The following is a 72,089-nucleotide window of genomic DNA, read 5'->3' as shown; positions in this document are numbered from 1 at the left end:
CCTGAAGAGGTTTGTCAAGAAATCACATGCTCTTGTAAATATGAGGTCATCGCTAAGGATGTGGCTGAGCCTCACAAACTGACCTTTGACTATATTTTTTTTATAAAGGCCGGGTTCTGGCTGTTGTAGTTTAGGAAAATATTCTTAAACATAAATTTGTGGTGGATAGTAAAGGCAAAGGAGCAAGTGTCATCTTCCAGGGTCTGCGTAATATCTAGGAAGTTGCCCTTGCCTCCAACTTTTGAAACTGTGAAGGTCAGGAATTTAATAATGTAGATCAGAGCATGTGTATGTACCTTTAAGAAGCATTTCCAGATGTAAGCATGTGCATATAAATAGTGAGCATGTGCAGGCAGCAGTGCCATTCTGAGAGAACAGCCAGAGTGTTAACATGTATAAGTGTGGTAATCAGTCTGTTTATAAGTTTATTTAAGTTTAAGTTACAAAGCCTCATTTCTGATATGTTTTGTGTAATAAAGCTGCTTGAACAGAACCCACGAATGTTCGTCTGTTTTATCCTGACCAGACGAGTGTCATGGTGTCAGAACCGAGATAAGAGAGCAACTTCTTCAAAGCATGAGGTGCAGAGTTAAGGTGAAGGCAGGTTAAGCATGTTAAGTGAAAAAGAGCTCAGACAAATTAAAAAGGGCCAGAAATGAACTTAAGGTAACAAAAAAAACTGCACAAATTATTTATTTGCCACAGAAAATGAAACGGAGCATTTGTAAGGCACAAAATGCATTATTAAACACATGAGTAGCACAAAATGCATTATTAATCAAATGAAAGGTAGAAAATGCATTATTAATTAAATGAAATGTTTGAAACCATGATATTTGATAAAACTAACAGACATATTCATATGAAGCTCAGTATTACGCTTGGTTTGTATAAAAGGTTCATAGGTTGGTACTAGGCTTTCAGCCCTAGGGCCTATACAAGCCTAGACATAACAATTCCCTGGCTATTTCTTCCCACAGTATTTACTTCCCTGGACCCCTGTCTAGCAGGGCAACTGACGTGATCCCCGGGGTGAATTTCCTATCTCCCATGCAATCATAAAGGTTCCTTTTGAAGAGGGCCAAAGAGGTTCTCTGCTTGACATGTATGGTCAGGCTATTCCAGAGTCTGGGGAGTCTCTGGGTCAGGAACCTATCCCTCCAGCATGTTTTGTTCATTGTGATGACAAGGTTTAGATCCCTGGAGCATGTGTCTTTGAGGGATTGGGATTTCTTTAAGTGTAGCATGTCCAACAGCTCTGGGTTTGACATGGCCTTGTATGTTAAGCAGAGATCACCTCTGAGTAGATAATATGTGACAGACTATAGGTGGAGTTTTTTTAGAAGGTCAGCATAGGGCATCTGCTTTAGGCCTGTGATTCTTTAGTGATGTATTTCTGCGGCCTTTCCAGTTGTTGCAGATGTCTTGAGCGGTACATACCAAATGGGGTGTTGTATTCTATAATGCGTCTAATGAGAGATGTGTACAGTGGGAGAATGACCTCCTTTTTTTCTGGATGAAAAGCCCTTAGTGATGAGGTGTGAAACATTGAAGGATTTCCTGAATGTTGTGATGAAATGGTCATCGAAGGTGAGACCACTGTCCACCTGTGTCCCTAAGTCTCTTATCACACTTTCGGTGTTTAGTGTACTGCCACCTATGTGGTACTTTACGGGTACATGTTTTTTCCCAAAAGGGATAACTATGCATTTCTTGGCTTTGAGCTTGAGCCCATGGCTCTGGCACCAAGCATCTGTTTCTGTAAGGCCGTTTTGTAGAATATCCACATAATTTGGGGATTCAGTAATGGCTCCCAGTTTGCAGTCATCTGCAAACTTTGTTAGCCAGAGTCCCTTAGTGTTGGCCTGTACTTCAAAGAAGTAGATGCCAAACAAGTGCGGTCCCAGGACTGAACCTTGAGGTACTCCACTTGTCACTTGTCTGGAGCTGGATTTGGAGTCAGCTACTTTTACAGTGTGGGTTCTGTCAGCAAGCCAGTTGGCAACCCATCGAGTGACGTAGGGATTAATGCCCAGCTTAGTAACTTTATCTATGATTCCAGAGTGGGGGATGGTGTTGAAGGCCTTGGCAAGGTTCAGATAGGCTGTATGGACTACCTTCCCCTTGTCCATGGCTCTGGAGACTGAGTCAAAGAAGTCAATCAGGTTCAGGAGACAAGATCGGCCCTTCACGAACTCAAACTGTGTGGCGTCCAGTGTTTGAAGGTTGTCAATGTCTTTGTTTATAAGTTCCATGATAATATGTTCCATGGCCTTGCAGGTCAGGCTCATCAGACTGATGGGGCGGTAGTTCCCGGGATCCAAGGTGGATCCCCCTTTGTGGAGTGGGATAACTGTAGCTGTGCACCACTCAGTGGGCATGAAGCCTGAGGTGAGGCTATGATTAAACATGACACTTAGGTGAGGTGCCAGTTCATTTTGTAGTTCATGTAGTACACAGTCTGGGATGTTGTCTGGTCCCATGGATGCTGTATTCTTAGCTTTGGAGAGTACGTTTTTTACTTGTGTGGCCATTATTACTGGAATTTGGCAATCTTTTGGTATTGAGATGGGCCCTTTAGGGGGTGAGAGTGGGGTGAAGTTTGCACTGAATCGATCTGCCAGGATATTGGCAATATCCTTGGGATAAGTATATTTAATGCCATTCTGTTGTAGCTCAGAGGAGATCTGAGCATTGCCATTTAGATTATTGACATAGCTATAGAATGCCTTGTGGTTGTCTTTGGAATTTTTGGCAATTTTATTTTCGTAACTAGCTTTGAAGGATTTTATGAGGGATCTCAGTTTCTTACTGAGGCTGGTAAGGGAGTTTTTTGCATCCTGGGATTTTCCTCTTTTTTGCAACAGTTTCTTCTTTTTGTTGTAAAGTTTGTTTATGGCAAGGGACCACCAGATTGGCTTTCTTTTTTTGGAGGAGAGCATCTTGGTTCTATTGGGGATGGCATGATTCATACAGGGGTGGATGTGCTCATACAGTGCCTTAGTGTAGGATTCAGCAGTCAAACTTTCAGTTCCCGTCTGCATGGGTGTCATGAAGTTTGTCACTTCTGACTTGAATAGCATGAAGTTGGCTTTGGAGAAGTTTTTTATGGAGGTTTCCTTACTGGGGGATGGGGATGGGATATGGATGTCAAGGGTGATTAGCTTATGGTCAGACCTGACCAATGAGGGGGTGACCATAGGTGTGGAGCATCGATTTCCCATTTTGGTATTGACCAGGTCTAGGATACTGGAGTTCCTGGTGGGACTAAGGATTAGTTGATCCAGGGCATTGGAATTTATGAATTCCAAGAACAGTTGGGCAAAGGTGTTGGCATATGAGTAGTTTTCCCACTTAATGGCAGGGTAGTTGAAATCACCCAGTATTAGGGTGTTTGGTTGTATCTTATTATTTTACAGTATGTTTAGAGTTGGATTGCAGTCTTACCTATTGTTAGTTGCACCTGGAGAATTTCAGATGCATTTTGTTAGGCAACTAACCTGGTGTTGTGAATATCCTTGGTGGATATGGACACTCCTCCACCTTTAGTTTTTCAGTCCTGGTTTAGTGGCAGAAAAGTGTGGCATGCGTTGTAGCCTGGTACTGCACAGGTGCTCTCTGGAGCCTTGAACCAGGTCTCAGTTACTGCACAGATATCGGTGTTCTCCATTTTTAGGAGTGCCGCAAGAGAGTGCATTTTGAGGTTTAGACTTCTAGCATTGAGTAGCATTACCTTCAGATTTTGCATGCTTGTACCTGTTACAGTGGTGGTTTTGTTCTTTGAACTTTGCCTAAAAAAGGCACTATAGGGGTGGCAACAGCCTTAGCCGGTAACCTGAATCCCAGGGGTGACAGGTGCAGACCATCTCTGGCAAAGCATCGTGGTCTGTTGATCATGTCCTCCCAGGCAGACAGATACTGGATCCCCTTTGAGTGACACCAGAAGCTTAGCCAATTGGTGAAGTCAATAATTTTGCCCTTATACTGTGGTATCATTCTGGGCGAAAGCAGGATCCTACTTATGACTAGGGTCATACCTGCTGGGCCACATGATCCAAGAGCTCTTCCATGTCTCTTTTCATGTAGTCCAGGGAGGTACATCTCAAGTCATGAGCATGTTTAAAGTAAAACAGGCACTAGAAAAGTATAATGAACATGGGAAGAGATTAAAAGGGCATAACAAGTGCAATAAAAGGGCAAAATAAGCTTAAAGAGCAAGGCAACTGTATGTCTTTTAGTAAAAGTCCATGTTTGGGCATAAACTACTATTTTGCATTAACTGAAACCATTCAAAGAATAACTAGAGTTGTTCAAAGTATCTCAGAGAATGCAGAGTATTTGCAGAGTGTGTGCGTTATTACGGTGCAATTATTTCAAAGAGTTTTCTGTGTGGAAAGTGCAGTTATATTGTAAAGTGCAGTCAAAGTACAGGCATTTTGAAAAGTTTCTTGTGCTGTGTACATTTATTCACAGAGTGCTGCCATTTCAAAGTATTTCTTACACTGTGCGTAGTTATTTCCCAAAGTACAGCCATTTTGAAAGACTCTTGCACTGTGTGCAGTGTATTTGCAAAGTACAGTTATTTTGAAGTATTTCTTAAACTGATAAGGAGTGGTTTCATAAAGTACAGTGATTTTAAAGTGTTCTTGTGCTACAGAGACGTATTTGGCAAAGTGCAGTTATTTCAAAGAGTTTGTTGTGCTATTGGGCATAATTAAAAGTACTGGCATAAAGTTCTGGCATATATATTTATGTGTGTGAGTGTGTGTGTGTGTGTGTGTGTGTGTGTGTGTGTGTGTGTGTGTGTGTGTGTGTGTGTGTGTGTGTGCTCATACATAATTTCAAGCACCTTCACTACTGTGTGTTGATATGGCAGAGTAATTTTGCAGACCCAGTCCACTTGTGTTTGATCATAATATAACAAAGAATTGGAGAGTATTCAAGCAGGAATATGATATTTTCACACAAGCAACTTTTTCTGACAAAGGTGTACATACAAGGGAATTCATTTTGCTTAACTTAGCTGGGCCAGAGGCTATTGAAAGAGAGCATTCATTTGTGTATGCACCAGACGTGTATGCAGGAGAGGGGGAGAACTGCCATATTGTTGTACCGGCTGAATCAGGGGAAGATCCTGAGTGCTTGAAACAGAAATTTAGAGGAATGTGCAACCCCCAGACAAATGTTACATTAGAGATGCACTTATTTTGTACAAGAGTCCAAAAGCCAGGTGAAACTTTTGCAGCTTATATCATTAACTTGAGAAATAAGGCCAAAATGTGTAGATTTGTTGACTTAAAAGATGAGTTAATAAAGGACAGGCTTATGTGTGATGTTAATAGTGCTGCAGTGAGAAAGATCTTGCTTTGTGACAATGATTTAACGTTAAGTAAAACATTAAATGATTTAACGTAAAAACGTTAAGTGATTTAACTCTCTGTTTCTAGAGAGACCCATAACACAACCCCCGCTACTACACAACTCCTTACCAGACCTCCCAACTCACTACTGATAGCCCATCTTAACATCAGGAGCATAAATAATAAGGTTTCCCAAATACATGCTCTCATGGATGTGCATTCATTTGATATCCTGTGTCTCACTGAAACTTGGCTCAAACCATCTATACAAGACAATGAATTTATTCCACCAAGGTATAGCATCTTAAGACAAGAACAAAAAGCTAAAAAGGGAGTAGGAGTAGCTATACTATATAAATCCAGATTACAGGTGACCTCTATTGACTCTAAACGCCCTCTAACTAGTAATGAAGAAATACTTATCTCCAAAATTCAACTCAATAACTGTAAATCCATATGCATTATTGCTGTCTACCTTCCCCCAGGGAATAACTCTAATATCCTAGAAAATACCCTAAATTGGCTTTCAACCAATTATCCCCAAGAAACAATAGTACTCGGTGACTTTAATATCAACTGGAAAAGCTGTACTTCTGAACAGCCCTCTACCCATCTTAACCTACATGGGTTTACTCAAACTATTAGCTCCCCCACAAGGACCAATAAACACAATAACAATGAAAGCACACTAGATTGGATTCTGATAAATAGACATCACCAAAGTTACAAAGTAGGGACTCTCCCTGAGGATATAAGTGACCATGCACTCACCTTCATAATCAGATTTAAGAGTGACATCCCAAGTCCAATTACCTATAGAACAATAAGGAGTAATAAAAATTTTAACCCTGATATCTTCCAAAATGAACTTAAAGCATGCAACTTGTCACCCCTCATGAACCTAATTCTAGAGGAAGCAGTAATCTACTTTAATACTAAATTCTTAAGTATTCTTGACCTCCATGCTCCAAAAAGGACCATTAGAACTAGGAACAAACCTGCCCCCTGGCTCTCAAAAGAGACAAAACAAAAAATGCTCCTCAGAAATAAAGTCTGGACCAAATGGTGTACTACTAAAAACCCAGAGGATCACATAAAGTTCAGACGGCTAAGAAATGATACAAAAAAGCCATTCTGTCAGACAAAAGAAACTATTACATTCAACTCCAACATACCCAGCAAAACAAACCACAAAACTTTTGGGCAGGGATAAACACACTCTTACACCCAGGCCGTTCTGTCACTCCCTCCCCTGGAGGTACTGACCATGACAATCCAAAGCAAATCGCAAGTACCGTTAATACATTCTTCACTGAGACTATTCAGTCTCTTGCCAATCAACTAACTCCTGACAGCTCATCTCTGACGCCCTCTAATACTACCTTACCTCCCCCATTTCATCTCAAACCTGTCCCTACATCCTTTATCCGTACCCTTTTACTAAAACTCAAACCTACCACCACTGCAGCAGATCTCCTTCCTGCAGAATATCTGCAAAAAGTTGCAAATGTCATAGCCTACCCCATCTCCATTCTGATTAACAGAACAATCTCTGAGGGTACTATTCCTTCTATTTGGAAGATTGCGCATATTATCTCCCTTCATAAAGGTGGAAACTCTAGGGAATTATCCAACTACAGACCTATTGCTATACTATCTCCACTGGCAAAAATCATGGAGAAATGCATTCATAAGCAACTGTTAAAACACCTAATAGATAACAACTTATTAGCTAACTGCCAACATGGCTTCAGGCCATTTCACAGTACTACTACTGCCCTTTTATCCTTCTCTGACTGTATAAACAAAAATCGCAATAACAACACTCTATCCTCAGCGCTCTTTATAGATCTCTCTAAAGCCTTCGATATGGTTAACCACCAACTTCTCATAAACATACTCAAAAACCTATCTCTTGATGCACTGGCTATACAATGGTTTCAATCCTACTTAAACAATAGGCAACAAGCAGTTCTGTGGGAGAACAACTTATCTCCCCATCTCCCCATTGCACTTTGTGTCTCCCAAGGTTCTATACTTGGACCTCTTCTATTTTCTATTTTCATCAACGACCTGCATACTGTAATTCCTCAAGCTTCCATAATACAATATGCAGATGACTCCACATTAATATGCTCAGCCCCAACTCCATCAGACCTTCAGTCTCTCACCCAAAAAGTGTTTAACATAGTTGAGGAATGGTTACTACACCAGTGCCTCATCCTGAACCCCCAAAAAAACAAACTCCTACTTTTTACTCCCACCAATAGGGCCACACCACTACACTTTACTGTCACATCGAACAATGGAACCATCATATCCCCCGACTCTACCACAAAACTCCTAGGGGTACTAATTGACAATAACCTTAACTTTGATAGTCACATTAACAATACCATAAAAACAGTCAACAAAAAACTAGGCTCCCTCTATAGAATCAAATCCTTTCTTACCCCACTAACAAGATCTACTATTGCCCAGACCCACTTAATCTCTACCCTCCTCTATGCTTCCCCTATATATACTAACCTCTCAAAAAACAACATGAACAAACTGGCTGTCTCCTATAACAATATTGCTAGATTTGCAACAGGCTATATATTCAGAACCCATCACTATATTAATTATGAACAACTAGGTTGGCTAGAGTTACCAAATCTACTTCTATTTAAATAATTAACATTTGCCTACAAAATCCTGTATCAGCCTAATAACACACCTATTCTTACCAACCTTATCACCCCCTACATCAACCTTAAGACCCTACGCTCATCTAATAAAATACTAGTACAAATAGGCAAAACCTACAATAAGGCTGGGGACTCTCTGTTCTCTAATACCGTGGGTAAAACCTGGAACTCTCTCCCCAGTGACCTGACCTCCCTTTCTTCACTAACACAATTTAAAATCTAGCTTAAAACCTACCTTAAATCCCATTGGTTATGCACCTGTATGAACCCAGACTAACCTCTCATGTCATTTTTTTTCACAAAGATACCTGTCTTATTACTGTATATACTAACTGCCTAATGAAAACCATAAATATAACAGGCCTTAAAATTGATTAGATTCTCTATCTATATCCAAAAATGTCTTTCATACTACCTACTATGTTAACAAAAGATACTTATCATAAGATTCTGCAATCAAATGTGTTTTGAAGTGAACATATTTCCTTATATTCTACTCTACTCACATCTATATGATCTTTCATGTATCAAATAGCTTAATTTTGTATTGTACTTGCACCTGTGAAATTTTGTTTTGTTTTTATATATAATATTTTACTTTACTTTCGAGGAGCTTTTCTCCCCGGGCCTCTGCTGAAAATGGACATGTATCCAGCTAGACTAGCCCGGTCAACAAATGTAAAATAAAAATAAATAAAATAAAATAAGTAAAGCCATAGAGATTTGTCAAATTCATGAGCTTCCAGAAAGGCACACAAGTATGCTTGGAAGTGATAAAAGCACAGTTTCAGCAGCCTTTAGAGCAAATGCAGACAGCATGCAGCACATGGCAAGCAGAAACAGGACTAAGCACATGGCAGCTGCTACCCCTGTGAGTCTACCAGGGAGAGCCTATAGCTTTCTAGCAAATTCCAAGACAAGCTCAATAAAAAGGGCATGCTCAGTACACTATAAGGGTAAGTCAGCAAAACCCAAGTCAAGTCTTATTGCTGTCATAATTGTAAAGCCAATCATGAGTCTAAAAGAGAGAAGTCCCTAGCATTTGGCCAGCAATGCCACAAGTGTAAAAAATGGAACAATTTTCAAAGGTTTTGTAAATCAAGCAAGCCTTATTCAAACCGAAGGCTCAGTAGTGCTTTCATGCTATTCAGCTGGGAACAGCTACGGCTTGCAATTTTATGTAGTTAGAAGACCTGTGCAGTCATTATTAGTTATCAGAGACAGTTTGAGAATGAAACTGCTTTCTTTTACCAAAGAAGTTCATCATGTAAGCATGTCCCACTTCCAGCTTCAGTGATACTATTTTCTCAGAATATGCTGATGTTTTCGATGACAAGCTAGGCAAACTTCCAGTTGTGTACTCCATGAAAACAGACCCAGAAGTCAGTTCAGTGGTCAGACCAACAAGGAGAGTTCCAATAGCTATGCAGGACAAAGTCAAGGTCGAGTTAGACAAAATGGTGCAGCAAGGTGTGATTTGTCCAGTCATATAACCAACTGAATAGGTGTCTCCCATGGTAGCTGCTCATAAGAAAAATTGAGATGAAATCAGAACCCAAGAGACTTGAAGAAGGCATTAAAAATACCTCATCATCCTGTGCATACAGATACACAAATTGCCACCCTCATGCCAAAGGCCACTGTTTTTTCTGTCTTAGATACAAAAAGTTAATTTTGGCGTGTAATGCTTGATCACAAATCTTCACTACTATCTACATTCAGTACCCCATTTGGTAGATACAGATTCCTCAGGATGCCTTTTGGAATACATTTTGCCAATGAAGTTTACAAGTGTGCAATGGAGCAAATTTTTTCAGGCTACTTGTATGCTGTAATAGTTGTTGATTTACTGGTTGGAGGCAATGGTGAAGAAGAGCATGACAGAAATCTCAGGAAAGTTCCGGACAGAGTGTGTTAAGTGAATTTAAAGCTCAATTCTCTAAAATGCAAATTCAGACTACCAAAAGTCAGTTGTGTAGGTCATTTATTTGCCAGTATTTGTTTATTTATTTATTTATTTTATTTTATTTCCAGTTTGTTTGTCCGGATAGTCCAATTGGGCCACAAGAAGCCCATGTTAATGGAGTCCTGGGGAGAAAAGCTCAGTAGCAGTAGAGGCTTATGACCAGACCCCTCAAAGCAAGCCGTCATTCTTGAGATGCCAGCTCCAATGTCCAAGCTCTACAGCATCAGTCAAGTGGTCAGACCAGCAAGGAGAGATTTATGTCATGCTCTGCTTCACCATTGCCTCCCACCAGTAAATCAACAACTGTATGCATAAGATGTTGCCTGGTCATGGTTAGAACAACACCAGAGAACATCTGATAACCTCAAACAGCAAATTGCCAACCCGCCTACATTAAGATACTATCATGTCCACAAACCAATAGTTCTTTCCTGTGATGCTTCAAAGTTCGGTCTTGGTGCAGTTATTCTTCAAGAGGACAGACCTTTGGCCTATGCATCTAGAACTCTTACCCAAACTGAGATGCAGTATGCTCAAATTGAGAAGGAACTTTTGGCAATTGTGTTCACATGCTCGAAGTTCCATGATTATATCTGTGGGCGAGCTATCCAAATCAAAACTAATGATCAACATCTAGTCACTATTTTAAAGAAGCCTATGCATTCAGCTACAGCAAGACTACAAAGAATGATGCTCAAATTGCAAATGTACAATTTCAAAATGGTCTATACAAAAGGTAAACTTTTTTATCTGGCTGATACCTTATCCAGATCACCCAAAAATACCATGGAACAGCTTGATGCACAAAATTTTGACTTTGATGTCGTGGAAGTGCATAATTTTTCTACCACAAGACTTGATGAGCTGAGAGATCATATAGAGACTGATCCAATTTTGCAAAAGCTCAAGCACTTCATCAATGTTGGATGGCTGTCTAAGCAATCCTGTGTACCGCCAGAAGTACAACCTTATTTTCCATACAGAGATGAGATGCTGATGGAAGATGGTATCATATTCAAAGGTCCAAAAATTATTGTTTCTACTTCCTTACAATGTGAATACATTCAGATTTTGCATCGTGGCCACCCAGGTTCTGATTCTACCAAAAAAAAGGTGATAGGACAAGTATTTTGGTCTTCTCTATCGGAAGACATTTATAAAGTGTTTTTTTCTTGTTCAGTGTGCAACAGTACTAAGCCGCTTTTGCAAAAAAAGCCACTTCAGCTAATTCAAGTTCTTGAACTACCTTAGTCAACATTAGCCACTTATATATTCGAGTGGAACAATCAGCATTACTTAGTGTTGGTAGACTCTTAGTCGAACTGGTTTGAAATTGATTTGCTACCTAACCTAATGTTCAGTGCTGTTATTACTAAGATGAAACATCATTTTTCAGCCCATGGCAGTCCACACAAAGTCATTTCTGACAACAGTTCTCAGTTTACCAGTCAATTGTTTCAGAGATTTGCAAAAGAGTGGGACTTTATTCATGTTAGTAGTAGTCCTGAATACCCACAGTCAAATGGCCTTGCTGAAAGTGCAGTACAGAGTGCAACACAATTACAAGAGAGGTCAAAGTGTGCAATACGATATCTTCTTGAATTTACTCAGTCTCAGAAATATACCCTGTGACAACCTACTTGGCTCGCCTGCTCAGAGACTTCTATCTAGGCAAACCAGAACAACCTTGCCTATCAGTTCTAGTTTGTTGGTGCCTAATGCTAAAAACAACAGAGAAATCAAAGCCCAACTTTTTGAGAAGCGTTCTTCTCAAAACGCTAAGATAAAATGAGCAGATTTCTTCATCCATTAAAAGAAGGAGAGACAGTGAGGATGCAAAGGCTTTGATCAAATTGGTCAAGTGATGTGCTGAGCTGAGATCCTACTTAGTGGAATCTGAGGGTATAGAATACAAGAAAAATCAGACATCTTCTTACTCTATCAGAAACATTATCACAGCATCTTACCTGTGATACAGACTCTAGATCTCAGAGCAACCTTGACAATGTTCATACCAAAGAACGTCTCAGTATCCATTTCCATTCCTGATGATGTCCCAGTTGTCCCCAAATTTGAACATTTCTTGAAGACAGTCTCCATTGCTAGATCCAGTTCTGACTTTTATGTTACACAATCAGGTCAAAGTTCCAGACCTAGTGTAAAATACACAGCAACCAGGACATGATTGTTTTATATGTGTTTAATTTTGTATGACTGAATGTCAAGTAATTAGTTGTGTATAACTGGATGTCAAAAGATCACTTCTGTAAATTACATGTCATTGAATACTGTCAAAGATGGAGGATGTAGATCATTCGTGTGTATGTACCTTTAAGAAGCATTTTCAGATGTAAGCATGTACATATAAATAGTGACCATGTGCAGGCAGCAGGGCCATTTTGAGAGAACGGCCAGTGTGTTAATATGCATAAGTGTGGCAGTCAGTCTGTTTATAAGTTTATTTAAGTTACAAAACCTCATTTCTGATGTGTTTGTGTGCAATAAAGCTGCTTGGACTGAACCCACAAATGTTTGTCTGTTTAATCCTGACCAGAGGAGTGATAATACTTTCGCTGACTTCTTGCAGGAATAAGTTGAGGTCATCTGGGGAGCCTTCCCATAAAAGAAATATGTTGTCAATGTCATTTTTTATAGAGCACAACTTGGTGCAAACCTTTTATTTTGGTTAAGGTGTTTGCCTTCCATGAATTGAGTACTAGATCAGTGTAAGCGGGGGCCATTTTATCCCCCATGGCTACACCTTTGAGTTGTTGGTAGATGGTACCCTTGAATAAAAAGATGTTGCTTTCTAAGACTAGTCTGAGCAGAAGGGAGAAGGTATCTGCATGAGTTGGGTCTGCTCCTCTGGGGTCACTAGATAATTCTCTACAAGGTCTATTCCCTCTTTGTGGGGAATACTGGCATATACAGAAACTATATCAAGTGTGACTAGGGTTAGCTTTTTGTGCCTTTTGTCATGGTGAAAATGGAAAATCTTGTTAAAGGATTCCCATGAGTCTTTTAGCCAAAGCTGTGAGCTATGGAAAATGGGGTTAAGGTAGAAGTCCAGTAGCTCAAAAATTAATTATGTTTTAGTTCTTTTTGAGGATACAATGTGTCTCAGTGGGGGATCAGACACATTTATATGAATTTATGGGATTCCAAAGAGTTTCCCGACTTGGGGGGGGGGGTTCCACTGTCATGAAATCATATTCTGGCTTTGAGATTCAGGTGTTGACCAGAAATTTTTTTCAGGGCTTTGTCTATTGACTTGAATCTAGTAAGGGCCTCTAGTTTGTTGATGGTGCTGTTGCTGTTATCTTTCGACAGGCCACCACCATCTTGTTGGAGTATGTGTCGCAGTTCTTTACCACGATGCCTGCGCCCTTGTCAGCTTTCATTATTCTGACATTTGGGGAATGCTGGATTGCCTGGAGTGCCTCTTTTTCTTTTTTATTTAGATTATACCATTTGGTTTATGGTTTCCGACTGAGGCGGCTCTTATTTCACCATCATGGACTTTGGAGAAGATATTCAGATTGTATTTAACGTGGGGATGTAAATCATTTTTCTTCTTAAGGGGAGGGGTCCTTTGTCATTGTCCTCATCTATGTCTATGCTAGTAAATGTGACACTGAGGGTAGTATTTCTCTCCTGGCTGGCTGGGCTTACCTGCCATTCATGCCCTGCCTCATTGCCGGTACATGAAAGGTAATCAAGCTCGCCTAAAACATCAACATCAACATCTGCTAAATCAGCATTATCATTGTCATATGATATTGTATTTAAATTGTCTGGCAAGATAAAGGCATTTATTTCAGTGGAGTTAACTAAAACATCATTTCAATTTCTATGTTATTCAGACAGAATGAAACATCAGTATTCGCTGTAGCAGTTTGGTTGTCATCAAGTTTGCATTTAAAATTTCTATTATAGAAAGATTGTTTTAGGTTTAGTTTTCTACAGAAAAGCTTTAAGTCAATATATCTTTGGAACTGTTAGCCCTTTGGGAGGGGATAAAATTAAAAGCTTTTTATAGTACAGCAATTGTATCTGAATCAAGTGGTTGACCTGTAAGGTTGAAAATGCATTATCCTGATTGGCTTAGAGTAGAGGGTTTCTGGTTCACGCTGTTAATTAATACCAACGTGTCCTTCGTGCCCGACTTCTCCCTGTCTCTCTATTGGATCCTCTCCCCCTGCCCCTCCCTCTGCCCCTGCCTTCCCCAGTCTGGTGCTCATGGTCTTAGAAGTCTGTGGCAAGGCATAAAAAGGGTTTGGTGTTGTCACTGTAGTCCGGGTTGGGGCCAAAGGATTTCTCTTCCTCGTGGTTTTGGGGAGATGAGTTGTGAGACAAGGGAGGGTTCTATCCTTGGTTTGCTCTGTCCACTTCCCTATCTGTGACCCTGTTTGTGGTCCAAGAGGACTGGCACCACAGTATGATTCCTCCTTTTGGGGACTGCTCTGTAGGTTCTGGGATCATTTGGATCTGATAGTGGGACAAGCCTGGGAAGTGGTGTTTGTGGTAGCTTTGAGCCCCTGGAACTATTGGGATGTGGTGATTTAACCAGATATGCTCAACTCTGTCAGTATTATTGTGAATCCCAGGCAAATTTCTTCTTCTACCTCTGCGTGATTATCACCATGTGCCTGGAGATCACGGCACTGATCCCATGCCATTCACTGCTTGCTTGGTTAAAGCATGGTTACTGAACAGTAGTTTCACTTAGTGACTTGATCTGGCCACTTACATTGTTGAGTTTTGTGTGGTTGTTGTTGATAAGGACTTCCAGCACTTTGATCCCTGTGTCATTGTAAATCTTACAGAGGGATTGGTACAGATCACCACTGGAAGCAGTTCCATTGGGGAACTTGTAGCATCGCAAACCTTGTGGGAAATCTCTGTGGATATGCAAGTCACTAGGTAAAAGTTATCATATTCAATATTTTTGTAGTTCATTAGAAGTTTTTCAAGCTTGTAAATAAGGAAACGGAAATTACCTAGTGTAGATTCCCCCCTTCACTGTTTGTTTTGGTGGTGGTGAACCCAGTGGAGGGTCCTGGGGGTTGGAAGTCTGTAAATGGATTGTGTTCATTTCACTTCAAAAATTGGTCTAGGAAAGCAGATCCTCCCGCGTGTCCTCCCAGGTGGGGGTTAATGTATGCTTTCCCACTATCCTTCACTTCCTTGTTGACAGGCTGCATTGGAGTTTCTTAATCCTCTTAGGATGTTCTCTGCCACGGCTGTTGTCTGGGTGAGTGTGCACAGCATGACTTTAAGGTAAGTGGGAATGCTGTGTGTCATTAAATTAAAAAGATGTTGGCTGTTATTGAATCCACCGTTGATTGCAGTTTCTTCAGTGATCTAATACTAGTGAACGACTATCTCTAGATACATAGCACTTAATGACCATAGAAGAAACCTAGGTGATCTACAGAAAAAAAACACACACAAGGCAGAACTTGAGCAGGATTTGGGCACTTTCGTTCCCATGTTTATTTGCAATGATCCAACTTCATTAGAAATCTGAAACTCTGGCATTGGAACTAAGAATAAATAGCTAGGTGAGTAAGTGCTGAATGATGGACAGGTAGAGAGGGTGGTGACTGTGTGGGGGTAGGTCCTTTACCCGATTTAATACATACGCTATATATGTATATATATATATATATATATATATATATATATATATATATATATATATACACACACACACACACACACACACACACACACACACACACACACACACACACACACACACACACACACACACACACACACACACACACACACACACACACACACATATATATATAAAATATATATATATATATATATATATATGGTGTACTTTACATAACCTCAAACCCATTTGATTGACTTTCATTTCACTGAGAACAAATCACCTAATTTCAAAATACTGAAAACCCATTTGACTGAAAGCTTTAAATGCTAAATTTCAAAACACTAAACATTAAACCATAAACAAATATACTCACAACACTAATAACTACCACTTTAAAGAACTTAAAAACTACTTACTTACCCTCTTAACAGAAACTAGACAATATAAAACCAAACTAAGTATGGGGGATACACCCCCACACGCCCCAATATGGGGGGGGGCAGTGTGCTCCCAACTATATATACTAACTCTAGGATCGCACTACACTGAGGGAAAAGGACATATACCTTTTACTCGCCTTACAGTACTCTACATGCTGTCACTACTGCTGGGAACACACAAAACATCCATCATATTACTTTAGATACTTCCCATTAAAATGTAAAGAGACATACCCACATTTAAAAATACTACAACATTACTTTCTATATGATTATCAGTATTCTGACAGTCCGCACTGTAAGTTACAGAAATTCTTTTTATCACAAACAAGTCACAGGTGAATGGAAACCCACATCATGTCTATGGCTTACAATTCAGTAAAATGAGATTCAGTCAAATGAGTTTTCAGTATTTTGAAAATTAGGTGATTTGGTCTTGATGAAATGAAAGTCAGTCAAATGGGTTTTAGGTGATTTGAAGTAGATCCATATATACACATATCTATATAGTTTTACTATCAAAATTCCGAACATCATAACAAAAATACCGAGTGAAAATGCTGATGGTCTACACATTAGTTAGCTGAAAATGTTAAACCTTATATCTGACAATATCAAATTCGATATTTTTGTTTTCTTCGATTTGGTATACCTGCTGCCACTTACATGCCTGCTTTCCAGTAGTAGGAACGTACGCAGTTCAGTACTGCATATCGATGTAATTCAAGCCCCCGGCACCCATAATGAGGGGCTGTGCCCCCCACACTCGCTGCAAATTATATATTCCAGCTCCTAGAGCACACTACAGTAGGGAAAAGGGTAAATTTCCCAATGTGCACTGTACTGTGATCTCTATTTGTAACATCGACTACATATGAGCGAATGCATAGTGGCATTCACTGATAGGGCACTCATAGAATTGTAGCTCGGCAATACAGGAATCAGCCAACACACATTCAGCATTCCTATGCTCACCACAACTCAGTTCTACATTTTGATAGTAATATATATATATATATATATATATATATATATATATATATAATTATGGTGTTACATATACTGGAAAAAAATTAGGCTATTTTCACTGAATTTAGCATGTTAACTATATTACTGTAAGTAACCTACCCTTGTCAGGGCAGCAATGAATGATATCATTTTAAAACATAATAAAAAAAAAGAAATTGTATCGCTTATTTAATTAAAAGGCAGCAAGCATTCTGTCATGAATCAAACTGAGAGTACAATTTCAGAAACAGTTCATAAATATTGTTAATACTTAAAGCAGTTGTTTTATATATAAAATTATGACTAACCATTTAACTTTATTCTCTAGAACAATGGATTACATTTATATTATATGTATGGAGGCATAAAAATAAAGCATTTAGATAGAAAAGTACAATGTTTTCATAGAAGCATCCTAATTCTATTAATGTAGTATGATATTACTATAATAGTACTGTAGTTTGTTAATTCAGTCATTCTTGAAAAAACTCATCATAGCAACAGTCTGCTAATAACCTCCTCGGTATGGTACAGTAATTACTCCTTAAGATCTGCTGATGTCCAATATCTAGGACAGTCTGTAAAGGTACCAATATTTAACAATGTGCCATTCTACCATCAAATATATTATATCAGCGTTAATTGAGTTCGACAATATAGAAGACCAGTTTTTTTTTATTTTTCATTTACAACCATATTTACTACAAAAAAGTGCTAGCCTCGTTATGGACTTTCAACAATGTGCAATGTAGTGGAATAACAGTCCACAAATAGGTGTTATGACTGAAGTGGACACACTGATTTGCTATTAAAATAAACGAAGATGTTGAGAGTATTCCAAGAAAGATGTAGAAAAATAAAATATGTCAAAACATTCATGGGAATGACAAAAAAGCACAGAAAAAAGGTATTCTATAACTTTATATTTTGCACTTCCTCTCATTATACTTTTTTGTAACATATATTACTAAAATGTGTGGTTTATGTTTATAGTTTATATAATCCTTAGGTTATACTTATACAAAATTTAATTTGCATTGAAGAAACATAAAATCAAAAGAGGCAGAATATATAAATATATAAATAGATTCCATGTAATAAATAAACAATGTAGATCAAATATACTTGAACTGTAAGAAACATGGCACACCTTATCTTCAAATATGTTATCAACTTTAATGTCTAAAGGTCCCATTCTGCTATCTAACAGCAGCTTTCTTTTATTTCCTCCAAGGCACAGAATCTTAAGAAATCTAAGCAAAGACATTTCTTATAGTAGTCAGCCTTTGTTTGGCATGCATAAGGGAGGATTGTCACTGGAATGAATGGAACCAGACCAGCCTTTAATAGCTATATGACCTAAAAAAAGAAAAAGGAAGGAAAGCATCTTTCCCATTGCTACGGTTAAATTGCATAATACTATACAAATGATTCAACCAATCCATAAACTCATATTTGTTCAGTAAATCAAATGACATTAGCTTAGTATTCCCCCCAAACAACGAGCTCCATTTATATAAATAATTAAGTTATCACATCTATAGGACGATGTCATATTTACAAGCGTATACCATCAAACATTATATAACATGAGCTTTGCCTGTCCTGCTTTCTCATTGCAAAGCAAACATATAAAAAAAAAAAAAACTGAATGGCATTTCTATTTGAATGTGTTGCTTGTATAACAAGCACATATGCCATTACTCTTACACAAAAGATAAGCCCCAGATTAAGTTGATGTGCTATAATATCTCATAAAGATATGTTAGCCTCCCATAAAGCAAATGTGTGAAAACAAGTACTTTACTGCTCTTCAAACAAGCTAATACAAAGGGAAAAAAATCTTGTTTCAAAGAACATCAGCCAATAACAAATTCTAACTGCTTTGGAATCACTCATTCACACAACTCATTCTAATCCATCCAAAGCCGAAACCATCTCTATGAGACTGAAAGTAGGCATTTATTTACCAAATGATAAATTCAATGTTCCCCATAAAGCAGTTTCTGTCTGCTGAAATTATGCCAGAGAATTTATTTAAAAAAAGAGATTCTTCATAACTAACAATTCAAGCACTTATAAGTTCAAAAAACATACCGCACAATATATATTCACAAAAACACATATTTTTGCTGGGCAGTTCTCACTGTTCACCACAAGGCAGTCTTTGGTTTGAATAACCCTCTTAAAATTCAGTAAAAGTCTGCTGTTTCTCTGAGGAAAAGTAGTTAGTTCAACACAAAGTTAATGTTTCAGTGCTCTAATTACAATTATATTACATCACATTGCTCCACTTTTCAGAAAGATATTAGACCAGAGAAGCTATATCCAGTATAAAACAGCTTATTTAAAAATAGAAGCTATGTTCACATTATAATCATAAAGTATGTTCACAGATTAAAAATTTGTCCCAATCTCCTGTGATAAGAAAATGGGACATCAGCAAAGGGAATTTGAAGTTGCTCTGTAATTTGAAGTTGCTCTGTTATACCTGAACATATTTTAGCTGTATTATATTTTTAAAATAAGAGTTCCTGTTAAACAGCTTACTATCTTACTTGCATAGATGGTGCCATATTAAATTTCTCACTCAAGCACAAGCATGTACTGTACAATGCAATGTTTTGACAATGAACTTTGACCTCAAAAGAAGATGATGTTCATGTGATAAGCCAATTTAATTAGATTTGGAATTTATTTTTAATATAAGACTCAAGCATAGAATCAGTAAAGGTTTTTAATGTTAATATAAGACTAATAGTTAAAAAACAATAGTTTTAAAGTGAAATAAATCAGAACCATATCTAAAAAGGAAACTCATTGGTCTTTTAGCAAGTAGTAAACAGTAAGACACTACCATATTATCGGTGAGATGATATGATCAAATTTCTGAAAACCCAAACATTTTGAATAGAGATTATAGTACAGTGATGATCATGAAGATCAGGAAGTTTATAGTTTTTCTCAATGTAGTACAATCTCAGAGCTGGTAAATATAACTAGCAGGGGGTGTGGGGGTGCACATAATGTTCAAGTTTTCAGAAATTCGAGCATATTGTCTTGTCAATATGAATTTTGAGTTTCTGAAAACATGATCAACTAACTATATATATATATATATATATATATATATATATATATATGTGTGTGTGTGTGTGTGTGTGTGTGGGGGGTACTCAATATGTTGAGTGCAGTGACAATCTATTTGGAGAAAGAAGAGCAACACTATAAAAATAAAGTAATTTTTCCCTTCTTTTTTTGCTAGAACTAACAGTCTTCTGTGATATCTCTTCATATTTATACTGGACCAGTCCATTCACTCATAAAAGGAAATGGTTTTACCAGAGTGAAAAAAAAATAACTGCTTAATCCAAGGAATTAAACAGTTTAATTTCTTCTTGTGAAAAAATCATTAGTCTGGCTGGGAATAGTAGATGGACTTTAATATTATTCTTTCTCAATTCTTTAATGAAAAGGATACAAAGTTTGTGTTTCTACATAACCTTTGCTGAATAGCTATTATCAAATCTAATGATGTCAGTTCTCTTTTTAATAAGAGCATTAGTCCAGGCTCGTTTTAAAACAAAATCTTTATCCAAACTAGAAATGAATGTAACTGTTATGGATCTAGGTAAAGGGCTTTTCTTTAGGAGATGCAGGAGATCTGTGGGCTCTTTCAATGTTATGGTAAAATGGATCAAGAAGATTTAATACTTTAGAAATCCAGAATTACAAAATGTTAACCATATTGTTGACTTCTAGTTTTTTTTGGAACAAGTTAAATTCTTCTGGAACAAGTTAAATTCTTATGTGGTTTCTCAATTCCCTGCTTTTTAGATCATCTTTTTTCTAATATACTGTTGTTCTGTTTGAATAAAAAAATCAATCTGTGCTTATTTTTCATTTAGTCTTTTCATCAAACTCATTTAGTGTCTGATCTATAAGATGAAGTTTTTCATTGTGCTGTTTAAACATGCCTTTCAGAAAATTTATCTGTTTATCATAGATTTTATTATCAGTTTGACTAGTTTGTCCATTTTTAAAGAAATCTATTGTAGAATTGAAGCCAAAGACTGTAACTCTGTTTTCATATTATTTTTCCAAAGACTGATACTTGGAGTGACTAATTTTGTAGGTATAATTATTAATTTAATGACAGTAATATTACAATAACAGTATTATAGTCCAGTAGACATATGTTTGAACATTTTCCTTTTCAAAAATTGAAATCAGAAACAGAATCCACTGGAGCATGAAGAGAATAACCCTGTCAGACTACAGATGATGATGATGGAGGAAGATGCAGTTTTATCTGTGAGCAGAATTTGCAGTGTTAAGAGATCTCTGAATTAAGGATGGTGAGAATCAACAATCCTGAGGCAAGAATGGAAAGGGAGTAATACGTACAATGACGAATGGAAGGAAATGTGTGAAGATGTCATCCAGAGTGGGTGTGGCTCCTGAGATTATAGGATGGAATATATTTTATAATTTTAATGGAAAAGGGTGGAACTGTGAGTCAAAAATAAGGTCAGCTGTCTGTGAAATTGGAAGTCACTTATGTCAGTCAGATGACTTTTATTGTGCTTATACACTTTTCTTTTTAGTTTTGAAGATTTTTCTCCTGTGGCTTCCGGTCTAAAGGAACACAAAAGAGTTGGAATTTCCAAATAAAATAAATAAATAAATGTGTATTCCATTCTTTGTGAATGTTAAGCATCTGATCTCAGCTTTTACATTCATGTAATGTGAAGTACCTACTTCAGTGCAGAGCAATATATTTCTTAAGATACTTTAGCTACGAATACCAATATACAGCAATGTTTTTGATTGAGAAAAAGTCAAGGGTATGTTGTTCTATGCTGCTTCCCCAGTAAACAGCAGTGCATTAAAGTTAAAGTGCTTTTACTTGATTTTGGTAAAACTGGTTTTCTGCTACAATCTGCATTAATTATATTGCACACACAATAACATTTAGAGGCTGTATTAATTCATTCTGGTACAGATCACCTTACACAAGGCAGCAATACTTCAGCTCCTCACAGAAACATACAGCAGCATGGTCTTGATTATTTGACAAACAGGGGAAACCATTTTTAGCATGTTGCTTTCTCATTAAGTGGATTAATGGATGATATTTACAAACATGCAAAATAGAGTGCCACATTTCTTTTGCATCTATTTAGATAGAACTTTGCACTCTCGGGTATCATGGAATAGCCCTTAACAAAATATTTATTTATTTTAACATTTATTAACAGGGCAAGTAAACTGGTATGATTAACCTTTTGAGCCATGAACCCAGTAATTTAAGCAAATATAGACACTGGCAAATTAAAACAATTAAGAAGCACATATATTGAAGTCAGAAGTACAATTTTACAATGTGCAGTAGTTTACACAGCAAGACATAGTATTCTGAGATCATCATTTTCTTATCAAGTAGGAAAAATAGTTCTGCAAAAAGAGACAGTTTACATATCCATACATGGTAATACACAGTGATCTGAAGCTAACTCTATATTACAATAAAAACCAATAAAGATAATGAAACTATATATTGCTTAGCATGATCATCACTATTTTAAAGTTTATTAGCAAATTGCTATTAATGCAACCTCATATGATACACTAAATTATATTTGTGAGCATGTAAAATATAGTAAAATATTCCTCTTGCTTATATCTAACTATTTTCCACTTCTGGGTATCATAGAATGGCACTTGTCAAACAATCAATATCAGCATGCTAACAGTGCAATAAATTATATTTGTAATCATGCACAGTAAAGCAAAATGTTCCTCTTGGCCATGTTATTGGTGTTGTTTGTTCATTAAATACCACCACCACTGAATTGAAGACATTTTCTGGTCAAATTACCAATATTTTCCATCGTTAATAGTCGTCCTGCTTGTAATGGTAGGTAGGCCCCTTTATGGTGAAGTCCATATGCTCAGCATGGTTATGAGCCATCATACTGCACTGAGTGTAACAGAGACAGGTAAGGATCCATCATAATATGACATGCAGCTGTTTGTTTCTTTCACTTTTTCATACTTATCCCCCAGATTTTTGTCATAAGATCGGTATGTAGTATTGCTGCGAAGGAGCAGCCCACTTCTACATGGCGAAACAGTCCTTATTTACCTCCCCACCATAACATGCAGTAACCATCCGTGGTCAGGGTCCAGTAAATAAGCATCCCCCCAAAAGAGGCAAGGAGGCATTTCCTCATCATTCCCCTTTATGCAGTCATTGGCTCCTCCCCTGACAGTATAACTAACTGGACCCAAGTTGTCTGGGTCTGGGCTGCAATCAGGGCTTCATTCCTGTGCACCATAAAGCTAACATATATGTTGTCAATGCTGTAATTGGTTACTACTTTTCAGACTTCATCAGGAACAATTTCACTGACTTAAAACACAACAAATGAAACAAAAAAAGACACTTTATTCCCAATGAATACATTTTAGGGAAATGAATTTGCAGCATGTTCCTGACTGTATAACTGTATCAATGAGTTCATACCAGTTTAGCTGTGTTCTGTTACCACTGTTACTATAGACTGGAAAACCTGTAACTCTGCAGACCCTCCCACCCTCCTAAATCTTCATGGCTTCTCACAAACCATTCAAACCCCAACCAGAACTAACAACAAAGAAAGCATATTGGACTAGATACTAATAAATAGTCACTCCCAAACTTATACAGTAGGGACACTACCTTATGATTTAAGTGACCACGCACTCACTTATCTAATCAGACATAAAACTACCTCCACTAACCTAACCAAATACAAAATGGTCAGATCAAATAAAAACTTTAACCCTGAAAGCTTCCTTACAGAACTAAATGCATGCAACTGGTCTCCTCTTAAACAACTCCCACTGGATGAAGCTGTATCATACTTCAATTCCAGGTTCCTTTCTATCCTAGACTCTCACCCTCCCTTAAGATCTATTAGAATTAAAGCAAAACCTGCCCCTTGGCTCTCAAAAGATACAAGGGATAAAATTCTCCTGAAAAATGAACTCTGGACCAAATTTCGTAGCACAAAAGATACCTCTGACCATCTTAACTTTAGACAAATAAGAAACTCCACTAAAAAAGCTGTACTGCTGGATAAAAGAAACTATTACTGCCATTTACAGCAAACCAACCAACATAATCTGCAAAAGTTCTGTGCAGGCATAAACTCTCTCCTAAAGCCTGGCCACAATGACTCCCCACATCCCCTAGGCACTTCCAAAAACAACCCAAAAAAACTGCTGATGCCTTCAATACCTTCTTCACTGAAACTGTCTAGTCTTTAGCTAACCAACTAACCCCTAATATCTCCTCTCAGTCCCCCCTACTAACACTTCCATTCCCACCTTTCAACTGCAACCTGTACCCACTTCACTTATTCATTCTCTCCTCCACAAACTTAAAATCTCCAAACCTTCTGCTGACCTTTTACCAGCTTAGCATCTAAAAATTGCAGCCAATCCATTAGCCTTTCCCATTTCCATCCTGATTAACAGAACCATTGTAAAAGGCTGCATTCCTTCAGTTTGGAAAATTTCACATATCATTCCCCTGCATAAAGGAGGGATCTCTACAGAACTCTCAAACTACCGTCCCATAGCCTTACTCTCCCCCTTAGCTAAAATCATGGAGAAATGCATCCAAAAACAACTTCTTAAGCACGTATTAAACCACAACCTACTAGCTGACTGTCAACATGGCTTCAGGCCTTACCACAGCACCACCTCAGCCCTTCTTTCTTTGACTGACTGTATCATCAAAAACCGGAACAATAACATACTAACCTCTGCTCTCTTTATTGACCTATCCAAAGCTTTTGATATGGTCAACTACAAGATACTGTTAAACTTACTTAAAACTTTTGCTCTTGACTCTAGTGCAATAAAATGGTTCAAATCATATCTTCTTAACAGACAACAGGCAGTGCGCTGGGAAAACAGCTTATCCAACCTACTACGTATTACCCTAGGAGTTCCCCAAGGATCAATACTGGGCCCCCTTCTGTTCTCAATCTTCATCAATGACCTACATACCAGTCTGTCTTCTGCTACCTGTATACAATATGCTGATGATTCTACTTTGATTTGTTCTGCCACATCCCCCTCTGAATTACACTCTATTACACAACAGACTTTCCAAAATGTTGAAAAATGGTTCTTAAACAGATGCCTAATCTTAAACCCCAAGAAAACCAAATTATTACTTTTCTCCCCCACCCGAACATCTTTTCCACTCAGTTTCTCTGTCTTCTCTAATAATGGCACCTACATATCTCCTGACCCCTCCACCAAGCTCCTCGGAGTAGAGATAGACAACAATCTATGCTTTGACTCGCACATTAACAACACAATAAAACTAGTCAACAGAAAACTAGGCTCCTTGTTTAAAATTAAACCATTTCTTACACCACTTGCCAGAACTTCCATAGCACGTACCCATTTGATTTCTACCCTACTGTACACCTCCTCCATCTACACAAATCTGTCCAAAACTAACCTCTCCAAACTAACTGTTGCCTACAAGAGTATTGCCAGATTTGCCACTGGCTCTACCTTTAGAACTCACCACTGCCAAAACTTAAAAAAACTGGGATGGCTAGAACTACAAAATCTTATCTTATTTCACCAGCTCTCTTTAGCCCATAAAATCCTCTACAAACCTACCAGCACCCCTATACTCACTACTCTCATTAGCCCTTATTGTAATCTCAAAAGTCTGCATTCCTCTAACAAGCTTCTAATATCTACCTGCAAATCCAACAACTTAGCAGGCAAGTCCTTGTTCTCCAACACAATTGGAAAAGCCTGGAACTCCCTTCCTTCCAACCTCACTGCTCTCTCCACTCTTCCCAGCTTCAAATCCCAACTCAAACCTCACCGCCTAACTCACTGGCTCTGCCCCTGAACTCACCTCCTAACTCACTGGCTCTGCCCCTGAACTCCCCTCCTAACTCACTGGCTCTGCCCCTGAACTCACCTCCTAACTCACTGGCTCTGCCCCTGCTCTAACCCTGACCAGATACCATTCTGCTCCTAGAACGCTCACTTATCTTGCTTCTAATTCTTATCAAAAACTTACTACTAAATTCAAATTAGCTTTTTTTTCCTTTGATGTTCTTATTTTTGCTTATTGTAGACACTGTAAAAACGCACTTTTTCTTCTCTGAACTATACGTGTAACTTTTTTTACTGTTAAATCCTTTTAATGAATAATGCTCAATGTTTTTTGAACCTCACTTGGAGCTTTTCTCCCTGGGCCTCTGCTGAAAATGGACATGAATCCAGTTGGACCAGCCCGGTCAACAAATGTAAAATAAAATAAAAGTAAAATAAAATAATTTAATTTGTTTACATTGTTACGATAACCACATCGTAATTTAGTATGAACGCCACGTGGGTCTCTCCTGAACATATGACAACATGTCATTTGGAGAATGTAGTTTTGGCAAAAGCAAAAAGAGTGTGCACTGTTCAGTAAAACTACTTTCACTGACAGTGGAGTTTACTTTTTTCTCTGCTGTTGTTTAACCTCAGAGTTGGTATATATAAGCACAGGGAGTATGGTGGGCATCCCTCTATATGGAGGATTCAGGGAGCTTGCAAAAAAAAATTGTAATGTTTGCCAAAAGTAGTTTCATTGAAAGGTTTTTGATTTGCTTCTGTTCGGAGAAATTACCTTTGGGGAATTGAGATGAATCCGAATATATGCCACAGGCCCAGTGGGACTAACCTAGGCAAGAAAGCATAAATATAATACAATAAATACACATTATTTTCAACAATAAGTATTTGATAATGTCCCTGGAAGGAATTAAAAGTAAACAGTTTACTTATAGTATTAATGGAAAAATTGCGCAGGGGTAGAATATAAACCATAGCTATGAATTCTCACAGCTAAGAGCCTCTGTCTTGATGCACAAATCTCACATATAATTATAAAAAGTTTTAATATGGTGTATATTGCAAGTGAGAAGTAAGCACACTGATGATGTTCACGTCTCAGTTGGAATATCGTGCATGTTTTGTATTGCTTCACTAGAGTACAAAATGGAGAAGGTTTAGACATTTTAACATGTAATACATGAAGTTTGGATGCATTTGATTATCCAAATATACTTAACACCTTATTTTTATCATTTGATTTTATTTCTAAGATTGTCAACAATCCTGTGTTCTTGTGTTTTCTACATTAGCACCATTTAAGACTCACTTTTATTTGAAATCATACACATACATATATATCAACAATAAACCTTGTCGGCCAACCGTCACCCAAATTGTAAGAGACACCAACAGAAAATCAACCAATAGAGACCATAAATTAACACTTTTCATCTCATTTTATTTAACAGCAGAACTTCATCACTTGTTTTTATAAATGACTATATGGTAATTTAGGTTTACCTCCATAATGTTGAAGGTCACAACAGTGATTGCGCACAATGCAGAACCATTTCCATGAAAATCATACCACCGAAACCTCAGAAAGCCAACAAACCATCAAAAATCGATATTTTCCACCACACCACACCTACAAACAAGTGCTAACATGGGTAAAAAAGGGGATGAGATTTTTGCAGTTCAGAATATCGTTTTTTGAGGTTTTGTGAAGGGGCAGTTTGGAGTTCATGGAAGTGGGTTCGCCGCTGAGGCCATCGACATTATGGAGGTAAACCGGTAATTTATTATTATGTACTGGTACTTTAATAAGGTGTATGATTTGGATAATGAGAAAGGAATGGAAATATAATCATTTTTTCTACAAACATTTGATTGGCTTAGTTTTTCCAGGAGATATATTTAAATCAGCAAAGTGAATGTTTTTTTATTTCTGATGGAGTTCCACTGTTAAATAAAATAGGACAAAAGTGGTAATTTATGGTCTCTTCTGGTTGACTTTATGTTGGTGTCTCCTATGCTTTGGGTGGTGGCTGGCTGACAAGGTTTATTGTTGACACTGGTTGGTGTTCATTTTTTACCTAGCAGTTTATATATATATATATATATATATATATATATATATATATATATTTATATATATATATATATATATATATATTTATATATATATATATATATATATATATATATATATATATATATATGAAACCTTTCCACTAATTAAAACATTTCTGCAATAACAACAAAATACAAAGGTCAATGTGGGTAACATATGAGTTGAAGGAATTAGTAGCCCCAGTCAAGCTTATTAAACATAATTATCAGGAAGAAGAATCATCAAGAGACTCCTCCATGTCAGCCTAATTTCTAATTTGTCCAGCTTTTATAGGGGTTTATCTAATGCCTTCATCAAGTCAGTTATATGTGTGTTTGTGTGTGTGTGTGTGTGTGTGTGTGTGTGTGTGTGTGTGTGTGTGTGTGTGTGTGTGTGTGTGTGTTTGTGTGTGTGTGTGTGTGTGAGTGTGTGTGTGTGTGTGTGTGTGTGTGTGTGTGTGTGTGTGTGTGTGTGTGTGTGTGTGTGTGTGTGTATGACAAGTGAAGATTTAATGTCCCCTTCAACATGAAGATTATTTAGCATTGTACTATGCCATTCAAGATTACCACATTCCTGAAAGTAGTAAATTATATGAACTGTGCATCTCTTCCATCAGTGTACATTTTTCTTAAAATCTATTAACCATGTACAATGAACTAAAACAGTGGAAATGGAAAGAGGAAAGAAAAATGTAAATCTAGATTCCAGTCACACAAAATTAGACAATTATTTGACATTTGAACTATATACCTTTACAACAATACTTAAATCAAAGTTGTATGTAGATCGTCCAACTCCCTGGGTAGTCCCCAGAATACTGCTGCTCTCTCTTAAGCTAAAGTTAAGAATAAAAAAAAGAGAACAAGAGGTAGAGAAGCGGAGGACATAAAAAGTCTTCCCCTGCACTACTTTATTAAAACATGATAACCCTAGCTGTGTCTCTGCCTCTAACCCCAACCCTGCTCCTTATTTTATAAAATGCTTTCTGTAATACTACCACTGCACAAGACACTCAGACATACCCCACACAGTCAACAAGCATGCTCAAAACTAAATACCTTCAGTTCCTTAACCGTAACTGTAACTCTTACTCAAAACACTTGCACATACTCCCAACTCATCACAAACACAAAAACTACAATACATCTATCCCTACCCTACCCCTTACTCCAATCCTAACTTGTAAATACTTGCTCACACTCTCCCACACAACTAATGCCAAAAGTTATGGTGAAACTTTTGACAGAATCAAAAACATACCTGCATTCATTCAAATTACCATACACTATGCAAAAATTTCACATACCTCAAAATGAAATTATTTAGCAAACAACATTTGAAACTTGCCATTCAACAAATTACAGTTCAACAAAATGATCAGCAAAACATTAGAGATCCACACGCACGTGTGTGTATGTATATAAATATATAAACATATATATATATATACACACACACACACACACACACACACACACACACACACACACACACACACACACACACACACACACACACACACACAGATGGATGGATGTATCTGAAGTCATGCTATTGTTGGGAAAGGGTAAGTTCCCTTATTCCCAGTGTACTGTGGTCTGATACATGGGATAGGCTGAGTTTGTGCAGCTGTACCAACATACCTCTCAACCTCTTAGTACAAGAAATCTGGACAAAGCCTAAAACAATATGGTGACAAAGGCCCATAAATGGGGACAGATTTTAAACCTTCCTCTGATAAGCTTAGAAAGTTGCTAAAATAAAAGGATGTCCAACTCACTAGGCTGAATAAGGAGAAGGTTACTGTTAGCTGCCTGTTAGGTGCCAGGATCTGCCACATAACACAAACACTCAGGTCACTCCAGAACAAGTACAAATACGACTCTGTCATTGTCCATGTTGGTGTGAATGACCTGAGCCGTAACTCTTTGGACTACATGAAAAGAGACATGGAAGAGCTCTCTGATCACGTAGCCCAGGCCGGTATGACTCTGACCCTGAATAGCATCCTGCTCTCACCAAGAATGATACCACAGTATAAAGAAAAATTTCTGGTGTCATTCAAAGGGGATCCAGTGTCTGCCCACCTGAAACATGCTCGACAAGCCACACTGCTTCACTAGAGACGGCTTGCACCTGTCACCCTTAGGCATTTGAATACTGGCCAAGGCTCTTGCTACCCCATAGTGCCTTTTTTAGGCAAGGCTCAAAAGAGAAACTCACCGCAATAAATAACACAAGTAACAAAAAACTGAGGGTAATGCTACTCAATGCCAGAAGTCAAAAACTCAAAATGCACGCACTCAAGGCACTCCTCAGTATGGAGAAAATCAATATATGTGCAGTAACAGAAACCTGGTTTCAGGCCCCAGAGAGCACCCCAGCACTACCAGGCTGCAACTCATACCATACATTTTGGCCACGGAACTGGGACCAAAATACAAAAGGCGGTGGTGTATCCATATTCATCAAGGATACCCACACTTCCAGGTTAGTGGCACAGCATGATGCTTCAGAGATCATCCACGTGCAACTAACAATGGGCAAAACTGCAATTCAAATTGTAGCTTGCTACAGATCACCCACCATGTCCCAGGATCCCCATTCCGCATTTCTGGAAACACTGGGAAACGTAAAGGTCCTCCCAAACACCCTAATATTGGGTGATTTCAATTACCCAAACATTAACTGGGAGTACTGATCAAGTACTAACTCCCTTGCCCAACATTTCCTAGAATTTATAAACTCAAACGCCTTGGATCAACTGGTCAACACTCCCACCAGAGGTGACAACATACTGGACCTGGTCATCACCAACATGGGTGACTGGTGTTCCACACTGGAGGTCAACCTCTCGCCGGTTAGATCTGACCATAATCAAATCACTCTGGTTATCCATATTCCACCCCCACCCCTGGATAAGTAAACCACTGTGAAAAACTTTTCAAAAGCAAACTTCACGTTACTTAAGACCGAGGTGGAAAGTTTCAAAGCCCCCTTTCTAAAGGATAATGCTGTCCAAGCTGCAAAATCCTTTCCTAATGCATTCCATGGGCACCTACAAGAATGCATGGATCATGCTATCCCAAGCAAAACCAAGACTCACTCCTCCAAGAAAAGGAAACCAGTCTGGTGGACCCCTGCCATAAACAAGCTATACAATAGAAGGAGGAAACTAGTACAGAAAAGAGTAAAATCACAAGAAGGAAGACATCCCTGATCAGCATCAGCAAGAAACTACGATCCCTCATAAAATCATCAAAGGCGAACTTTGAAAGAAAAATTGCCAAGGACTCCAAAGATAACCACAAGGCATTCTTTAGCTATGTCAAGAATCTAAGTGGCAATGCTCAGATCTGCTCAGAGGTAGTGAAGAATGGCACAAAATACATTGAACCGACTGATATTGCCAACATCCTGGCAGACAGGTTCAGTGCAAACTTCACCCCCCACTCACCCCCAAAAGGGCCCATAATCATACCAGAAGAATGTAGAGCCCCTGAAATCATAGACACTCAGGTTAAAACAGCCCTCTCCAAAGCTAAAAACACAGCATCAGTGGGACTGGACGGTGTCTCAGGCTGCATCCTAGACACGCTCAAAGACGAATTACCCCCTCACCTAAACACATTGTTTAAACTCAGCCTCTCCACAGGCTACATACCCATAGAGTGGTGTACAGCAAAAAAACAAAACCACAGCATCAGTGGGACTGGATGGTGTCCCAGGCTGCATCCTCCACATGCTCAAAGATGAAGTAACCCCTCACCTAAACACACTGTTCAAACCCAGCCTCTCCACAGGCTACATACCCATAGAGTGGCACACAGCAACGGTTATCCCACTCCACAAAGGTGGAGCCACAACAGACCTCGGGAACTATCACCTTATAAGCCTGACTAACTTAGTCTGCAAGGCTATGGAGTGCATCATTATGGAACTCAGTAACAGAGACATTGGGAACCTCTAAACACTGGAACCTACCCAGTTTGGCTTTGTAAAGGGCAGATCATGCCTCCTAAACCTGGTGGACTTCTTTGAGACAGTTACTAAGGCTATAGATGAGGGAAAGATGGGACACACAGCCTACCTAGACCTCGCAAAGGCCTACAACACCATTCCCCATTCTGGTATTATAGACAAGCTCACCAGCCTGAACATAAACCCCTATGTCAGAAGATAGATTGCCAAATGGTTCATGGACAGAACCCACACGGTGAGAGTTGCGGGAGCTAGGTCTTACTCTAAACTGGTTACAAGTGGCGTTCCCCAGGGCTTAGTCCTAGGACCCCTCCTGTTCGGCATATACTTCTCAGAGGTACAGGCAAGCACAGGAGGACTATGGCTGACCAAGTTCAACTGCAAACTAGGGGCTATAACTGACTCTCCAGCTGACACAGACATCCTCCAATAGGGTCTCACTGAGATGGATACCTAGTGTCAAAATCATGGCCTCAAGCTAAATGCCAAAAAGTGTATGGTCATCCCCTTTGGAAAAAACAAAGTACCCACAAACTACCACATAGGTGGTAGTCCTCTAAATACGGAAGACCTAATAAGGCATCTGGGGACCCAAGTAGATAGTAATCTCTCCTTTGATAATCACATTGCCAAAGTAGTTAGAAAATCCTTCTATGTGGCCCACCTAATCACAAAAGGGTTTGCATCCAAATTAAAAGAGATCATTGTGCCCCTCTACTCATCACTCACCAGACCCATCACAGAGTACAGTGCCCCATTTGGGATGTACCTTACAAGACACCTGCAACAGCTGGAACCTCACCAAGAGGATCACTGGCCTCAAACAGATGCCCTATGCAGCTCTACTGAAGAAACTCCAGCTGTACTCGGTTGCATACCGCCTACTCAGAGGTGATCTCTGCCTGACATACAAGGTCATGTCCAACCCAGAATTGATGGACATACTCCACCTAAAGAAAACCACATCCCCTCGAGCCACATGCTCTAGGGATCTAAACCTCACCACAACAATAAATAGGACATGCTGGAGGGATAGATTCCTGTCCCAGAGACTTCCCATGCTTTGGAAAAAGATCCCAATCTATATTAGGCAGAGCTCCTCGCTAACACTCTTCAAGAGAAACCTTGATGAGTGGATGGGAAACAGAAAGTTTACCCCGGGGATCACTTCAGTGGCTCTGCTGGACAGAGGCACAGGGAACTAATCTAAGGGGGCGGCGAAAGCCAACACATTCTGGTTAGGCTTATAAATGCCTTTGGGCAGATAGGCTAGTACCTACCTATGAACCTAAAAGAAGGCTGAAACTCAAATGTATGTCATTTCTTAAAGACTTCAATCCTCAGTGATTTTCCAGAAAACTGCAAATTTTATGTGGAATGGACCAAAAGTATGAGACAAAAAATCTGGACATTTGAGAGGTATGTGTACCAGATTTTTTTCCCAGTCACTAAGATGAATGTTTGACTACTTGTCAGCAAAAAATGTTTGTCAAGAATTTTACTTAAAACTGTATTATATAACTAAACTGTTAAGTTTTTATTAATGATGTGCAGTGTTCAGGGTGTCAGCTCATGATTCTTGGCCATAAATTGTTTGGATTTTTTACTATTTGTTGAATCTCTGTAAGATATACAGGTTTTGCCCTTAGAATACCATCTCTGCCTTCTTCAGCATCTCACCTATTTCTTTCAGTAGCCTGCCTGTAATATTACTTCCTTCACTGCATCACTTGCAGTGTGCCTGACAAGAAAGTCTTATAACTAAACAGAAATGTGATGCTCTGATATACATATAAAAATTATGCAGTTGGACTTGCATTAAAACTGTTTAGCACATGACTATATGCACTCTCAGATTATTCTGTGTATAAATAAATTGTCTTTTGCATTGATTAAGGTTGCTTTGTTGAGAATAAATACTGTACAAGATTTGTTTGGCACAGTTGTGTTTTTGTGGAACTATTTTGGCTTGGTATCTCTGCTGCCACTCACTTCCAAATATTCTACAATTATTTCTTTCAGCAGTGACTGTCATGTTAAATAATGGTTGCCTCTTCAATACACTATGATGGGAGCTCTTTATTTCAGTTTTTCTTACAAAGCTATTTATTATACCATGGGTTAATTTCACAGAATTTTGCATTATATTTTTGGTTTATTCCTCATAAGATGTGTAGCTTTCTATGAAATTATTGAGGATTGCAGTTTCTAAATAATAACATATATTTAAGTGTGAAACTTTATATCCTTTAGGAAATTAATTCTAATAAAACACCTGTTATTCCAACAACTAAGTATATAACAGAAATATTTAAAATATAACTCTTGTTTTGAGCCTTTGTTTCTCATTTTTTTGGCTTTGTCTCTGATTCCTGCAGTAAGAAGTTGAGACCTGAAATACAGACCTGTGTGACAATTATATATGTATATATTTATTCACTTGCTCTCAAATGCAATCATCTGAGGTATGATCAGTCTTACAAGTGTCTGTTACTGATGGTCATATGTACATGTTTGTGTGTGTGTGTGTGTGTGTGTGTGTGTGTGTGTGTGTGTGTGTGTGTGTGTGTGTGTGTGTGTGTGTGTGTGCGCATGGGGTTATAATGGCTTGCACACTCTATGGTTCTGACTACAGTAAGCTGAAATATATTTTTGTGCTATGGCAATCCTTTATGTATTTATTTATTCATTCATGTGATTACAATCAAGCATCTGAGGTGTGCACAGTCATATAAGTGGCAATAGGTTTATAGGAGGTTACTAGGCTAATGGCCCTAGAGCCCATACAAGCCTAACCATGTTATATCTGAGTTACCCTTACAATTTTAGCTATGTTATACCCAAGTTACCCTAAATGACCTTGATTAGATGGGTGTTATTAGCAGAGCAAGTCTAAGGTCAGCACTGACTACCTCTGTACATGAGGGACATGGCTGCACCCTTGGGATGAATTTGCGATCTCCCATCCAGTTGTCCAGATTATGCTTGAATATGGTCAATGAGAAGATCTGCTTTATGTGAACTAGGAGTCTATTCCAAAGGAGCAGCAATCTCTGGGAGACTTGTTGATGTCACGGTCTATGTTAAGATCCTTGGAGAGAGTGACTCTTGTCCCATTTGATTTGCAGATGTGCAGCATTTCCATTAAGGCAGGGTGGGAGACTGCCTTTTAGGCTAGGCCCAAGTCATCTTTCAGCAGCATATAAGATACAGAGTCCCGGGAGGCCCTGAATTTTCCTTGTGAGAAACCTCTGTGGTCTCTCCAACTGCTGCAGGTGTATGGTGAGGTATATGCAAAAGGGAGCATTGTGCTGTGTTAGTGGTCTAATGAGGGTCAAGTACAGTGGAGTTATAGCATCCTTAGACCTGGATGCAATGCCCATACTTATCAGATGCACAATGTACAAGGATTTCCTTACCACTGTAGAAACATGGTGATAGAAGCTTAGATTTCTAATCTAATTTTTCTAGTCACATCTCTTTTTTGTGTGAATGTGTATGTGTGTGTGTGTGTGTGTGCGTGTGTGTGTGTGTGTGTGTGTGTGTGTGTGTGTGTGTGTGTGTGTGTGTGTTAAAATAAATTACTGTGTCCATTTGTTATTGTTTTTATTTTATTACGGTCTGATATCTGAGGTGTACACAACCAACAAACTGAATGTAAGTGTTGGTCATGGGCTGTTTCTAGATACAAACTTGACTGTCACTGTCATCTGCTGCAGCTGAGCCATTATTATTCTGATTTTGCAGGGCTAATGTGCATTTGTGCAAACAAAGTTGGTTAGATTTACCTTGGGAATTATTCATTCATTCATTTATTCATTCATTTGAATTCAATCAGACATCTGAGATATACACATACAAGTGCCTGTACTTGGTAGCATACCCATTTGTGAGGACACGTGTTTGTGAGTGCACATGTACATGTGCATGTCTGTGCAAGGGGCTTTCAATGAGTTAATTGCATGCATCTGACAGTGTGGAGCTGAAATATATTGATATGGCCATTATTTATACATTTATTAATTCATTTGATCACATTCAGACATCTGAAATGCATATAATCATCACAGCCTATAACTGTCGGGTATGAGGGCTGTCTGTGGATGAAAATGACTTTGTGTGATGTGTCTCTGTGTGTGGAGGTTGCAGTGTATCTAAAAAAAGCAAGTCATCGTGCTTTCTTTTACAACCATTATCATTGTACACAATAAGTGTCTATGTATCAGGTCTGGGCAGGATGCCTGTGATAGCAACTGATCATTGCCATTGTTGGCATAGTCAGAAACATTGCTATCTCACAGTATTCAATTTTCTGGTAGAGCTTTTATCTGTGATTTCTTCTATATAGAGTCTGCATGTACTCCCTGTTTCTGTGTAGATTTTATCCAGGTAATCTGGTTTCTTTCCCAGATCATCAGCTGTATGATGTATGTCTGTGGTAATTTGTGCTCTCACTTTTATCCAAATCTAACAACAGAGCAGTACACAAAAAGTAACTATACATTTTTTTGGGGAGATAGCTATGATTTATATATTATTCTGTCCCATACATTTATTTTCTCGGTTTATTTGGAACTAGTATTTTATCAGCTTGGATCATTGGGCTTTGGACATAATTAATTTCTTCCTTGAAAGAAAAAAATGAGACTGAATTTCTTTCCTTGTTTAAGTATTCTGTTCAAGCGGTCATTGGATCAAGTTTTGGAAACAAGTTCTACAATGAGTTAAAGATCATCTTGAACCTTGTGACTTCTAGTGGCCTAGACTCCAGATTATTTAATTACTTCCTCTACAGAGACACACCACATACAGTCATTTTCATCCACAGAACTCCCATATCCAACAATTATAGCTGTTGTGATGATTACATGCACTTCAGTTAATCCAGTACAGTCTTGGTCAGCTGGGGTGTGTTGAAAGGATGGAAGAAAAAGCTGAAGAGTAATACCTAATATGAAAAACAAGAAATAAATAATCTAGCTAGCTGGTGTGTGGCCAGGAGGGGAAAACAGTGTAAGGGCAGTGGGGTGCAAACAGGATGATTGTACAATTGTGGGGGTGGCGTTCCAAGGAGTTCTTTGTCTAGGGTTTCATTTCACCTAAGACTGGCTCTGTTGATCACAGTCAGACATCCTAGGCATATGTAGGCAATAAAGTGGCTAGAATGAGAGGGTACTAAGGCATGCTTTAGATGAAAGTGACTGACCCCATCTGTTATTTGATCGCAGGTAATTGGTGCTTGAAGTGTTGTAATATAGTACCACCCCATTAAAATTAGCCACCATCCATTCCTTTGCATCTTGTAGCCCCCCTTGCTTTGAGGTCACCAGCCACCACTACTAAGCTCCTCAAGATATACGGCCCTATTATGGTTGTACTGCTAGCTTAGCCTTTTGAGAACACCAAATATACTCAGAAATCAATTTCTACCACTCTCCCAGGGCACCTGTTGTGGGCATACAGAGGCAAGTGTCCACAAATCCAAGTAAGATACTCCTAGGTTCCTTTAATTCCGGAGACAATAATACTAAGTTCAAAAATGGACTTTGCTGCCAATTGAATTGTTAGGCATTGTTGACATTTGAATGGCATTGCCAAAGTTCACCTGAATTGTCTTTCTGTGATATCCTATCAGCTTTACATTCAGATATTTGAACATGGTACTATTTCATATAAATGTAATTTTCTCCTTTTCTGATGTGCTGATGCATAACATGTGAGCAAAATCTTGATGCTTTCTACACAAAGTCAGACAATCAACAGAACCATAAGACTGCATACCCATATGCTTGACTAGTCTTATATGCAAGACCATGGAAAAAATTATCATGGACCTAATAGACAAAGACATAAGAAATCTTCAAACACTGGACCCATCCCAATTTGATTTCATCAAAGTCAGGTCATGCTTACTAAACTTGGTGGACTTCTTTGAGAAGGTCACTAGTGCCACAAACGAGAGCAAAAGGGTACATACTGCCTACCTTGACCTGGCAAAGACATTTGATACAATACCTCACTCAGGTATTATAAACAAACTCACACATTTAGGCATAAATTCTGATGTCACCTGATGGATAGCCAAATGGCTCACAGATAGGACACATGAAGTTAGGGTGGTAGAATCCACCTCTACCAAGAGGCCAGTTACTAGTGGTGTCCCATAGGGCTCAGTACTGGGACCTCTCCTATTTGGAATATGCTTCACTGAAGTCAATGCAAATGTAGAGGGCATTTGGCTGACCATATTTGCTGATTGCAAGTTGGGTGCAATCACTGAGTCCCCTGAAGATGTAGATAGTGTCCAGGAGGGTCTAACATAGAAAAATAACGGTGCCAGAACCATAGTTTAAAACTCAGTGCAAAAAATGCATAATTATACCCTTTGCTAAGAAAACTGCACTTGCAAATTACAACACTGATAACAGTCCCTTAAGTGTAGACCCACTGGTAAGGGACTTGGGAATTCAGGATGACAGTAACTTGAACATGATCACCATGGGAGTGAGAAATTACTTCTAAGTAAGAGAATGGCATCCGTATCTTAGAAGTTTATAGTCCCACATTACTTAGCCCTCGTTAGACCAATAATTGAGTACAATGCATCTATCAGTGTATACCTGACCAGGTATTTGCAACAGCTTGAGTAGCCAAAGATGTTCCTCCCTAAAAGAATATAGGTTGCAAATAATATGTTATCTGCAGACTGCCTCAAAGACTTACCCCTTTACTTGGTCTCCTACAGACTACTGAGGGATGAACTATGCCTACCCTGGAAGGCATTCTCCGATCCAGCCCTGATGGATCTGTTACACAGTCGCAAAACAAACAACACTAGAATTACCTGATCTAGGGATCTAAACCTTGTCTGTGACATGAGCAAAACATGCTGGAGTCACAGGTATGTATCTCAGAGATTACCCCTTCTCTGGAACAGACTCCCCATTCATGTGAAACAGAGCTCTTCCCTAAGCCTGTTCAAACACAATTTGGACCAATGGATGGGAAATCACAAATTCAGCCCTGGCTTGTTGCTTGTGGCCCTTATGGAAAGTGGCAATTTTTAGATGACATAAGGCACAGGCATATACCAAAGCCATTCTAGCCCATGGGCATTGATAATTGGAAAATTGGGTCATGAATGGCCAGGTTTAAAAAGGGTCTAAGGCTGTTAGCCTAGCAACATCCAGTGATCCTATGATCCTCATTAAACAAGTATCTCAATACTTCACCACAAACCCACACTGCTTCCCATCGTGGACCTAATGACTCACTAAATTTTCAAGGTGATCTTAGTGACTAATCAGATTTGTGAAGAAAATCATACAGTCATCTGTTTACAGATACCCCTAGTCATCCTTTGTTCCAGTTCTGGCTTTTTGTACTCCTCTCCTTCTAATTACTTGGGCCAATGGCTGAGTGTCTAGAACAAACAGTGGAGAGGCAATGAGCATTCCTGCCTCCTTCCCTTCCTAATTTCCACTGATTATGTGTGCAAACCACTCTTAACTACTGTGGATGCCCTTTGGTTGAGAGATTTTAGGCAGCTGACTATAAATCCTGGGACCTGATAATTCCTCAGTACTGTAAACTAATAGTCCCATCTTAATCAGACGTATTTTCAATCTCCCGGAAAAGTATGAGATGTGCTTCCTCGTACTGTCCAGGTACTCTGTTAATACCCTCCTTATGTAATCTAATATGCTACTTTCTTTAATAATACCACATTGGTCAAGGTTGATTAGTTTAAGAAACAGTTTTTGAAGCTGAAATGCCTATACCCCCCAAAAAGATCATAACTTTAGCAATACTTTTTTGAAACTGTGATGCCAATATCACCACAAATATCTTATGGTCAACTTTAAGAAGAGATATCTGCCAATGTCATTACACTTTTATTCAAGGTTTATTTGACTTAAGAATCATCATGGCAATTAGAGGAGCCCTTGTTCTTCTCAGTCTGCTCTGTACATCTTCATCAAATGCTTTAAAACTTTACTTTTGCTCTGGAATTTCTGCATACTCTCATTCTCCAGATTTTTCTGGCATTTCATTAGCAATTCATTTTAGTTACATGAAGAAAAGATGACCTTTCATCACACACATCCTGCATACTATGAAACAGAGCATGTCTCATTTACACATTACCTCTGGTGCTTGCATGTTCACATGGCAGTACAAAGGGATTTATCCAACCACGAGAGTAGAAAGCCCATCGCTGGTTATTTCTTGTATGCTTGCATTAACCATGACCTGTTTACATTCCTGTGGTGTTGTAAATGCTGAACAGCTGGAAGATTTCTACAGAACTAGAAAAATGATGATGTGAATATGCTACTTGGAGAATTCCCTGTAATCTATGCCTATTTATGCAAAAGCCTGCTCTTCTTTTTGTTCTAGCACTGGATGCACACTGGGAAAGGAAGCCTGAAAGGTCCGATTCTAAACCTTCTTTAGTGCCTCATCTTACACTGTTTCCTGTGTTTATTCCCCTTAGCTCAGAAGCATTTGGTAAGTGAGATGATGCATGCTGGAGGAGTTTGACACAAACTGGAAGATGTTTTAAATGATTGCTATATGCTGGTAGATCATGGAAGCATTTTATGTATATTTCTAATATGCCAGAATGCTTGAGGCATGCTAATTTGTGTATGGAATGTTAGATGCGTGTTGATAGAAACTGGATGTGCTTGGTATATGCTGATAGATGTTAAAATGCTTTGATAAATGCTGGCAGATGCTGGCCACATTTTAATCATGCTGTTAGATTTGTAAGTTTGAGAATGATGGGGGAAATGGACTTTGCAAATTAAAATCAGCCTACATTAATTGTTTTCGCTACTATCTATTCACACATAACTTTAAGGTAACAATTGGCCAAGCACTGTGCTATTCTCTTCCAGTCATATCAGTTGTATAACATGGCTCAGTCTTAACTATGTTACTTTTGCAGTAACAACCCAATGTTGTTGTTGTTGTTTGTCTTTCGTCTTTTCCCAGTTAGGGGTCGCCACAGCGGAACTCCAGTCTGCTAATGATTGGCAGTAGGTTTTTACGGTGCAGAGTTGCCAGCTCGACACCCAACCTTCAACAAAGGCACGCCCATTCATGCATGTCTTTCGGAACGCCACTCAACCACGGGGAGGACATGCAGACTCCACACAGAAGGCACTCCCCACACACCAGCTGAGAATCGAACGGGAAAACCTCTTGCTGTGAGGCAACAACACTACCGCTGCACCACCGCGGCAGTAACAACCCAATAATTTTCATTAATGCCCTTATGCTTTGCTTCCTATACAGCAATGCTTTACACTATGTCAATAATATGGCACTCTGTGTAGCTTAACTTGACTATGAAATAATCAAAACTGTATTAACCTATGGCCTAACAAAAGCCCACATGCATAGCTCTCAACCTTTTAGCACAAAAAATCTGGACAAAGCCAAATATAGTGAGGGATTAAGCCCCAAAACAGGGACGCATTTTAAATATTGCTCTTATAAACTTAGAACATTGCTAGAATAAATTATTTTGTTACCATGCATTTTCTGAAGGATACGAAGACAGAAACTCAGATGCCTGTCAATATATATTAAATTCAGATCTCACTGATTTGTCACAAAAATCCAGAAAACCACAAATTTTATGAGGAACAGACCAAAAGTATGAATAAAAAATCTGGACATTATGCAAAAATCTGGACAGTTGAGAGGTATGTCCACATGTCTTACAGAACACAGCTTAAGTACCAGCTTCAAACAAGTAATGCCAGGCTTTTCAGTACACCAGAAGGTTAGTAAAAACTCACTGAAGCATGTCATGTGATTGAATGTAATTTTGGCAAGTGCAAAAAGAGTTAAGTGCTGCTTACTGAAATTACATTTGACTACAGTGGTGCTTGCTTCCTTCTCCACTGTTGTGCAACCTCAGAGTTGGTATATATGAATCCGGGGGGGGGGGGTCCCTCCACATGGGAGGGTGCATGGTTGCTTGCCTCCTGCAAAATAAAATTGTTGAGTTGTACATCGAGGGTGGTTTTAACAAACTTTTATTTTTTTTTTCTATTCATCAAATTACCTTTGATGAATTGACATGAACCAAAAACTCGCGTATATGTGATCATTCAGTTGGTCAGTACAGAAGCAATAAAACATTCAAATACTTGCTGCTGTGGGCTTGATTTCCTTCCTTTCAACTGTGGAAACCATATGATCAGAACCCTTAATACCATATAAACATGACTCAGAATTTGTTGTTACATAGCCAACGTGCTTTCCAAATGGGCTAAATATATATACACCAAGACCATACTTATTCCAGCTTTGCTATGAGCACCCCCTATGGTTGCAGCCAGTTCCACAACTAACATGCAATATAAACAGGAGTGAATCAAGCATGTGGATTTATATGCATGTCCGTATTACAAAGGAGCTCCACTGCATTACCATGGAAACTCAAAATGTCTTCTTTCTGTCACAGAAAAATGCTGCCCCCAGTACTTTAATTTTAAGCTCCATTACTTAGAACTCTGCTCACGTCTCACTAAGATATTGAAATATAAAACATGTCAGCACCCTTAAACTACTTTATGCTTCAAGACCATAGCATTCCCCAGAATGTTACATGACATCATTCTCATATGTGTGTTGAGACTATGGAATGTTCTGCCAGGAGGCATTAAAAATGTAATAAACCAATGTAGTTTTACTTACTCCCTGGAAACACATTTCTTTACTGATGCATATTCCAGGTGCAGGACAGGTATCATTCAGTTGCCAGTTATGACACCCTTGTTTTCACTGCTCATGTAAGAGAACAAGAACCAGACCTGTGTGTTTAACCTACTCGCAGTTCAATGGACCCGTTGATATGGTGGTTTTGTGCCTAAATCTGAAAAGGCATTTATAGTCTCAGTCTTCTTGTGAAATTATCAGCTCTGAACTTTTCAGCAAATTATTGCTTGGATATTCATGTTTTCTTGATTCTTTGTAACAAGGTTGAGTCTAAAAAAGGATTATTGTGATCCAGTCAACAACCTTCTAAATAAATAAAACAAAAGAGCTGTTTATTGTATGTTGGCACTGATGTATCTGGAGCTGTCAGTAGCACTATTTTGAATGATCTGAGGAACTTGGATTTATGCCTTCTTATTTAAAATCAAAGGCCCACAATAAATACTCTTGCAAGCTTATTGCCATCATTCAGTGGATGTTTTTCGTGTCATTAAATTACTTTATTGTGAAACCTGTGTCACTGAGACCATTAGCCCAAATGGGCAATTTGGGGAAAACGTGTATTTTATATCGTGGCAAACCCTGCCCACACAGCATGTATGGAGCTGTGGTCCTTGCACACCCATATAATATACCTGTCTCTGAGGCTGCAAAACCCCTAGTTAAGACATAAACATTTTACAAATTACCCAGGTGGTCAAACATTGTTTTATTATTCCTTGACAAACCAAACAAATACCCCAGTGACTGTTGATAAGGTAGCTGAGAGTTAGGTGGAGAGCTTCTTAGGTAGTTACTAGGCTTGCAGTTCAAGGGACCACTGAAGTGCTTAGCTCAAATTCCCAATTATTCCTCAGCACTGTCTCATTAAGGGGCTTGTGCAAGGCCACATAGTAGGCAAATGGGGGCTGAGGGAATAAAACTCTGTACTACAGGAGCCACAGCTCACTGCCTTAATCCTCTGCACCAGCTGCTAGACTGAATACACCTGAAATGCTACTTTGGCTATTATGTTCACACAATAAATTCTTTGAAAAAAATATGATCACAGCTATTGGATTTTTTGTTTACTATGCATTTTGTACTCAATATTAATATAATAAACTTAACATGATCTTTTGATACTCTTGGAATTCATCCACTTTTCTTTGGATGCCTAGCACGAAAGGTATTATCCAACTGGAGTATTCTGTACATATAAACTAAATAATGAGAAGTCTTTTCTCCGTGCAGTCCCTTAGAGCTTACATCTTTCTCCTAGCTAGCAGACATGTCCTGTCATATGGGCTAGTCATTAGTCACATAAGAAAAAGAAATAGCTGTACCATGCTTGAGAGTGAAAATAAAGACACCTCTCCTTCCAGATGCTTCCAAGTATTCATCTTATACCAAAAAGAAAAACAGTAAAGACTTCAAAGTGGCTGTATAATATGCCCTGTTCTCCTGACTGCTGATAAGGATCATTTCCTTGCATACTAACACTAACCTTACATAGCCTCCCATAACACCCAGATTTACATCAAACATTCTCCTTCCTACTTGCCTTAGGAATTAAAACTGTTGCAGGCAGTTCTTGTTCGCTCGTTTGCATGATGAATAACTGACTGATAGAACATGCCTTCTGGCTGGATACTGTTTAACATAGCTGCTGCAGGAATAATATTTTGTGTGAAAACTGTAGAATACATATTCACTGCTGACAGAAAATCTCTCTACTAGTTCATAACTTTTGATATGTTGTGACTATATTTACTACTGTGGCTATCATGGTATAACATGCAGTGACTGACATTCTGAAGCTGATGGCTTTCCGGAGGTTAGCCATACACTGACACCTTTAATTGTACAATACACATCAGAATTAAGAAGCAGTTAAATAAATCTGAGTTATTTTATAATTGATTTGTTCAGTCTTTTCTTGTCACACAATGATAATGATGGAACACAACAACAGAGAAATTACTTTTCCAGCTTAAATTTTGACATTTATTTTTTTCTGTGACATACCAATACTTTTTAAAGTCATCTGCTTTAAATGTTAATTGTAGTGGGATTCGTACATTTATATTGGTAGACCCCATCAGACTACTTATAAAGTACATTTGAACAGTTACTGCTCAAGAAGCAAAATAGAAACCCCCTGCCCCCTCTACCAGACAATTGGATTCTTTAAAAAAATTTCAAACTCACTTAAAAAAAAAAAACTTCCTCAACAAACCAATATGTCCCTGGTTACATAATCATAGACCACCTTAAGCTATGTTTAACATATCAAAGTATTATGATGCCTATTAATTTCAAGAATCTCTAACTGTGAATATAATCTCATTTTATATCTTTGGCAATTTTCCCTCCTAATCTAATTATCAAGCCATAATTGGCCACTGTGTTGACATGCATCAAAATCTTTAATTTTCTTAATAAGAAAGTAGCCACTGTCATTCTCCGTACTTGGACTGCCACAAAAATATTCTATGTATACTACTAACACTAACGAGATTATGTAATTCTTTGCATTTTATGTTTTACTAATGTTTAGAAAATTGTATATGCTATAGAACTGTCTAAAACTTTATACTTGATGCATTTCTAATCTTTAGAAAATTTGTGTAAAAGTTTGGAACACTTCTGTAAATATAACATGGTCTTAAATATTTCTTAATTTGTAACTGGAGCTTTTTTCCCCGGGCCTCCACTGAAAATGGGTTTTCGACCCAGTGGACTTTCCGGTCAACAGATGTCAATTAATAAATAAATGAATGCATTAGTGAATATTATTGGGATGTTACTGCAAAAACAACATGGTCAAGACTGAACCGTGATATATACCTGATGTAACTGGAAGAGGGTGGGATGGTACTGGGACAATAGTTACCTTAGAGATCTGTATGGATAGATAATACTGTTGGATAACTGGCTGTAGTGTGTTAAAGGAGTAAAAACTGGGGGAATTAACAAAAACAAAATAAGTGTCTTTAGTTACAATCTTAACAGCTTAGCATTATGTATTAAGCACATTCTTCAAGGAAGACCACAGCCTCAGAATATAACTCACAGGAAGACCTCATGAGGCACTCCACAGGCAGTCAACATATATTTTGCAGAACTCAGACCAAAAAGTAAGAGAATAATGCACTCAGACACATTCTATTGAATTGTTACAGTAGTTTATGTTTAATGACAACTGTACTTAGATTACTTGTAAAGATAACATTCTTGTCTCAGGTGACATATAGACAAATCCTAGAAAACCAAAACATAGTGATTTGAAATGGAAAAAAATGAAGGGGCTTGCTAGAAGTCAATAGTTACAGTATTTTAATGGACAGAATTAAAAACATTCACTTAGCTAGCTGAATAGCACAGCAATTCTGGACTTAGAGAGTGTTAGCGTTTTTATGGTAAAAGTTATTTTAAGGGTCTCAGAATTGCAGCAGGGAGCCTGTTGTAATGTATTCTGAAACAGGATCATAAATGTACTGTTTTTAAGTTAGCTGTAATGTAGATCAAACCTAAACTATCCTGTAGCTTAAATCTATGACATATTAGTTTCCAAATGACATATTTATTTTATTTTGTTTATTTGACATTTGTTGACCTAGTTAGTCTGACTGAGCTATTGCCCTTTTTCAGAGGAGGCCCGAGGAGAAAAGTCCTAGAGTTATCCACAAAGACTATACAATATACAATATCATACAAGCAAGTATAGTATTTAGTTATGTTACAATAAAAAAGTGAAAATGTAACAGTCTGTAAAGTGGTAGAACTGTTATGGTTGATATAACAATACGCACTGAAAAGGATGCTATAAGTAAAGACATATATCTGTGTTAGCATTAAATGGTGTAGTCTCACAATGTATTTGCAAGGTAGTTTGAAGAGATTTGATCACAGAGGTATATAAAGCAGAGTGGTGTATTCTAAAGATTACTGGCTGTGTAGAGCTTGAGATTTTGGGTGAGCAGGATAGGAGTAAGAGAGAAGATAATGGTATGACTTAATTGGTTAGAGTTGGGGTGAAGGAAAGAAAGGGGTAGCCGCAAGTAAATAGGAAAGTGGTTTAAAGAGGTAAGAATGAGTTTGCAAGTAGGCAGGAGAGAGAGGATGGGTGAGTTAGAATAGGTAATGAGAGGTAGAGAGGTTAGACAGACAGATTAGATAGGTTAGGTAGAAAGAATTTAGGAAGTTGTGGGCAATGTGAGGTAAGGCTGAGGATATGGAGATCGGGGAGGGGGGGGGGGGTTGCAGTGGCAAGTCCATGAGCTAGTTAGGAAGATTTTGAGAGCACTTTTGAATTGTGGTTGTTTTATGATTCTAATGCCTAGAGGAAGTTTATTCCAGGAGAGTGCAGGGGGAGCAACTATACAGTTTTAGTCCTATTGTGGTTTTGTGGTTTTAGGCTTGTAGATTTGTAACAGGTTTTGGTCTGTACTTCTGAGGTTTCAGGGTGGGGTATAGATTATTGTTGTCATTATGAAATCTAATTATGCAGTACAAAAGAAACATTACAAAAGTATACAGACTGGGAATGTAGAATGCGAGACTGTGCACCTGCCATAACCCCTGTGAGAATATTCTAAATTTGAGGTCTAAAAAGAGTGGAAATGTCAATGCTTGGTTTTACAGGAAAATTAAGCATTGGTTTTGATCAAGCTTATTTGAACTTAAGAACCCAACACAAAAAATGTGCTAAGAAATAATCATTGTCAGTTTAAAAAAAATGTTTTTCACAAAGCCTAAATATAGTCTACATAGTTTTTGTTATTTTAGCATGGCAGCTTTGGGGGATTTTTAATCTGACTTTTCTAGACAGCTGTACTGCAGTTTTATTAATATGTGCCACAGAAATTGTTAAGGCATGAGGAGTCTAGTGACTTCAGAGACTATATCGACATCAGAATCAATCCACTTTACCTATTTTGTACAAGGAGTTGGTGTGTCACATTAACAGTGACCATCATCCAGAGCCAGTGTTCATACTTCCAGATGGCTAGACCTAATATGTTTAGTCTTCTGTACCACTAATGCACAAACACACACACACACACACACACACACACACACACACACACACACACACACACACACACACACACACACACATGCATATTCTCACCTTCATCTAGTTTAAGAGTGACTGATCTTCATGGTTAAAACATGTCTCTAAGTCTCATAGGAGCTGCATTCACAAAACAATACCGTAGTATTCTTATTCCTATTCTGTTTAACATGTGTACTGTCAGGTATTTATGAACATTGTCTCAGACCAGTTGGATATTTTTTCTGTCATATGGTATTTCTGTCAGGCTTTGCTAATAAGGTGCCCATATTTGCACCCGCCCCCCCCACCAAGGATGAGCAAGCTAGTGACAACTGCTCAGTTCCATATTCCCATTTGGCTAGCACCTCCAATACATGTACTGCTAATCAAACATTTGTCACCTGGGTTGTTCATAGGTTCATAGGTTGGTACTATGCTATCGGCCCTAGGGCCTATACAAACCTAGCCATAACAATTCACTGGATATTTCTTCCCACTATATTTACTTCCCTGGACCCCTGTCTAGCAGGGCGACTGATGTGATCCCCAGGGTGAATCTCCTATCTCCCATCCAATTGTCAAGGTTCCTTTTGAAGAGGGCCAAGTAGGCACTCTGCTTGACATGTATGGGCAGTCTATTCCAGGGTATGGGGAGTCTCTAGGTCAGGAACCTATCCTTCCAGCATGTTTTGTTTATTGTGATGACAAGGTTTAGATCCCTGGAGCATTTGGCTCTGAGGGATTGGGATTTCTTTAAGTGTAGCATGTTCAGCAGCTCTGGGTTTGACATGGCCTTGTATGTTAAGCAGAGATCGTCTCTGAGTAGACGATATGCGACAGAGTATAGCTGGAGTTTTTTAAGGCGGTCAGCACAGGGCATCTGCTTTAGGTCTGTGATTCTTTTAGTTAGGTATTTCTGCGGCCTTTCCAGTTGTTGCAGATGTCTTGAGAGGTACATACCAAATGGGACATTGTATTATATAATGGGTCTAATGAGGGATGAGTACAGTGGGACAATGACCTCCTTTTTTCTTCTTGAAAAGCCCTTAGTGATGAGGTGTTCCACATAGAAGGATTTCTTGACTGTTGTGGCAGTGTGGTTATCAAAGGTGAGACCACTGTCCACCTGTGTCCCTAAGTCTTTCATCACACTTTCAGTGTTTAGTGTACTGCCACCTATGTGGTAATTCATGGGTACATGGTTTTTCCCAAAGGGGATAACTATACATTTCTTGGCGTTAAGCTTGAGCCCATGGCTCTGGCACCAAGCATCTGTTTCTGTAAGTCCCTTTTGTAGAATATCCACATCATTTGGTGATTCAGTAATGGCTCCCAGTTTGTAGTCATCTGGGAACTTTGTTAGCCAGCTTCCTTTAGTGTCGGCCTGGACTTCAGAGAAGCAGATGCCAAACAAGAGCGGTCCCAGGACTGAACCCTGAGGTACTCCACTTGTCACTTGTCTGGAGCTGGATTTGGAGTTGGCTACTTTTACAGTCTGGGTTCTGTCAGTAAGCCAGTTGGCAACCCATTGAGTGACACAGGGATTTATGCCCAGCTTAGTAAGGTTATCTATGATTCCAGAGTGGGGGATGGTGTTGAAGGCCTTGGCGAGGTCCAGATAGGCTGTCAGACTGCCTTACCCTCGTCCACAGCTCTGGAGACTGATTCGAAGAAGTCAGTCGGGTTCAGAAGACAAGATCGGCCCTTCACGAACCCAAACTGGGTGGGGTCCAATGTTTGAAGGTTGCCAATGTCTTTGTTTATAAGTTCCATGATAATGCGTTCTATGCCCTTGCAGATCAGGCTCATCAGACTGATGGAACGGTAGTTCTCAGCATCCAAGGTGGATCCCCCCTTGTGGAGTGGGATAACTGTAGCTGTGTGCCACTCAGTGGGCACGAAGCCTGAGGTGAGGCTATGATTAAACATGACACTTAGGTGAGGTGCCAGTTCATTTTGTAGTTCATGTAGTACACAGCCCGGGATATCATCTGGTCCCATGGATGCTGTATTCTTAGCTTTGGAGAGTGCGGTTTCTACCTGTGTGGCCATGATTACCAGAATTTGGCAATCTTTTGGTATTGAGATCGGCCCTTTAGGGGGTGAGAGGGGGGTGAAGTTGGCAGTAAATCGTTCTGCCAGGATATTGGCAATATCCTTTGGATCAGTATATTTAATGCCATTCTGTTGTAGCTCAGAGCAGATCTGAGCATTGCCATTTAGATTCTTGACATAACTATAGAATGCCTTGTGGTTGTCTTTGGAATCGTTGGCAATATTATTTTCGTAACTAGCTTTGGAGGATTTCAGCTTCTTACTGTGGCTGGTAAGGGAGTTTTTTGCATCCTGGGATTTTCCTTTTTTTTACAACAGTTTCTTCCTTCTGTTGTATAGTTTGTTTATGGCAGGGGACCACCACATTGGCTTCCTTTTTTTGGAAGAGAGCATCTTGGTTCTATATGGGATGGCACAATTCATGCACGAGTGGATGTGCTCATACAGTGCCTTAGTGTAGGATTCAGCAGTCGAACTTTCAGCTCCCATCCGCATGGGTGTCATGAAATCTGTCACTTCTGACTTGAGTAGCATGAAGTTGGCTTTGGAGAAGTTTTTTACTGAGGTTTCCTTACTGGGAGGTGGGGGTGTGATGTGGATTTGCTTATAGTCAGACCTGACCAATGAGGGGGGTGACCACTGGTGTGGAGCATCTATCTCCCATGTTGGTAATGACCAGGTCTAGGATATTGGAGCCCTTGGTGGGACAATGGATTAGTTGATCCAGAGTGTTGGAATTTATGAATTCCAAGAACCGTTGGGAAAAGGTGTTGGTACCCAAGCAGTTTTCCCAGTTAATGGCAGGGTAGTTGAAATCACCCAGTATTAGGGTGTTTGGTTGTATCTTAATATTTTCCAGTATGTTTAGAAAGGTGTAGTTAGAATCTTGGGGCATGGTGGGGGATCTGTAGCAATCTACAATTTGGATTTCAGTCTTACCTAGTGTTAGTTGCACCTGGAGAATTTCAGATGCATTGTGTTGGGCAACTAGCCTGGAGGTGTGAATATCCTTGGTGAATGTGGACACTCCTCCACCTTTAGTGTTTTGGCCTTGATTTGGTGGCCAAAAAGTGTGGTAAGAGTTGAAGCCTGGTATTGCAGGCATGCTCTCTGGAGCCTTGAACCACGTCTCAGTTACTGCACAGATATCGATGTTTTCCATTTTTAGGAGTGCCTCGAGAGAGTGCATTTTGAGGTTTAGACTTCTAGCATTGAGTAGCATTACCTTTACATTTTGCATGCTTGTATCTGTTACGGTGGTGGTTTTGTCCTTTGAACCTTGCCTAAAAAAGGCACTATAGGAGTGGCAAGAGCTTTAGCCAGTAACCTGAATCCCAGGGGTGACAGGTGCAGACCATCTTTGGCAAAGCATTGCGGTTTGTTGATCATGTCGTTCCAGGCAGACAGATACTGGATCCCCTTTGAATGATACCAGAAGCTTAGCCAATTGTTGATGTCAATCATTTTGTCCTTATACTGTGGTATCATTCTGGGCGAAGGCAGGATGCTACTCAGGGCTAGGGTCATACCTGCCTGGGCCATATGATCCGAGAGCTCTTCCATGTCTCTTTTTTTTTAGTCAGGGAGGTACATCTCAAGTCATTCACTCCAACATGGACAATGACAGAGTCATATTTGTATTTGTTGTGTAGTGACTTGAGTACATGCATTATTTGGTGGTTCCTGGCACCCGACAGGCAGCTGACTGTAATTTTCTCCTTGTTCAGCCTGCTGAGTGGGACATCAGTGTGCCTGACTATAGAGTCACCTATGACTAAAGTGTTTTGTACATTGTCTCGCCTTAAGGGCTGTTGTTGGGTGGCACACTGGTGTTGTGAGCTATGTGTCACTTTGGTTGTGACTAGTGTTTGTTTGTGTTTCAGCTTCAGAGGTCCTTGTTGCTTGGCCAGGTTAATGTTAAGGGCCTCCGCATATGTGGGTCTAGTGTTGCTATGTGTGGGTGTTGATGGTGTGGGTTTTGAAGGACTATGTGTTGCTTGAGGTGTAGTGCAGGTGTTAACCTTTTCCTCTTGACTGTCTAGCACAATCTTGGCTGGAGAGAACTTTGCTTCCAGTTTGGCTATGTAAGTGCATCTCTCGCAGGTTGTAGTGTTGGGTGGTAGGAAGAGAGGGTTGTCTCTGCACATGAGGCAGTTGCTGCATTGCTCCAGTATGCCCAGATTCACCAGGTGGACAGGAGAAATCACCGAAAACTGATCCTTGGACACGCTTGTTTAGGTGCTTTTTTGTAATGTACAAGATCTGTTTTCTCTTAACTTTGCAAGGTACTTTGCAATTATTGGCTGTTTAGTGCCTACGATTAATTTCTCCTTATTAACAATGAGAGATAGTGCTTGTATCAGTTTAAGGCTTCCTAGTGCTTTCCAGCAGGTTCTAGAGCAAGTGCTAGTCACAGGGGTTCAGATTTTTGTGCTACTACTGAGAAACTAACTAGTTCTAAGGGAAGATTTGAAGAGCAGACTTTCTCTCACCCCTGAATAGTTTAACCATAGCCCTGTGGTGCTGCATGATGCAAAAAATGTGCAAACACATGCGGTTTTAAGCCAGAAAGTTGAAAGTGATAGAAATCAGCCCAAAATGGCTAATAAAATTACAATTTCAGAGCTGGAAACCACTCCTCTAGTGTTAGATAGGCAGTACAATGCTCACCTCTCCCACTGGTAAGCAGTAGGACTTCCCTCTACCACAACAAGGTCTGGATAGCTCTGAACACAGAAAATAAAGTCCTGAAACCAGAAAAGCCTGGGATCTGGACTATAGTAGCTAGGAAATGTGGGAAACGAGCAAGCAAGATAGAATTTTTTTTTTTCTGGTTAAAACAGGCTAAATAATGCAATAATACAGTAAATAAACACAGAAAAGGCTAACACACAAGTGTGTAGCACTAAACAGTAAATGCAATTAAAACTCTACAAAATTAGCAATTTAGAACCTTTTAAATGAAACAAGGCCAGTGCACAACTGAAAAACGATTTAAGAGGCAGTAATAGAGTAGAATAAGTAGCTAGTCTACATATACAGAAAAGTCTATATATACAGAAAAGCAGCTAAAACACACCAAAACAATTCAGGGGTCTATATTATAACATCAAAGTCTTAAAGCTTCGAATGTTATAATATCGACCCCAATTCAGTGAATGCTTGAAATAGCAAAGCTGCAGAACACCGAATATTTTCCTAGGGAAAGTATTCGGTGGGCCGTTTCTGTGGCTTTGCTATTTCCTCGACTGTGGTGTGAAGGTGATGGACTGGGTTAAGGTAAGTGTGTGAACGGACCGAGGTAAGGTGAGTGTGTGATAGGGACCTTAGGGATAGGGAGCGGGTAAGGTGAGTGTGAGATAGTTAGGGACCTTAGGGTTAGGGACTGGGTAAGGTGAGTGTGCAATAGTTAGACCTTAGGGTTAGGGAGCGGGTATGGTGAGTGTGCATTAATTAGGGACCTTAGGGTTAGAGAGCGGGTAAGGTGAGTGTGCATTAGTTAGGGACCTTAGGGTTAGGGTTGGGTTAAGGTAAGTGGATAGCTAGTAGTGTATACATGGTTTAGTGTAGGGTTCTGTGAAGTGTGTATGTGTGGATTATGTATTTTTGTGTGCTTGTGCTATGTGTGTGTGTGTGTGTGTGTATTGTCAGAATAACAAATTTTTTCCCTTGGAAAAAATTAATTGTTCTGAGTGTTCGAGTATATCACATTTCGAGATTATGGTGTTCGACATTTTGGAATTTCGATAATGTGATATAGAGCCACAGTTCAGATGCAGTGAAACCTAGAGCACTTGAGTTGTAGCAATATTAAGGCAAATGCAGTTTTAATAAATGCACTAAAATATACTCTATATTTCCAAAATGTTTGAGAAGCACAGTTATAAAACAAAGAGATTCAGGCAATTTTTTTTTTTTTTTTTTTAAGAAAGGGAAAAAGGAGGAACAGAAGGAAAGAAACTAAGTGGGTTGGCCTTCTTAGATGTTCTCTCTGTATTAGATAGAATGAGCTAATGACACTAGACTGGGAGGAGTGTCCAAGATCAAATTTAGAGTAGGGGCGTGCAACTGCAAGGCCAGCAGGTATAAAGACAACATGCCAATAGGGAGGGAGGGAGGGTTGGAAGCAATTTTAAGCAGAAAACACTACAGAAATGTTTATCAAAGCAGAAAACCAGCAGTGAGCCAATAGCTATGAAATACAGTACAAGTATGCAGTATACAATAAAATTGCTATAAATATCTAGAATAAGCAATAAGTACTACAAACAAGCAAAAAAACAGGCTACTTATTGCTATATGTCACAGATCAGGTGCTCCTCCTCAGATAGCTCTGTGTGTAATGGCTGAAACATTCAAGTTAACTTCTTAACAAAAAGTTGAAACCTGAAACAACTTTAAAAAAAGCTCAAAGAACCAATGAAGTGCTTTCACCAAGCCGTTGCCCTGGCAACCCAACTAGACAATGACCATAAACACTAAACTCTCACTGAAGTGGGGGATGGTCTTTGCTAACTAAGATGGCCTGGAGAATGAGCTCAGAAAACAGCCTCTAACAAACAACTAGGCCAACAACACAACCAAGAATATGGAAAATATTACAGCTACTACCTGAACTATTTCAGGCAGAACACACTACAGAAATGTTTGTCACAAACACAGTCAGGAATATGGACAATACTACAGCTATGACCTAAACTATTTTAGGCAGAAAACACTACAGAAATGTTTATCACAGCAGAAAACCAGCAGTGAGCCTATAGCTATAAAATACAGTACAAGTATGCAGTATACAATAAAATTGCTATAAATATCTAGAATAAGCAATAACTACTATGAATAAGCAAAAAAGCAGGCTACTTATTGTTATATATCACAGATCAGGTGCTCCTCCTCAGATAGCTCTGTGTGTAATGGCTAAAAAAAGTTAGTTGAAAGAAAGTTGAAACTGAAACAACTTTTAAAAAAGCTCAAAAGAACCAATGGGGTGCTTTCTCCAAGCTGTAGACCTGGCAACCCAACTAGACAATGACCATAAACACTAAACTCTCACTAAAGTGGGGGGTGGTCTTTGCTAACTAAGATGGCCTGGACAATGAGCTCAGAAAACAGCTCTAACAAACAGCTAGGCCCACAACACAATCAGGAATATGGAGTCGCTACACCTCAGCACAGTGTTGTGACAGTATGGAATGCCTTTTTGGACATTGATACTGATGTTATTGAAGATGTATATAACTCTGACTGCACCCATTTTGCAGCAGGTATCATGGTAAAATGGTAACATAGGCATGTTTACTCCTCCAGCAGCAGGTATCATGGTGAGATGCTACCAGAGGCACATCTACTCCCTTGTATCTGGTATCATGGTGAGATGCTAACAGAGGCATGTCTGCCCTCCTGTAGATGGCATCATGGTGAGATGTTCACAGAGGCATGCCTACTCCTCCTGCAACAGGTATCACAGTGAGATGTTGACAGAGACATGTCTGCTTCTCCTGCACAGGGTATAATGGTGAGATGTTGACAGATAAATGTCTACTCCTCTTGTACTGTTATCATGGTGAGATGCTAACAGAGGCATGGTTATCATCCTGTAGCTGGTATAATGGTGAAATGGTAACAGAGGCATATCTACTTCTCCTGCAGTAGGTATCATGGTGAGAAGCTAACAGAGGCATGTCTAATCTTCCTGTAGTTGGCATCATGGTCAAATGGCAACAGAGGCATTTCTACTCTTCCTGTAGCAGGTATCATTTTGAGATGCCGAGAGACACATGTCTAACCCTCCTGCAGCAGGTATGATGGTGAGACACCAACAGAGGCCTGCCTACTCCTCATGTAGTGGGTATCAAAGTGAGATGTTGACAAAGGAATGTCTTCTCCCACTATAGCTGGTATCATGGTGAGATGCTAACAGAGGCAAGTCTGTTATTCCTGCACCAGGTATCATGGTGAGATGAAGTGGTGAGATGATAACACAGGCATGTTTACCCTTCCTGTAGCTGGTATCATGGTGAGCTCTTGACAGTAGCATGTATACTCCTCCTGCAGCAGGAATCATGGTGAGATTCCAACATGGGCATGTTTATTCCTCCTGTATCTGGTATCTTGTTGAGATGCCAACATAGGCTTGTGTATTCCTACTGCAGCAGGTATCACGTTGAAATGTTGACAGAGGCATGTCTACTCCTCCTGTAACTATTATCATGGTGACATGGTAAGAGAGTCATGTCTACCCCTCCTGAAGATGGCATCGTGGTGAGCTGCTGACAATGGCATGCTTACTCCTCCTGCAGCAGGTGTCATGGTGAGACACTAACAAAGGCATGTCTACTCCTGTAGCTGGTATCATGGTCAGATGCTAAGAGAGACATGTCTACTCCTCCTGTAGCTGGTGTAATGGTGAGATGCTAAGTGAGGCATTTCTACTTCTTGTGCAGCAGGTTTCTTGGTGAGATACTAACAGTGGCATGTCTACTCCTCCAGCAGGAGGTATCATGGTGAGACACTAAAAGAGGAATGTCTGCTCCTTCAGCTGCAGATATCATGCTGGGATGCTAACAGAAGCATGTCTACTCTTCCTGTAGCTATTGTTATGTTGAGATGCTAACAGGGGCATATTCCTCCTCCAGTAGCATGTACCAGGGTGAGATGCTAATAGAGGAATGTCTACTCCTGCTGCAGCACGTATCATGGGCAGATTCTAACCAGAGGCATGTCTACTCCTGCTGGAGCAGGTGTCATGGTGAGGGGTTGACAGAGGCATGTCTAATCCTCTTGCAGGAAGTATCATGGTGAGGTGCTAACACAGGCATGTCTACTCCTCCTGTAGCTGGTATCATGGTGAGATGTTGACAGAGGCATGTCTAATTCTCCTGCAGCAGAGACATGTTTACTCCTCCTACAGCAGGTACCATGGTGAGATGTTCATAAGTTCATAGGTAAGTAATAAGCTATCTGCTCGAGGGCATCTATAAGCCTAGCCAGAATGCATTGGCTTTCACCACCCCCTTAGATTAGTTCCCTGTGCCTCGGTCCAGCAGAGCCATTAGTTCCCTGTGCCTCTGTCCAGCAAAGCCACTGCAGTGATCCCCGGGGTAAATTTTCTGTTTCCCATCCATTTGTCAAGGTTTCTCTTGAAGAGTGTTAGTGAGGGGCTCTGCCTAATGTAGATTGGAATCCTGTTCAAAGCATGTGGAGTCTCTGGGACAGGGATCTATCCCCTCCAGCATGTCCTATTTATCATTGTGGTGAGGTTTAGATCCCTAGAGTGTGTGGTTCTTGGGGATTTGTTTTTTTTTTTAGATGGAGCATGTCCATCAACTCTGGGTTGGACATGGCTTGTATGTCAGGCAGAGTTCAGCTCTGAGTAAGCAGTATGCAACTGAGTACAGCTGGAGTTTCTTCAGTCAGGCTGCATAGGGCATATGTTTGAGGTCAGTAATCCTCTTGGTGAGGTACTTCTGTGGTCTTGCCAGCTGTTGCAGGTGTCTTGTAAGATACATCCCAAATGGGGCGTTGTACTCTATGATGGGTCTGATGAGTGATGAGTAGAGGGGCACAATAACCTCTTTTGTTCTAGATGCAAACCCTTTTGTGATTATGTGGGCCACATAGAAGGATTTTCTAACCACCTTGGCAATATGATTATCAAAGGAGAGATTACTATCTACTTGGGTCCCCAGATCCCTTATTACATTTTCTGTATTTAGGGGACTACCAAGTATGTGGTAGTTTGTGGGTACTTTGGTTTTTCCAAAGGGGATGACTATGCACTTTTTGGCATTTAGCTTGAGGCTGTGATTTTGACACTAGGTATCCGTCTCAGTGAGAACCTTCTGGAGGATGTCTGCATAAGCTGGAAAGTCAATTATGGCCCCCAGTTTGCAGTCGTCTGCAAACTTGGTCAGCCATAGTCCTCCTGTGTTTGCCTGTACCTCTGAGAAGTATATACCGAGCAGGAGGGGTCCCAGGACTGAGCCCTGGGGGACGCCACTTGTAACTGGTTTAGAGTCGGACCTAGAACCTGCATCTCTCACTGTGTGGGTTCTATCCGTGAGCCAACTGGCAACCCATCTCATTATGTAGGGCTTTATGTTCAGGCTGGTGAGCTTGTCTATAATACCAGAATGGGGAATGGTGTTGAAAGCCTTTGTGAGGTTTAGGTAGGCTGTGTGGACCTCCTTTCCCTCATCTAAAGCCTTGGTAACTGTCTCAACAAAGTCCACCAGGTTTAGGAGGCATGATCTGCCCTTAACAAAGCCAGACTGGGTAGGGTCCAATGTTTGAAAGTTCCCAATGTCTCTGTTAATGAATTCCATGATGATGCAATCCATAGCCTTGCAGTCCAGGCTAGTCAGGCTTATAGGACGATAGCTCCCGGGGTTCGTTGTGGCTCCACCTTTGTGGAGTGGGATAATGGTTGCTGTGTGCCACTCTATGGGTACGTAGCCTGTAGAGACGCTGAGTTTGAACAGTGTGTTTAGGTGAGAGGTTAGTTCATTTTGGAGCTCATGTAAGACACAGCCTGGGACACCATCTGGTCCCATTGAAGCTGTATTTTTGACTTTGGATAGGGCTGTTTTAACCTGTGTGTCAGTGATTGCTGGGGCACTACATTCTTCTGGTATGGTTATGGGCCCTTTAGGGGGTGAGATGGGGGTGAAGTTTTCACTCAACCTGTCTACCAGAATTTTGGCAATATCAGTCAGTTCAGTGTATTTTGTGCCATTCTGTACTAACTCAGAGCAGATCTGAGAGTTTCCACTTAGGTTCTTGACATAGCTAAAGAACGATTTGTGGTTATCTTTGGAGTCCTTGGCAATTTTTCTTTTGAAGCTAGCCTTGGATGATTTTATGAGGGAACATAGTTTCTTGCTGATACTAATCAGGGATGTCTTTCCTTCTTGGGATTTTACTCTTTTCTGCACTAGTTTCCTCCTTCTATTGTATAGCTTGTTTATGGCAGGGGTCCACCAGACTGGTTTCCTTTTCTTGGAGGAGTGAGTCTTGGTTTTTCTTGGGATAGTAAGATCCATGCATTCTTGCAGGTGCTCAAAGAGTGCATTTGTAAGGGATTCACCAGCTTGGACAGCATTGTCCTTTAGCATGGGGGCTGTGAACCTTTCCACCTCGGTCTTAATTAACGTGAAGTTTGCTTTTGAAAAGTTTTTCATGGTGGTATCCTTGATTGGGGTTGGGGAGGAATGTGGTTATCCAGAGTGATTAGTCTATGGTCTGATCTAACCAGCAAGGGTTTGACCTCCGGTGTAGAACACCAGTCACCCATGTTGGTGATGACCAAGTCCAATATGTTGTCACCTCTGGTGGGGGTGTTGACCAGTTGATCCAGGGCATTCGAGTTTATAAATTCTAGGAAGCATTGGGCAAGGGAGTTAGTACTTGAGTAGTTCTCCCAGTTAATGTTTGGATAATTGAAATGTTGACAGAGGAATGTCTGCTCCTCCTGTACTGCTATCATGCTGAGATGCTAAGTGAGGCAAGTCTACTCTTCCTACAGTTTGTATCATGGAGGGACACTGACAGAGGAACTTCTACTCCTCCTACAGCAGGTATCATGCTGAGATGGTAACAGAAGTATATCTAATCCTCCTGCAGCACATATCATGGTGAAATGTCAACAGAGGTATGTACTCCACCTGCAGCAGGTATCATGGTGAGATGCTAACAGAGGCATTTCTACTCCTCCTGCAGCAGGTATCATAGTGAGATGCTAACAGAGGCATGTCTAATCCTCCTGCATCTGGTATCATGGTGAAATGTCAACAGAGGCATGTGCTCCACCTACAACAGGTATCATGGTGAGATGGTAATAGAGGCATGTCTACTCCTGCTGTAGTGGGTATCATGGTGAGATGGCAACAGAAGCATGTCACTATTCTGTAGCAAGTATCATGGTGGGATGTTGACAGAAGCAGGTCTACCCTTCCTGCAGCAGGTATCATGGTGGGATGATAGAGGCATGTCTACTCCTGCTGTAGTGGGTATCATGGTGAGATGGCAACAGAAGCATGTCACTATTCTGTAGCAAGTATCATGGTGGGATGTTGACAGATGCAGGTCTACCCTTCCTGCAGCAGGTATCATGGTGGGATGATAGAGGGATGTCTACTCCTTCTGCAGCAGGTATCATAGTAACATGCTAACAGAGGCATGTCTACTCCTCCTGTAGCTCATATCATGGTGGGATGCTGAGAGAGAAATGTCTAGTCCTCCTGTATCTCATATTATGGTGAGATGCTAAGAGAGGCATATCTATTCCTCCTGTAGCTGGTATCATGGTGAAATGGTAAGAGACACGTCTACTCCTTGTTTAGCTGGTATCATGGTGATATGTTTGTGAAATGCTAACAGAGGCATGTCTTCTCCTCCTGTAGCAAGTATCATGGTGAGTTGATAAGAGAGGCACGTTTACCCCTCCTGTAACTGGTACCTTGGTAAGCTGCTGAGAGAGGCAAGTACAGTCCTCCTGCAGCAGGTATCCTGGTCATATGCGAGCAAGATTTAGGAGAGCTTTATGATACTAGATTGAGAGAAAAGGTCTATAACTTAACCTATGAGGAAGATGACATACTTCTGCACTTGCGATGTAATTCAGATGTAATTATTAAGGAAGTGGACAAATGTGGTGCTATTGTGATTATGAATAGGAGCAATTACATATGCCTGATGTAGGATTTTTATCTGACAATAATACTTTTAAGAAAAATGATTTTATGGATGTCAAAAATGTGTAACAGAAGTAAATATGATAATTAATGATATGCAACTACAGGGGGAGATTTCATTGGATTTATTTAATTTTTTACTGTCCCATACCCAATAACACCTATCATATATGGACTACCTAAAATGCATAAATCTTTGACACCCCATCCCAGGAGACCCATAGTCTCAGGAAGGGGATGGATCCGGAACAATTGTCCACATATATACAGACTGCTTTGAGTAAATAGCTTGCCTTTTGCCATAGCTATATTAAGGACGCAGGCAATGTTTTATCTAAGTTGTATGACTGGCATAGTAATAATGTAATTGATGATTATTTATTGGTCACTCTTGATATAAACTGACATTTCACAGTAATCCCCAATGAATACGGGAAAAATGCTATACTTGACTTCCTATGTACAAATACAGATATGTTAGGACTGGAAATTGTGAACATCTGTCACTTGATTGAAATAGTACTAACAAAGAATATTTTTACTTTTGAGGGTCAAGCATACCTACAAATCACTGTTGTGGTCATGGGAACTCTCATGCCCAACACATATGTAAATGTAGTGCTAAATCAGTGAGAAAATGAATTAATTTATAATGATAGAAATCCACTTAATGTAAATGTTTTGTTTTATAAGCGATTTGTCGATGACTGCTTTTTAATTTGGAAAGAGAATGAAAAAACTCTGCATAAATAAGTGGAGGTCCTGGATAGTACCACTGAATTTTTAAATCTAACTCATGAGTTTAAGAGTTATTGATGTTATACATAAAAATATTAGAGCCAGTGATATAAATAATATCCTAGAAATAACGGAATATAATTGGATATTAAGATTAAAGGCAGATGTTTTCCTGGATTAAGTAGTATCAGTATTCAACTCATTCTAGTTAGGTAACAAATGCAACATCATTGAAATTTTATGTGTCTTTTTAAAAAATGTTTTTAAATAATTTCTTTTTATATGTCTTATTCATGATCACAAAAACAATTTTATGATTGGTGGGCTGTATCATGTGTCCTATTTGATCTTTTTATAAATTGATTTTAATTAAGTCGCTTATTAGCACTGATGAAGAATAGAACCTCAAAGCTTTGTGTGTTTGTATGACTAAATGGTTTAGCGTGTCTATCCTGGGATTCGTTTTTGCATTTGACATTGGTTACATTCCACTTTAGTTTATCGCAGTATTCCATTTGTTTTTCTTTTGAGATGCTAACAGAGACATGTCTACTCCTCCTGCAGCAGGTGTCATGGTGAGATGCCAACAGAGGCATGTCTAGTCTTCCCTATAGCTAGTATTATGGTGAGATGCCAACAGAGGCATGTCTAGTCTTCCCTGTAGCTAGTATTATGGTGATCTGCTGACAGTGAGATGTACACTCCTCCTGCAGCAGGTATCATGTTGAGATGCTAACAGAGGCATTTCTACTCCTCCTGCAACAGGTATCATGCTGAGATGTCAATAGAGGCATCTGTACTCCTCAGGCAGCAGGTATCATGGTGAGATGCTAACAGAGGCATTTCTTCTCCTTATGCAGCAAGTATCATGGTGAGATGCCAACATAGGCTTGTGTACTCCTACTGCAGCATGTATCATGGTGAGATGCCAGCATAGGCATGTCTAGTCTTTCCTGTAGCTTGTATTATGGTGAGCTGCTGACAGTGGGATGTACACTCCTCCTGCAGCAGGTATCATGGTAAGATGCCAACAGAAGCATTTCTACTCTTCCTGCTGCAGTTATCATGGTAAGATGCTAACAGAGGCATGTCTACTCCTCCTGCAGCAGGTATCATGGTGAGATGTTGACAGATGTATGTCTATTCCTCCTCTCGATGGTATCACAGTGAAATGCTAACAGAGACATGTCTACCTCTGCTGTAGCTGGTATCATATTGAGATGATAGTAGAGTCATGTCTACTCCTTCTGTAGCTGGTATCCTGGTGGGATGCTGACAGAGGTAGGTCTGCACCTCCTTCGGCAGGTATCCTGGTGAGATGCTGACAGTGGCATGTCTACTCCTCCAGTAGCATGTATCAGGGTGAGATGCTAACAGAGGAATGTCTACTCCTGCTGCAGCAGGTATCATGGTCAGATTCTAACAGGGGCATGTCTATTTCTGCTGGAGCAGGTGTCATGGTAAGGGGTTGACAGATGCATGTCTAATCCTCAAGCAGGAGGTATCATGGTGAGATGCCGATAGAGGCATGTCTAATTCTCCTGCAGCAGACACATGTTTAACCCTCATACAGCAGGTACTATGGTGAGATGTTGATAGAAGAATGTCTACTCCTCCTGTACTAGTATCTTGCTGAGATGTTAAGTGAGGCAAGTCTACTCTTCCTGCAGCATGTATCATAGTGGGATGCTGACAGAGACATGTCTACTCCTCCTACAGTATTTATAATGGTGAGGTGATAACAGAGGCATGCTTACTTCTCCTGTAGCTGGTATCATGGGAAGATGCTAAAAGAGGTATCATAGTGAGATGTTAACAGAGGCACTTCTTCTCCTCCTGTAGCTGGTAACAAGGAGTGATTCTAACAGAGGCATGTCTAATCCTCCTGCAGCAGGTATTATGATGTGATATTAACAGAGGCATGTCTACTCCTCCTGCAGCAGGTATCATGGTGAGATTCCAACAGGGGCATGTCTACTCCTACTGCAGGAAGTAACATGGTGAAATGCTGACGGAGGCATTTCTACTCCTGATGTAGCTGGTATTATGGTGAGATGCTGAGTAGCATGTGTACTCCTCCTGTATCTGGAACCATGGTGAGATGCTAATAGAAGTGCGTCTACCCCCTGCTGTATTGGGTATTATGGTGAGATGGCAACAGAGGCAGGTCACTCCTTCTGTAGCTAGTATCATGGTGGGATGCTGACAGAGGCATGTTTACTCCTTCTGTAGCTAGTATCATGGTAAGATACTGACAGAGGCATGTCTACTCCTCCTGCAGCAGGTATCATGGTGAGATTCCAACAGGGGCATGTCTACTCCTACTGCAGGAAGTAACATGGTGAAATGCTGATGGAGGCATTTCTACTCCTGATGTAGCTGGTATTATGGTGAGATGCTGAGTAGCATGTGTACTCCTCCTGTATCTGGAACCATGGTGAGATGCTAATAGAAGTGCGTCTACCCCCTGCTGTATTGGGTATTATGGTGAGATGGCAACAGAGGCAGGTCACTCCTTCTGTAGCTAGTATCATGGTGGGATGCTGACAGAGGCATGTTTACTCCTTCTGTAGCTAGTATCATGGTAAGATACTGACAGAGGCATGTCTACTCCTCCTGTAGCTGGTATCATGGTGAGATTCCAACAGGGGCATGTCTACTCCTACTGCAGGAAGTAACATGGTGAAATGCTGACGGAGGCAATTCTACTCCTGATGTAGCTGGTATTATGGTGAGATGCTGAGTAGCATGTGTACTCCTCCTCTATCTGGAACCATGGTGAGAAGCTAATAGAAGTGCGTCTACCCCTGTTGTAGTGGGTATTATGGTGAGATGGCAACAGAGGCAGGTCACTCCTTCTGTAGCTAGTATCACGGTGGGATGCTGACAGAGGCATGTCTACTCCTTCTGTAGCTAGTATCATGGTAAGATACTGACAGAGGCATGTCTACTCCTCCTGTAGCTGGTATCATGGTGAGATGCTAAGAGAGGCATGTCTACTCCTCGTTTAGCTGTTATCATGGTGATATGTTTGTGAGACATTAACAGAGGCATGTCTTCTCCTGTAGCAAGTATCATGTTGAGTTGATAAGAGAGGCATGTTTACCCCTCCTGTAACTGGTATCTTGGCGAGATGGCTAACAGAGGCATGTATAATCCTGCTGCAGCAGGTATCCTGGTGAGATGCAAGCAAGCTTAAGAGCGCTTTATTTTAGTAAATTGAGAGAAAAGGTCTATAACTTAACCTATGAGGAACATGAGGCACTATGTCACTTACAATGTAATTTGGATATAATTATTAAGGAAGCAGACAAAGGTGGTGTTATGATTATGAATAAGAACAATTACATAGGCTTGACCCATGAGTTTTTATCTGACATTCTTACTTTTAAGAAAATTGATTTTCCAGATGTCAAAAAAATTATAACAGAAGTAAATATGATGATTTATGATATGCAACTACAGGAGGAGATTTCCTTGGATTTATTTAATTTTTCTGCTGTCCTACATCCCATAACCCTGATAATATATGGACTACTTAAAATGCATATATCTGTGACACACCCGCTCATGAGACCCATAGTCTCAGGAAGGGGGTGAATCATAGAACCATTGTCCATATATATATATATATATATATATATATATATATATATATATATGTGTGTGTGTATATATACAGACTGTTTTGAGTAAATACCTTGCCTCTTGTTGTTATATTAATGACACGGGTGATTTTTTTATCTAAGTTGTATGACTGGCATAATAATAATGTAATTCATGATTATTTATTGGTCACTGTTGATATAAATTCACTTTTCACAGTCATCCCCAATGAATACGAGGCAAAGGCTATATGTGACTTACTATGCACAAATACAGATATAAAGTGAGGAACCAGTCCAGACTCCAAATCCACAGCAAAAATCCTTTATTGAGTGCTTTCATCAGTAACTATTGTAGTTACTGATGAAAGTGCTCAATAAAGGATTTTTGCTGTGGATTTAGAGTCTGGACTGTAGTTACTGATGAAAGCGCTCAGTAAAGGATTTTTGCTGTGGATTTGAAGTCTGGACTGGTTCCTCACTTTATAGTTGGTGGTCTACAAATACAGATATGTTAGGAAAGAAATTGAAAACATTTGTCACTTGATTGAAATCGTACTAACAAAGAATACTTTTATTTTTTTAGGGCCAACCATACCTACAAATTATGTTGTGACCATGGGTACTCCCATGCCCAACACATATGCACATTTAGTGTTAAATCAGTGGGAAAATGAATTCATTTATAATGATAAAAATCCACCTAATGCAAATGTTTTGTTGTCTAAGCAGTTTACCAATGACTGCTTTTTAATTTGGAAAGGGAATGAAGAAACTCTTCATAAATAAGTGGCGGTCCTGGATAGTACCACTGAATTTTTTAAATTTAAAATTGATTGTTAGGTGGACAGAATGACTTACCTAGATGTAAAAATAGATAAAACATGGGGCTGTTGAGTACAAGTGTTCATAGGAACCATGCCCATGCTAATAGATACACCCACAGGAAGAGCATGCATGCTTACCATTTTTTAAAGGTATAGTAAAGGGGCAACTTATTAGGGACATCAAATTAAACACTGATGAAACTAAGTGCCTCGAACAAAGGAAACAGATGGCTGTGGAATTTAAGGAAAGGGGATATAGTGAAATGATGGTAGCAGATACTATAAATATAATAATGAAGGAGAGGGGACAATTAGCTCCCCCCTTTTTAGTGAATTTGGTGTGTCTAATTTAATTAATAATAGACATGTAGTGAATGAAACAAACATTTGATAAGTGACCACTTACAATGTAAGGACTTGGAAAGTACAAAAATCATAAGGAAAAATTGGAACATTTTAACCTCTATGCCTAAGTTAAAGAATTTTATACATGAAACACCAATTTTTGGTTATAGAAATTGCCATAATTTAAAAAGGAGATTGTGTTACAAAGATCTCAAGGTGAATAATGTTAGCAGGATTATCGGTAGAGTTATTATCGGTAGAGTTGGGACATTTCCCTGTTATAGCTGTAGTTGCTGTAAAGATATTAACTGATAGCACTACTTTTATACACCCAACAACAAACAAAGCCTATGAATTTCACTGCCAGGCTACTTGTAATACTCCCCCTTGTTATTTATGTAGGAACATGTTGTAAATGTACTTGTTTTTATGTGGGAAAATGCGGTCGAAAATTTAAAGACCGTATCATTTAACATAAATTTGATATAACAAATAAGCAAAAAGGTAGCAGATACTTCTTAAAATAGAAATTTATTAAACGTTGAAAATGGTAAAGCGCTTTTCATCTGCTCAATAGCAGACATGTCTTGGATACAGATCTAACTCATAGGTTCATAGGTGTGTATTAGGCTAATGGCGCTGGAGCATTTACAAGCCTAGCCCATAGGATTACGCTGGCATCGTGCTACCCGACATTAGTTATCAGTGCCTCTGTTGAGTAGAGTCACTGGAGTGATCCCCGGGGTGAATTTTCTATTTCCCATCCACTCATCAAGATTTCTGTTGAAGAGGGCGAGTGAGGCACTCTGCTTGACATGTATGGGAAATCTATTCCATAACATGGGCAGCCTCTGGATTATGAACCTATCCCTCCAGCTTGTTCTGTTGATTTTGGTAATGAGGTTGAGGTCTCTAGAACATGTAGTGCAGAGGGATTGGGAATTTTTTAGATGTAGCATTTCTAACAGAGCTGGGTTAGACATGGCTTTGTAAGTCAAGCAGAGATCGTCTCTAAGTAGGTGATATGAGACAGAGAATAGTTGGAGTTTTTTGAGTCTGTCCATATAGGACAAGTGTTCAAGGCCTAGGATCCTCTTTGTGAGGTACTTTTGCGGCCTCTCCAATTGTTGCAGATGTCTAGTGAGGTACATGCCAAATGGGGCATTGTACTCGATGACTGGCCTAATGAGGGAAGAGTAGAGGGAGACAATGACCTCTTTCTTCCTGGATGCAAAACCCTTAGTAATGAGCTGTGCCACATAGAAGGACTTTCTGACCACAGTGGCAATGTAGTGGTCAAAAGAGAGGTTGCTGTCAACCTGTGTTCCCAGATCACTTATAACACCTTCTGTGTTCAGTGGACTACCATCGATGTGGTAATTCATGGGAACTGGGCTTTTCCCAAAGGGATAATGACACATTTTTTGGTATTGAGCTTAATTTAGGCCATGGTTCTGACACCAGTCATTGGTCTCAGTGAGGCCTTTCTGTAGGATGTCAACATCACTTGGGGAGTTAATTATGGCACCCAACTTGCAATCATCTGTGAACTTTGTCAGCCAGAGTCACTTTGTACTGGCCTGGACTTCAGAGAAGTAGATACCAAACAGGAGAAGATCCAGGACCGAACCTTATGAGACACCACTCGTGACTGGTCGGCAGTCTGACTTGGAGTCAGCTACTTTCACAATGTGGGTTCTATCTGTGAGCCACTTTGTAACCCATCTAGTGATATAGGGGTTGATGCCTAGCTTAGTGAGTTTTTCTATGATTTCTGAGTGGGGAATGATATCAAAGGCCTTGGCCAGATCAAGGTAGGCTGTATGAACCACCTTACTTTCATCCACAGCTCTGGTGACTGACTCAAAGAAGTCTACCAGGTTGAGCAGGCATGATCTGCCCTTCACAAAATCAAACTGTGTGGAATCCAGAGTATGGAGATTCCCTATATCCTTGTTTATTAGGTCCATAATGATGCATTCCATAGCTTTGCATATCAGAGTCATCATGAGTTTATGTCTTTGTTATACATAAACATAGTAGAGGTGGTGATATAAATAATATCCTAGAAATAAGTGAATATAATTGGATCTTAAGATTAAAGGCAGATGTTTTTCCTGGATTAAATAGTGGTACCAGTATTAAACCCATCCTAGTTAGGAAACAAATGCAATATCATTGAAATGTTATGTGTTTTAAAAAAAAATGTTTTTAAATAATCCATAGGATCATAGGATCATAGGAGGTTACTAGGCTATTGGCCCTGAGGCCCTTATAAGCCTAGCCAAGAGTTTAGTCATTGTTTAGACAAGTCAGCACCCAAAGCACCTGTCCAGCAGGGAAACAGGTGGAATTCCAGGGGTGTATTTTCTGTTTCCCATTCATTTTTCCAGGTTGCACTTAAAAAGGGATAATGAGGTACTCTGCTTTGTGTGGAGGGAGAGTCTATTCCACAGATGGGAGAGTCTCTGGGACACAAATCTGTCCAATCAACAAGTCCTATTGATATCACAGTCCAGGTTGGAGTTGCGCATACGGATTACTCGAGTGGAGCTTGACTTGCGGATATGCAGCAGTCCCATCAAGGCGGGGTCTGAGATTGCTCTGCATGCCAGACAGAGGTCTCCTCTGAGGAGTCTATATGAAACTGAGTAGAGGGATAGGGTTTTTAGCCTATATGTGTAGGGTAGATACTTGAGGCCCTGGATTCTCCTGGTGAGGAACCTCTGTGGTCTCTCCAGCTGCTGCATGTGCTTTGTGATGTACATGCCGAAGGGGGCATTGTACTCAATAATTGGCCTTATAGGGGAAGAATACAGGTATGTTATTACCTCTTTTCCCCTGGATGAGGTACCCTTACTTACGAGGTGGGCCAGGTAGAAAGCTTTCCGTACAATGGAAGCAACATGGTGATCAAAAGTCAAGTTAATATGATGATTTATGATATGCAATTACAGGGGGACATTTCCTTGGATTTATTAATTTTTTTTGGGGTCCCATGTCCCCTAACCCTGATAATATATGGACTACCTAAAATGTGTAAATCTGTCTGCACAGGAGACCATAGTCTCAGGAAGGGGATGGATCACGGAACCATTGTCTATATATATATATATATATATATATATATATATATATATTTACATATATAGATATACAGACTGTTAAGGCCATAAGTGATTTTTTTCTAAGTTATATTACTGGCATAGTAATAATGTAATTGAGGATTATTTATTGGTCAATCTTGATATAAACTCACTTTTTACAGTAATCCCCAATGAATATGGGGTAAATGTTCTATGTGATTTTCCATGTACAACTACAGATATTACAGATATGTTAGGAATGGAAATTGAGAACATCTGTCACTTGTTTGAAATAGTACTTAGAAAGAATATTTTTATTTTTTGAGGGTCAACCATACCTACAAATCACTGTTGTGGCCATGGGTACTCCCATGGTCAACACATATGCAAACTTAGTGTTAAATCAGTGGGAACATGAATTCATTTATAATGATAAGAATCCACTTCATGTAAATGTTTTGTTGCATAAGCGGTTTGTCGATGACTGCTTTTTAATTTGGAATGGGAATGAAGAAACTCTGCGTAAATAAGTGGAGTACCTAGATAGTACCACTGAATGTTTTAAATTTAAAATGAATTGTTAGGTGGCAGAATCACTTACCTAGATGTAAAAATAGATAAAAACATGGGGTGTTCAAAGGAAACATGTCCGTGCTAACAGATACACTCATAAAAAAGCATGCATACCCCCCCATGTTTTTAAAGCTATTATAAAGGGGGCAACTTATTAGGGTCAGCAAGTTGAACACTAATGAATCTAAGTGCCTCAAAAAAATGAAGGAGATGGCTGTGGAACTTAAGGAAAGGGGATATAGTGAAACGATGGTAGCAGATACTATAAATACAATAATGAATGAGAGGGGAGAAGTAGCACCCCCTTTTGTAGTGAATTTGGTGTGTCTAATTTAATTAATAATAGACATCTATTGAATGAAACAAAAATTAGATATGTGGCCACTTACAATGTAAGGACTTGGAAAGTACAAAAATCATAAGGAAAATTTGGAATATTTTAACTTCTATGCCTGAGTGAAGGAATTTTATACATGAAACACCAATTTTTGGTTATAGAAATTGCCACAATTTAAAAAGTAGATTGTGTTACAAAGATCTCAAGGTGAATAATGTTAGCAGGATTATCGGTAGAGTTATTATCGGTAGAGTTGGGACATTTCCCTGTTATAGCTGTAGTTGCTGAAAAGATTTTAACTGATAGCACTACTTTTATACACCCAACAACAAACAAAGCCTATGAATTTCACTGCCAGGCTACTTGTAATACTCCCCCTTGTTATTTATTTAGGAACATGTTGTAAATGTCCTTGTTTTTATGTGGGAAAATGCAGTCAAAAATTTAAAGACCGTATCATTTAACATAAATCTGATATACACAGGGGGTTGAAAACAAATGCCTTAGAAAAGCACATCTTGGATACACATCTAACTCATGAGTTTAAGAGTTATTGATGTTATACATAAAAATATTAGAGGGGGTGATATAAGTAATATCATAGAAATAAGGGAATATAGTTGGATCTTAAGATTAAAGGCAGATGTTTTTCCTGGAGTAAATAATCCTATCAGTGCTAAACCCATCCTAGTTAGGAAACAAATGAAATAGCATTGAAATGTTAAGTGTTTTTTTTAAATGTTTTTAAGTAATTCCTTTTTTTAATCTTATTTATGATCACAAAACAATTTTATGATTGGTTGGATGTGTCATGTGTCCTGTTTGATCTTATTATAAACTTGATTTGTAATTAAGTCACTTATTAGCACTGATGAAGGGTAGAACCTGAAAGCCTTGTGTGTTTGAATGAACGGTTTAGCATGTCTATCTTGGTATTCGTTTTTGGATTTGACAATGGTTACATTCCAATTTAGTTTACTGCAGTATTCCTTTGTTTTTCATTTTGGATGCTAACAGAGGCATGTCTACTCCTCCTGCAGCAGATATCATGGGTGATGCTAAAAGAGGCATGTCTACTCCTCCTTCAGCAGATATCATGGTGAGATGTTAACAGAGGCATGAATACAACTCCAGTAGCTGGTATTGTATGATGAGCAGCTGTAGCAATGGCACTGTGACTGTCGTTACATTCCCATTCAATTTGTATGTGTAGCTCCTTTTTATATACTGTTCACAATCAGAGATGTTTCCTTTTGGTTTGGATATGTGACCTCATTGTGTTGCCTAGCACAGTCAGAAGCCCTGCATCTTTTTTCAGGCATCCTTCAGCAACATGAGGACTGAACTGATATGACCAGATGTTTCATTTGAGTGAGAAGATAAACAGAAAATAGCTTTAAAATAGATGAACTAATTTCACACCCCTTTAATCAGGAAGCATTAGAATTCCTGTAAAGATGTACTCAACAGGTCTCTTGTGGCCTGCACTCAGTCTTGCAGGTACAAGCACATAAATCTTTTCTGGCCTGCAGTGGTAGAATTACTAATCAGCTTTGATATGCAGAATGTTAAAAGGATGTGGCTTCAGAAGACCTCATTTTATTTATTTATTTATGTATGTATGCATGTATGTATTTATTTTTCACTTGTTAATTGGGTAGGTGGGCTGGTCTATAGACCATTGTTAGTCATGACCCTGGCTATGAGATCAAATCATAGAGTATAAACAATAACAGTAATAACCAAGATAGTTCTTACAAAATATACAGCAATGTTTTAGTTTAAATCTATATCATAAGAGGTAAAGGCGAAAGGAGTGTAGTAGAAAATATTACGAGTTGCAGTATATGTTAATACTACTTGCTGAAATATTAATTTTAAATATTAAAGACTTCTTTTATACAGTGTTTACACTGTCTGAAATAATGTTTAAGTACTGAACTGTTAAATGACTTAG

Source organism: Protopterus annectens, chromosome 7.part0 (assembly GCF_019279795.1).
Source record: "Protopterus annectens isolate FY-2018-M chromosome 7.part0, PAN1.0, whole genome shotgun sequence".
Taxonomy (NCBI): Eukaryota; Metazoa; Chordata; order Ceratodontiformes; family Protopteridae; genus Protopterus; species Protopterus annectens.
Note: the sequence above shows the minus strand (reverse complement) of the source record.